Raw genomic sequence first — 72,089 nt, 5'->3', positions numbered from 1 at the left:
TTGGTGTGTCCCATCCTGTCAGTAACACCTAATAGTGCGGAGGAGCCACGCATAGAGGTAACGATAGGTGACAAAAAGTTATCATTCCTTGTTGACACCGGGGCAACCCGGTCTTGCATAAGGGAAGGTAAATTTAAGATGTCAGGCGAAGCCATGAACACCCAAGGATTTTCTGGGGCTAAAGGATTGGTTCCTTTTACTGATAACGTTCCCTTATCTATCGGAGATTACGATCTGTCAGTTCCACTCTTGTATTATAGTGCCTCACCAGTAAATATACTGGGGAGGGACATAATGAATAGGTTAAATATGACAATCTCCTTTACAGAGGATGGTATAATTTGCTCTACTCCAGGGATTAACATGCTAGCAGCACGACAGATTATGCAAGCATACTGTGGGCAGACAGCAATTAGGGCGGAACCAGTAGATGGCGAGATATTCCAGTATGGAACAGACATGGCATTTGCATGGATGCCAGGGATAGAAGGGAAAATATGGAGGAGGCCAGCAGCTTACCTGTTCCGACCAGAAACACCTGTTAATGAACAAGAAGGAAAGGTGTTTGCAATAGACATTGAAAGCATTATTACAACAGCTGAGTATATTGCTGTGCACGCCCAAGACAAAGAAGGAAGAGCATGGAGGGCAGTGATAGCACTAGCAGAAGGATGTAGGTTGACCCAGGTGTCAGATGAGGAACTGTTTTCAGAAGAAAAAGAGGAGGGGGAAATGGTGTTCATGATGAGTGTAGAAATATGGTTACGAGTGGCTCACAAACAAATAGCGCAGAAAATTGCTATGGCACTTGAGGCACCTGCATGCACCCCAGTCCCTTTCTTTAAGGAGGATATGTCAAAGGTGCCCAAATCATTATGGACCATTAGCCCTTATGACGTAGGATGCATTAAAAGCATAGGTGGTGTACGGATAAAATTGAAAAAAAGGTGCAATACTACCAAGAGTAAAACAGTACCCATTGTCAAAAGAGGCAGATGAGGGCATATATGAAACTATAACGGCCCTTATAAACAATGGCATATTGGTCCCCTCAGAATCACCATGTAACACGGCTGTGTACCCAGTGCGCAAGGCTAAAGGGGGGTCTTGGCGCTTCATACAGGACCTAAGGCCCTTGAACAACATAGTGGAAGCAGAATATCCAGTAACAGCAAACCCGGCCACAATATTGTGTGGCATTCCAGCAGAGGCATCACGATTTACAGTAATAGATCTTAAAAATGCATTTTTCTCAATACCATTACACCCCGACTCACAAGATTTAACAAGTTTCACTTACCGAAATACTAAATGGAAACATACCAGGTTACCACAAGGGTATTGTGAATCACCCTCAATTTTCAATAGAGTAATACAGATGGATTTGGGTAACGTTGAGGTGGAAAGCACAGTGTTACAATATGTGGATGACATAATAATTTGCAGTATAAACGAAAGTAAATGCAGAGAGGACTCGTTAAAAATGTTGACTATATTGGCTGAAAAGGGGTATAAGGTAGACATGGAAAAAATACAATACTGTCAGGAACAGGTACTCTACATTGGCCAACTGATATCCCAACATGGAAGAAAGATTGCACCACAAAGAGCACAGGCCATCTCAAGCACTCCCATGCCACAGACTGTGAGAGAACTGCAGCAATTTCTGGGGTTATGCAACTACTGTAGAGCATGGGTATTTGATTACAGCTCATACATAGGACCCCTGCTTGAGGGGTTGAAGGAAGCAAATAAAGGGGAGAAAAGGTTGGGGTGGACTATGGAAATGAGGGAGGCATTTGACGAATTGAAGGACGCGATATCAACAGCTCCAGTACTGGCATCCCCAGACTATGAGCGACGATTTTTTATATTTTCACATTGCGACTCAGCAGTAATGAAAGCAGTATTGGCCCAAAAAACAAGCATGGGCTATAAACCAGTAGCATTTTATAGCGGTCACTTAGACCCCGTGATGTTAGGCCACTTCCCTTGCGAACAAGGCCTCGCTGCAGCTGCTTTTGCAGTAGAAAAGGCATCAGCAATAACCATGGGGTGTCCAACTACACTGTTTGTGGAACATGCATTATTTGCAATATTGAATAAACCCAAGTCCACACTAACGACACAAAGGGCATCAGGTTATGAGATCATTTTGTCTAGGGCTGAACTAGCAATTGTTAGATGTAGCACTGTTAACCCTGCAAGATTTCTAGCAGAAATAATTGAGGAGGGAGATTACGCCCACGACTGCACCCAACTAAATGAAATATATTCATGTACTAGAAAAGTTGAAGAGAATGCACTAGAGGGAGGTGAGCTTTTGTTTATTGATGGGTCATCAACTATTGATCAAGGAGATGGGATACGGAGAACTGGGGCAGCAGTGGTAAAAATGATGGAGGCTCCGGTGTGTGTGGCTATGAAATGTGTACAGTTACCACAGCATTACTCTGCTCAAGCCGCTGAACTAGTTGCACTAATATTGGCATTGAAAGAAAGTTTTAACAAACGTGTAACAATATATTCCGACAGTGCATATGTTACATCCACTGTCCACTCAGGGCTAACAAAATGGAGGAGAAGAGGGTTTAGGAGAGCTGACGGCACTCCAGTGCAACATGCCCTCTTGTTGGCTGAATTAATTGAAGTAATAAACGACCCCCAAGAGCTAGCCCTAGTAAAATGCACCGCACACACCAATGGTGAAGACCACGTCTCAAAAGGGAATGCAGCAGCAGACGCACATGCGAAATATGCTGCATACTTTGGTGAGATATGGGACCCCACAGACTCACAGAGAGGGAGAGGGAGGGGAATGGCTAGGGAGATGTTAATAAGAGAAGGGTATACCCATCTCCCAGCCACACAGATTATGGAATTACAAGCAGCAGCACCAATGGCCGAAAAGGAAATATGGGTAAAAAGAGGATGTACAATGTCACCAACCGACGCACTATGGCGCCAGAGTGGTACTGGGAAAGTTGTAATACCGTTGGCACTTTTAAATACCGCCCTGAGCCAATTACATCACCCAGCCCATACAGGCAAGGAAATAATTGCAGCACGAATTAGAGATGATTGGTTCTGTCCCGAGTTAAATTCTCATGTGTCAAATTTTATCAGCAATTGTCTCACATGCCAACAGTTTACGGCCGGTCATACCCTAAAAGTGATAAGAGGTACCATACCCCGGCCAGAAGGACCTTTTCGGCACCTCCACATTGACTATGTTGATATGATCAACATATGTCAAGGTAATAGATACATGATTGTAGTAGTATGCCCATTTTCTAGGTGGATTGAAGCAGGGCCCTGTTCACACCCAGATGCATTTAGAGCAGCCAAATTCATAGTAAGGGAGGTCTTCCCCAGGTGGGGAGTGTGCGAAGTATTAAGATCAGACAATGGCCCACATTTCGCAAACGAAATGTTCCAACATATCACAGCCCTGCTGAGCATAAAGCACAAATTTGCATGTGCATATCACCCACAGGCTAACGGTGTATGTGAACGCCTAAATGGCTTATTGAAGGAGGCAATTGCAAAGATACAACAAACAACAAAGAAAAGTTGGTTGTATTGCCTTCCGTTAGCCTTGTTCGAACTGAGGAACAGGCCAGGGTCCGACCACCACCTCACCCCACACGAGGTGGTTACTGGACGTCAAATGCGCCTTCCCCTAACGCCAACGTCAAGGGCATTCACTGACCACGAAAGTTCAGCGAGTATACTAGGTGATGAAATGTATCAATATGTGTCGTCTTTGATTACTAGTGTTGTGTTTGTGTCTCAACAGCTCGAGCGCACGCGGGGCGGGTCCACCAGAGATAAAGAAGAAGGCGCCAGTACAGAATTAGAAAAAGAGAACTTGTGCAAACTAGCCAAAGGTGACCACGTGCTACTTCGCAATTTCAATAGAAGGTGGAACGACAAAAGGTTCACCGGTCCACATCTGGTAGAAGACGTATCAACAAGAGCAGTAAAACTAAAGGATAAGCGTGCTTGGAACCATCTACATGATGTAAAGATATACAAACTGCAGACCCGCCCCAGCGCCAACGACAGGTCCATTGGAACAACAGCAACAACATCCCTGACAGCGGAAGGAAGTTCTACCACAGACAACGACCCAATTGTTCCCTTACCTTCTCACTACCCAGACACCCCAGAGACAACAACTGACGAAGAAAGGGGTGATCACTACACTGCCCACCCCATGGTCACACGTTCAAAGAATAAAAATAATTACGCCATCTCCCCCCCCGCCCATTGACTGCAAAGGACAGTTGTAACTTAAACTGAAAGACATTGGCCGCACAAATACACATGTAAACACGTGAATGTTCTCTTTTTTCTCTCGCACATACAGGAACTGCGTATTATTGTATTATTAAGTAGAAAGCTAACTAACAAAGTCCACTGTCCAGGCGTAGATGGTACTCCCAGACGATAACTACCCAGAAGAATTGTCACACCAATTTGTATACGAAATAAAAAGGCCAACATACCTAAAAAGAAGAAGGGTACGTGTTTACTACACAGCCTTCCTCCTGGCCATAGAATATTACATGCCCCACCTCCGCCCATACTTGCCGGTCTTAAGAGACCAATCACTTAGAGTAGCGTGGGAGCAGCTCTTCGCCTGGACACTGAATGACTATTTGATAGGGAGAGCTTAAACAAAACAAAACTAACATTTAAAAACGAGCATTTCTGAGAATTTTTAGGCGGGCAACTTTAACGTCGCAAGAATAAGCTGCCAGGACTGCAGCAAGGTAAGAGCAAAATGCCGGTGAGATTAGCAATTGTAATAAAAATAATAGGGATTTTGATAATCACCGGATTTTTGGCTGCTTCTGTATGGCAGTATAGCTGTGCTATCAATTTTGTTGCTGCACCCAAACCTAATATACCCCCGTTCCTTGCTGCAACAGGTGTTACGTCAGGTGGTAGTAGTAACATTGCACCAAAGAAAAATAGAGTTAAACACAGCACATACTCAGACAATAAAGGTATTGATAATTATGTACAAGATTCAGCACACGTCACAAACAACATATGGTACCAACACATGACCCGCATTGGTAAGCAGACAACTGAGGATAGCTGCTACGTCTGCTCATTAATACCATACGCCATGAGTGCTTCACGAACATTTGTTGCCACAGAAATAAATGAGAAGATAGCGCAGTGCATAATATACTTGGCACTGTTCCAGACGAAAGGAAGATTTCAAGGAACTGTAGTGCACATGACATGGAAAACACGAGACTCATACCCATATGAAAACAACTTCCTCAAGACCTACTTGAGTTATCACAAGACCAGTTTACATGCTGAAGCATTCAAATATATAACAAGTGGCCCTGCAAAAGGAGAAACACAGAAAGTAACACTGCAGTATCTACCATGTGATTGGTACGCCACTGAAGTTCCGGGTAAACAAGGATGCTGGGAGAGGCCGCTACTGACGATAACAGGAAAGGTGTATCTGGATAACAGCTGGGAGATAGGAGTGATTGGCAGCAACATGGTAACAAAAGAAACTATCTCAACCATCGAGACACACAATCACCGATGTTGGACGACGTGGATCAAGTATGTACCAATGCTCACGTGGGTAGAAGAAGATGAAGACCCAATAACGATACTACCGTTGACTGCGCCCAAGGTATGTTACCAGCATAAAGGAGAGGTGGACGTAGGATATAACACCAATTGCGCAAGTGTGACGGAGTTACCTGAGGGGGGAGCAGGAACAGCAGTAATAATGGACCATTATTGGGCCTGTGGAGAAAAGGCATACCATACACTGCCTCCCCTGTGGAATGGTGTGTGCACAATGGTACACGTCAATGTACCATCACTAGTGGTACCTAAGAAGCACGTCGATGTGGCGAAATTTCCTAGAATGAATGAAGTGGATAAGAGAAGAAAGAGATCTGCACCACTCCAGGAGGAGCAAGGGAACAGGACCAACAGCAATGACACTGTCCTAAATAGAAGAAAAAGACAAGGAGAGCCGCTGACAGGAAATTACCTGTGGGGAAGGTCGGAAACGGCACTAACATCAATACCGCCAGAACACAGACTATTCAGCAGAGCAGCAATGTTCTTCTCCTCAATAATACACCCGGGATTACAGGCTTACGCAAACGCAAAATGGCTCCAAATAACTAGATGGGAACTAATGATGACCATCAATTCTACAGTAAATGGGTTCAACGCAATAAAAGAGGAGCTGCGAGCTGTAAGGATGGTAGCACTACAGAACAGATATGTATTGGACCTTCTCACAGCAATGGAAGGAGGAGTTTGTGCAAAGATAGGACAATCATGCTGCACGTTCATACCTGCCAATGATGCTGACAATGGTACACTGACAGAAGCAGTTTCGCAATTAGCTCAGATGCACTCCAAAATGACGGATGAAAGCAATGGTGTGAACAAGGATGAGAGTTGGTTTTCACTATTATGGTCGTGGATGCCATCCTGGCTGTCAGATGGACTGAAAATAATAGTGGGCTGTACTATATTGGCTGGAGCTACCCTGATCATAATTAGATTTTGGAAGGCACGAAAGGCACGCACTACTGACGAGTTGCTGGAAATGGTGGGAATGCACCCCTTGATGCCAGCAGATGACGGCCAGCATACAGGTGTAATAATACAGGAAAGGGAGAAGCTGCGCACCCAAATAATTACCAACCATCTAGACCCACCATCAGTAAAGACCGAGAATCCAAGAAACCCCAGGAGCTACATAGGAAGATGGGTATACTGTACTCCTGGGGGTACCTGTGAATATATGTATTGGTCCTTTGAAGATCATGTAAACCACTATGGACATCTCGGAGGAATAACTAAGATATGGCGAGTAAGAGGAGATAACGAGAAGGATATGTTTGTGGTCGACAAGTCGACCAGAGGGGGGACTGAAGTGGGAGAATGGAAAACCAGGCTCCCGTCCTTTACCTCTCGCGCTTGGCCTAGAGGGTCACGACCCAAACACCCGCCACGAGAAGAGTTTGCCCATTTACCAGACGACCAGATACCCTGGTACAGGAACATACGGATGTGTCCATCTGCTTGCCCAGCAGCCCGCACTGGCCATGCCGACACCTGCGGCACGGATCAACTAGACTAAAATCTACACGTCGTTAGAGATGCCATGACGACCTAGACAACGGGAAGCACATCTGTACAAATATACACACTGGACATTCCCACACCAACCTACACGAAGAATATACTCAGTGCTATGACGTAGGCGACAGGCATATTCACGGACGTGCATCTTTATTATTTTTATATAGGCTTTCAGAATGCAGAAACGCAAGACGCGTCATGAACTTTTTACTAGCTTGCTCACGCTTCTCTTTGAAACCAGTTACCACCATGAGAAATATAATAAAGACAATACTGATTATGGAATTATATGCTCCTATAACCTAAAGCACCTGTGCACCAAACGGACAACTTATGCACCGGGCCAAAGTAGGCCTCAAACAAGAGCTCCCGTGGACATCAACAAAGACAAGAGTCAGTTGCTGATCCTGCAGAATGAGCTTGGCGAAGCAACCAGCCAAGGTCGCAATGTTGCAAACCCACGTTCCAAGAGCAAATCATCAAAGGCACGATGTTGCAACCTCGCACTCCGCGCACCAACGTTAAAGTCACACCGACAAATTAAAGCAGACGCGCAGTAGAAAAACAATATTAATTGTGCAGAATTATGCCTCTTTCACGGTCCCTCCCCACGTGATCAAGCCGAACCTGACGAGATGCCAAACCCGGGAGAACAGAGGCGTCTGGATCCCTCGCTACGAGACACTGGCAGATACACTTGAAAGGCTCAATGGACATCTGCAACAGTGGGAACGGTACCCCGTCTAGCTATGAATAAGTCCTCACATTGTCTGCATGTACCCATAGTGAAACATTGTTGCAACTTACAGGTACACCGAGAGCTGGGAACGATGGTGGTCCCAGGCTGGGAAGCTCACGGGCGCACCAATCAGAACATGGGGCTCTTATCACTGACGCCAGCACATTTAGCCAATCCTCAGGAGCCTTCATGTAACAATTTTCATGTATCTAATTGTAGGGACAACCCAGATATACCACCTGACTACACCTTGTCCACTAATATCTTTCTCTATATGTGTGCTATACTAACCCTACCACTCGAACACCCAATTAAGAGTGGCGATAGGTTTTTTGTTAACTTTCTGAAATGACGCAAGTAGCGCGTCATAATACAGTAAAAAGGGCCTGCGAGCCCCACGATTGAGTGTGTGTCAGGACGAACGCGTGCGCTCCTTGACCCATCCCTGCCGTTTTGTCTAATAAACAGCAGAGTCACCTTGCTCCTTGTGTGCGTCTCATACTCTATCTCATCTTATCTGGGATACACACGGGAGGAGTTGGGGCCTCCCTGCCTGGAGGTCTGCGGACGGTCCGGCCGACCCCGGCAGAATTTCCCCCCCGACAGAGGAATGGAAAGGACTAGTGTTCAGAGCCGAGTGTTTGGCATTATTGTAGGCATATTCTGCTAAAGGTAAGAGATCTACCCAATTGTCTTGAGCTGCCGAAACAAAGCAGCATAAATAGCCTTCCAATGTCTGATTTAATCGTTCCATCTGCCCGTTGGTCTGGGGATGATACCCGGAACTAAGGGCTCTCTTGATACCTAGCACCTGGCATACTCTCTTCCAATATTGAGAAGTGTACTGGGGACCCCTGTTAGAGACAATCGTATCAGGAAGACTGTGTCGAGAAAATATTTCGGAAATGAAAACTTTGGACATCTGGGCAGTTCCGGGGTTTTTGAGCAGTGGAGTAAAATGGGCGAACTTTGTTAAGTAATCTATGGTGACCATGATTGTAGTATATTGAGAGGAAGGTGGAAGGTCTACTATAAAGTCAGTAGAAATAATTTGCCAAGGTCTTTCAGGAATGGGCATTCAGGTAAGTAGACCAAAAGGAGGAGCTCGTTCTGTTTTAGATTGAAGGCAGATACAGCATGCTTTGACATAGTTGATGACATCCGACTGAAGAGTAGGCCACCAAAAATGTCGTCTGACTAGATCGAGAGTGGTCTGGATACCTCGATGTCTGGATGCTAAAGAGTCATGGCACATCTGAAGAACCTCCAATTGTAGAGAAGGAGTGGGAACCAACACCTGGTCTAAATGAAAGTATAGATTCTGGTTCTTGGTAAGGTGGTAAGTGGTAGCTAATTCTTCACATTGCCGTAGATGATGAGCAGTTTCTTGTTTAAGAATTTGAAGAAAATCTGAGATGACGGAAACAAATCGGGCTCGAGGGAAAATCCTTTCAGAACAGAACCTTGAATATTTAGGGTTCTTGCGAGACAAAGCGTCTGCCGTAAGTTTAAATTCCCAGGCAGAAAGGTGAACTCGATTTTATAGGGTAAAAAGAAATGGGCCCATCGCGGTTGTCTGCTGTTCATCGTATGGGCTTGTTGTAACACCTTGAGGTTCTGATGATCAGTGCGCACCTCTATTGGAAAGGGGGACCCCAGTAAGAGGTGTCTTCATTCTACAAAGGCCTTTTTGATTGATAGTAGTTCCTTTTCTAATACTGAATAATGTACTTCAGAGGAGGTGAAGGTCTTGGACAAATAGGCTACTGGTCTTTCCTCCCCTTGTTCTCCCCGTTGCAAGAGAAATGCGCCTAATGCATGGTGTGAGGCATCCGTCTCCTCGATGAAAGGTTGTGTCTGATCAAGAGTAATTAGTATAGAAGCAGAAGTGAATAGTCCTTTCAAAGTCTCAAATGCTTGTTGGGCATCCACATCCCAATGAAATGCGACTCCCTTCTTTAGAATTCTAGTGATAGGCAGAATAGTTTCTGAATAACATGGGATGAATTTCCTATAAAAATTTGCAAACCCCAAAAATCGTTGCACCTCCTTAACTGTTGTCGGGGGAGGCCAAACCATGACTGCTGAAACCTTTCTTGGGTCCATGGAGATGTCGTGGGCTGAGAGGATGAAGCCAAGGTAGGTGATTTGTATCTTATGGAATTCACATTTTTCAGCATTGCAGTATAACTGATTTGCCTGTAAACGACCCAGGACGAGATTGACATGATGTATATGATCACTCTTGTTCGAGGAAAAAATCAGGATGTCATCTAAATAAACAATAACGAAATGTAGAAGAATATCTGCAAACAAATAATCCATAAATCTCTGAAAAACGGCAGGTGCGTTTACCAATCCGAAGGGCATCACTTGGTATTGGAAATGACCAAAGGGAGTTCGGAAAGCAGTTTTCCACTCATCTCCTTGTGCAATCCGAATTAAGTGATATGCTCCCTGAAGGTCTAGCATGGTATATAAAGCATGGTATATAATTCAGCACCTCTAACCGCCTCCAAGATGTCTTTGATCAGAGGCATAGGGTATTTGTCGGGAATGGTGATCTTATTGAGTCCCCTATAGTCAATACAAGGACGGAGCTCCTCCAAATCTTTCTTTGGTATGAAAAACAGGGAAGCGCCTGCGGGGGATTTGGACTCCGTGATCAAACCATTTTGCAGGTTAGAATGGAGGTAATCTTTGAGAGCTGCTTTTTCTTTTTGGGACAAAACATACATCCTCCCGAACGGAAGAGGCTGGTCCGGGAGCAGAGAGTTATGACAATCGTCCCTACGATATGGAGGTACAGTGGGAAAAAGCGGGTTTGAGAAAACCTTATTGTAATGTCGATGACAAGGAGGAATCAGTTGTAGCTGGCTGATAGAAGATATACCTGTGGCATTATTCTTTTCAGAAGGGGTCTGTACTCCTACCACATCTTGACTCAGGCAGTGATTGATACAGTATTCTCAACCCAGAAATAGAGTCCCTGCTTTCCAATTGATAAAGGGGTTGTGAGTGCGTAACCAGGGAAGTCCTAAAATCACAGGGAAATGGGCTGTCTTTATGAGGTTGAACACTAGTTGTTCTTTATGGGAAGCAATCAAGCACGTAAGCGGTTTGGTCTGCTCTCGAATAGGACCAGAGATCAAGGGGTTCCCATCGACTCCTTGAATCAGAGTGGCACAACATTTGTTGGTTCTAGCAATCCCATTAGTAGCTGCCCATTGATCATCCAGGAAGTTTCCAGCCGCAGTCCAGCAGTGCCGGGATACCCGGGATAGTTCGATCAGGCAGGCTGATGGTCAAGGAAAGGACTACCATAGAGTGTTGGATAATAGACAGCTCTAAATATAATCCTACTCTAGGAGGGGAACTCTGAACTAAATCCCTTGCTGTGGTTCCCTCTATGGTAGGGATTTGGCATTTCCCAGAACCGTGGATCTTGGTCGGCGAGGAGGGACAATAGGACCATCACGTAAAATATGAGAGGAAGAGCCACAATACATACACAGTCCTAATGAATTCCTTCAGTCTCTTTCTTGATTCGACAAAGGTCCTTTGACTGTCCCGATCTGCATAGGTTCTTCAGCTGGTGCGGATTTACTCGTACTGGGAACCGCTTCGATTTGAGAACGACCCCCTTTATTTCTCTTCTTCTCAAGAGTCCGTTCTTGTATTCTATAGTCGATTTGCATTGCCAGGGTGATCATTTCAGCGAGGTTAGCAGGCCGGGGAACCTTAGAAATCTCGTCCTTAAGCTCCTCCAAAAGACCTCGGCAGAATAGAGTAACTAATCCATAATTGGGCAACCCAGTTTCTGAAGATAACTGTTTAAAGAGGGTTATATAGGGCATCAAATCCTTACTGCCCTGTCGGAGGTCCAAAAGTCTCTACTGAGTGGTTACAGAAATTTCCTGATGACTGAACATGGATCTCAGGCTGTTGACAAAAGCGGGATTGGAATCTAATATGGCATTGCTCGATGTGACTAAGGGGGTGGCCCACGCTAAGGCTGGGCCTGTCAAATGGAAAATAAGAAAGCCTACTTTATCCTTATCTGAAGGAAAAAAAACGGGGTTTAAATGTAAATTGGACAGTACAGCTTTCTAGGAACTCCTTTAATTTATGTGGATTCCCGTCAAACTTGCCCGTGCTTAATGCTATAGGAGGTGTCTCAGAAAAGGGCAGATTCATCTGTTGTCTAAGATGGGCATTATCTTGTTTAGATTCTGCAACTCCAATGACATGGATTGCATTGCCGCCATTAGTTGTTGCATTTGCTGCTCCATGAAGAAGCCGCCAATCCAGGAAAGCCTCTTTATTGGGCGTCGCTTACTATTATAATGTTGATGATTGGTAAAGGTAGAATTCGAGTTTCTGTCACTAACCTGGATTGATGGCGATCCTCTGGAGTAGAAATGGACGACTGCAAGGATCTCCCTGAGACCCCTCCTCCCCCTACTCCTACGTTTTTAGAAAACCGGAGAGAGAGAGACAGGAACCCCAGGGAAACCCTCGGGGGAAGAAAACCCTGGGTGTTCTTGAGAGTGCTTCTGGAGGATTGGCTCGTCTCTGGATGGCTGGTGGTGCAGAATTCATGGTGTCTATAGAATAAGGAATGTACAGGTAAGGAAGAGAAAGGCTGTCTCAGAAAAGAATTCAGTTGAAGGAGAATTACACTTACAGTTCTTCTAATCACTACGGGAATCTGTGTTTAGAGAATGCCAGTCTTGCTAGCTGACAAGGAGGTTCACCCAACGGATACGAGAGAGATTCCTAAATAAGAACAAGGATATCACAAGGATGAGAGAGAGAAGGCCAAAGAGGAATGGGGGAGGTTGGTACAGAGAAACAGGACTTACTCTGTCTAAACGGAAGGGTGGCTCAAAGAAGGATTTGGGTCGGAGAAGGGGCAGCCGCGAAGGCAGAGAACTGAAGACCGCTGAGCCCGTAAGGGAAACCGCCGCTCGAGGGGAAATGTCTGAAGGATTGATAAGTAGGAAGGAGGACAGCAAGGAAGGATTAAAGGGGAGTTCTAGGAAATCGTACAAAGTTTTAGGTAAAGATAGAGGTAGCGAACTTACGAAGCATCTTGAAAAACAGAAGCGACGCACAAGAGAGAGGAGTTTCGGTCCTTAAATTCAGTCATATGATCCTCTGATCGCATACAATGAAGACGTGCAACAGCTAGACCATCACTTCTCTGGTGCCCGTAGCACATCGCCATCTTGGAATATCCGCGAAAAGCGAGAATGCATAACGACCATTGCCGTCTAAATTGCCATTGCTGAAAAGGTGTAACAACTTCATGTTTTAGAACAGGGATTTGTCCAAAGCTATTCGGCCAAAAAGATGGGTTCCAATACAACAAATGTCTGCTACCTACCAAAATGTATGTCTTATCTGGATCGATTTTAAAAAGTTACCATCATCCAGGTTTTGATTGCAGTAAGTCAATCTTTTACTATGTTAGACCAGGAATTGTTAGTTTCCACTAGATCCAGGGCTATCTGTCAATCATCTGAATAATTATAAAAAAATTCAGGCCATAACTCTGTATAATGTTCATTAACAGATGTTGGTAAAGAATAAAAAGGATGGGGGACAGTGCTGAGCTTTGTGGTACTCCACAACCCGTAACATATGGTTGTGAGTAGAAAGTGCATAAGCATACCCGGTGTGATCTCTCTTTCAAAAAGTATTGTAGCCATTTGAGTACTGTGCCTTGGAAATTATAATCTTTCAGTCTAACAAGCAGAATTTGGTGATCTCTGGTATCAAAGGCTGCTGAGAAGTCTGATAAAAATAAGTGCTCCAGTGATTCTGAGTTATCCTTTCTCCGATATGATCTAAAATTGATGTAGTGATCAGGTCAGTACTATAAGAAGGTTGAAAAACATATTCTCAAAGTACAGAATGGGCAAATATATTGTATCAACAATACAACCTTTTCTGGGCACTTCTTGAGCTTTGCACTTTCCTCTCCTTCCCTCAGAAGCTCACAGTCTACAGAGCTCTGGTTCTCTCTAAGCTGGACTATTGTAAAAGCCTCTATCTAAATCTGCCTGCCTCTACTCTCCGCCCTCTGCAACTTATCCCACAGGACTGCAAGACTTGTCCTTGGCCTCAAGCCCAGGGATTGTATCTCTCCAGGACTGAAATCTCTGCAATGGCTCCCAGTGGCTGCAAGGATTAAGTTCAAAACCCTAAGCATTGTCCACAAGGCCTTCTGGGGCCTGGGGCCGCAATACCTGCAACTTTCTCTTCCTAAATATCTTCCTTCCTGAGCTCTTCGCTCATCTGCATCCAACTCCCTCTCGGTCAGTCACTTCTCCAAGCAGCGAGTTGGTGGTAGATCTCTTTCTTCGGCTGGTGCCTACCTCTGCAACAGCCTCCCTGCCTCCCTGAAACTTGAGGAGAACCATCTCCGGTTCCGAAAGCACCTCAAAACCTTCCTCTTTGCCTTTGCTTTCTCCCCCCTTCTCCCCTGCTGATTTCCTGGCAGACACTGCACTGGTTACTTGGCCACCCTTTCTGATTCTCAGGCCACCAGTTGCCCTCCTGCACTGCCTCCCTGGCACCCCTGCACCGGGGGACTGTTTTCTGTATCCCCACAGTCACCCTACCAGCACTTATATATGCACTTACCATGCACTTGCCACCTGTGGCCGTTTTTATTTATCTTATTTATTCATTATCCCATGTACTGCACTTTCCCCTCTCCCTTCCCCCTCTCACTTTTCCCTTTCTCCCTCCCCTGAACTTGCGCGATCTGAATGACACCTGCCTCGTAGGATCGTTGTTCTGTCTACCCTCTGTTCCCCCTCCCTTGCCTCATCGCGCCATGAAACACTTGTGTATAGGCGCGTTATAAATGCCATATCATATCATATCATAATGCAGCTGATTTTGAAACAAAGGATCTCCAAAGAACGACATTCGAATAAGATTATCCAGCTTAGGCTCTTACAGCTATTAAGCCAATAGTCAGGAACAGCTGATGAGAACAAGTCCCCATAGCAGATACACATGTCCCCCGGCAACCCCACCCCCCAGAAGTGCTCCAAAGAGTTTGTTACTAGAAGGTCAAAATACTTCCTTACCCCTTATTTTTTCTTTAACATGGTCACACATTTGTAATACATGTGATTCTCATTTAGGATTGTTTTATAATAATATCGAGTCTGAATGTTGAATCAATAGATTTTTCCATTTTGTACTAGCCATGACAAGGCCAAAGTATGGGCGAAACACAGGCACGTGCATGCATGTAAGCACCAACTGACTATAATAAAAACCTTTGGCATTAGCCATTCAAAACCAACACACATCTTGCATGTTCATAGTTAATATTGTTCATTGTATGCTGTTAGAGCTATCCTACATAACAAGCTTATTGTCTGCAAACAAATCCCATTGAGAAATTATTCGGTCAATAATGCAAAACCTTAACCTCCTCATTAGAGAGACCATTGTGCTCTGTCTTCAAGCGAGAATTAGATTAACCATATGACCGCTATGCATTCATTTGGTTGTAGTCATATTTAAATCCTTTCCTTTAGAGGAGCATACTTAAATAAAATAGTGTATTTGTTTCTTTAAAACTCCAGGTGTTCACAATACCAAAACAGTGTAATCGGTGCATGATAGAATTCTACCTTTCCCATCCCCCACGGTTTAAGCACCTGCATTGAGTGCTGACAAGTCTTCAATAATTCCATTTAGCACCATGGCGGAGGGAGCAAGCCAATCAGGTCCATAGGAACGCGGTCATGAACTAGTGGTGCAAGCCTGCGTTTCATCCCTCCTGATGGCCAGCTCCCCCCAACACCATCTACCCCCACCCTCTGTCCTGTTTTTCCCCCTTCATACCCCCCACTTACCTTATTTCTGTAGCAGCGGCTCTCCCCGCCGATCTTTCCGCTTCGCCGCTGCAGCCACCAGGCCCCTTCACTCGGGTCATTAACTTGGGCTGCTGGGCCGTTACACCCCATGCCAGCCTTGGAACGGGGACTTAATGCCACATTATTAGAATTCAATTGGTGCTAAGGCAAAGCCCTGGCGAACCTCTTTTTTTTTCTTTTTTTTTCTTTCTGTATCATTTTTATTTATAATTTCCAAACAAATTCAAACAAGGAAGGATAATAACATAAGAAGAATAACACAAACAGCTTTAAACCTTCCCATAAAGCCCATTACATTAAACAGTTCTCAGAATAAGATACATGGAAATGAGCAATAAAAAACAAGAAACAAGAAGCAAATGAGAGTCAAATGTACAGAATGAGCAATCAAGTTCTTTGAGAAAAAATAAATAAATATGAAACAGAAAGATGTCTTTGATAAGTTAGATATCACTTTGTTGATGTCCTTTCCAAGGGAAACTGTTTAGGTTTTATTATTGGCAAAAAGAGGTTGTTGTTTGAAAACTTGTCTGTATGGGTGTTGGATAGATAAAATATTAGTTGTAGCAGTGAAACAAATCATGGAAGTGTGGAAATCTAGGAAAAAACCAACTATTGAGGACTGGATTAATGATGTGATTGTATTATCAGAATTTGAATTAGTTCTATCCAAAAAGCAGGGTAAAGAAAGGGAATATTGTTCTTTATGGAAATCTTTCATTGATTTGTATGGTAGTGTAGCACAGGATGAAGGAAGTGAGGTATGAGGGTTTAATTTATTTTATTTTTTTGTACCTGTTTGTTATGTTTTGTCCTATTGTCTATTTGTCATGAGATTTGGTTAATTTTGATGCGAACCTCTTTTCTATTTGAAAAGAATCCGCCTTTTTACCCACTAAACTCCACCTCACAGAGGCAGCAGTCATGTTTTGTATAACTCTTTTTATTTGGAAATACATACATACATAATGTATATAACTTTGAGTGTTACCATTTCCAATTGTTTTTCCAATAAACCCCTCCCTCCTCCCTATCCTCCCTTCCCCTATGAGCAGATCTCAGATACATGAGCTAGACAATGTCCTGGGATGAAATTCCTCTCCTCTTAATGCCAATTGTCCTTATATCCAACTGTCTGCAGGTGTGTCCAGTGTAATTATAGATTGTAGATTCCATGGCAGGGAGAGCCCCAGCGGATGCTCAGCCTCATATTGTAGCCACAGTCTCCAAATTGCTTCAACGTCCCTCATCCCGTTTCTCAGACTTGCTGTATGTTTTTCCATTGCTATAATCTCCCAAACTTTGTTCATCTTCATTGCGCCTTATGGTCCTTCTCGCTTGCACCATCCTTGAACTATGGTAATGTTTGCGACAAAGCATAGTTTGGAAACCTGCGGTTGCCGCCTCCCTTCCTTCAGATCATCGCTGTCTTTGTTTATGCCAAGAATGATCAGGCTAGAGTCTAATGGTGTACAACACCTTTTATTTTCTTAGTTAACAATCTGATCTCTTGCCAAAATTCTTGCAATTGAAGACACTCGCACAGGATGATGCTCAGGGTCCCCTTCTCTCCCCAACTCCTCCAGCATCTGTCCCCCCCTCTTTGGATCTATTGCATTCAGTCTATCCGGGGAGGTGTACCACCTATGTATGATTTTTACTTGAGTTTCTATGCGCTGTCTGAATTTGGAACATTTTCATACTTTTTTTTAATTTATCCTATCCCAGGTTTCCTCAGAGAATTAAGTTTCAACTCCTCTTGCCACCTCCGATCATGTAACTATAATGTGCTTTTGTGCTCTGCCTCGGCCAAAGCTTTATACATTCCGCTATGATCCCTCTGAAAGTTAAAGCTTCCTGAAAGATCTTCTCTAGAGGAGTGTATTGTCTTGTACCTTTACCCTTGTTTACCGGATGCCTGATCCAGTGTCTCTGTTGTTAATATTTATACTTTTGCTTTTCGTCTATCCCAAAATCCGTTTTACATTATGAAAATGATTTTATTTCAGTAGTAGTATAAAGCTTTATTTTAGTTACTATTAACCCACAAAAACTGTGTACAAGCAACATTATAAAATATTACAGTTTTCTTCCAGCAATCCCTAAATACATCAAAATAAAAACCTTATAAGAACAAACCATTATTTTGCAACAATTCCTTAAAACATCAGAGATGAAAAAACACCAATCAAAAAGAATTACACAGAAGAAAATGTATTACAGTAAATTCCACCTAGGTGTCATTGTTTGCATAGAGTGAATAAAGATTAAGCAGACAAAAGTTACGACAGATAAAACATAAAAAATCATGTAGTTGCATAGAATAAAATCAATCAGCTAAACTTTAAAAGCTAAATTCATTATGTCTATCACATCAAGAAAATGTAAGATTTCATTCAAAAAGCCTAACAATAAATTAAAACATGAATACCTATTTTGCAATCATTCTCAGTCTACAGCTCCAGAATTTGCAAGATATCATAAAACTGCAGAAACCCTAAAAACACAAGTTGGGCATTTGCAAAACTCAAGTGCCCCAAGTACTGTGCAATATCATTAGATTTAGAAAGAGGTATGAGCCATTTCCGTCCTAAGAAACTCAAACAAGGACATACAAATATAATATGGTATAGATCCTCCTTTTCACATCCACACATTGGCATTTTCCTCAGCTGTCCAATTCTTAGTGAATTGTTTTAATTGGAGAATTCCAAAATGAATTTTATATACAACAATCTCTCTGCCGGTTTAGTAATCCAGGTAAGATATCATTCTAGAATAAGGATGCTTTTGTTATGTAAATATAACTGAACAATACTTTTAGATTCGTTGGCATGCAGTGAGCCAACAATGCCCATTCCCAATATGTTGATTTCACGGATTGTAAATTATCTGGAATAAGGGGTTCTGGAGCAAATGAAAAGCCAATCAATTGATTCTTCAGTAACACCGATTGATTGAACCATACCCAAGGTTTCAAATATTTTTTTTCTTTATATATTTATTGGGGGTAATTCATAAAATTCAGCGCACAAGTGGCGCACGCGGCTGCGCTAAATCCATTCCTGCACACAGCCTATTCATGGATTTTAGCTTCCAAAACCAGCCGTGGCGCAGAGTGGCGCAGCGACCCTGCAGCAGCGCCAGTTATGCCCCCAACCCCTCCCCGTGCGCCATGCACAGCGCACAAATCCCATACATGGCGCACATGCCCCCAACCATGAAAATGCCTGTTAAACTCCCCGCGCACCCCTCCGAATACATGTACCCCACTGCACGGGGAGCCTTACACGCGATTGGAGCGGGGTACGTGTATAACTGTGGTTCGTGGGAAGTTTCACACGCGATTGGAGCAGGGTACGTGTATTTCAGGGGTGCGCGAGTAGTTTCACACACGATAGGCCCTGTGAGAGTGTGGTACGTGTATTTTGGGGATACGCGGGAAGTTTCACACGCGATTGGAGCAGGGTACGTGTATTTTGGGGGTGCGCAGGAAGTTTCACACGCGATAGGCCCTGTACGAGTGGGGTACGTGCATTTAGGGGGTACGCGGGAAGTTTCACATGCAATTGGAGCAGGGTACGTGTATTTCGGGAGTTCGCGGAAAGTTTCACACGTGATAGGCTCTGTGCGAGTGGGGTACGTGTATTTCGGGGGTTTGCAGGAAGTTTCACATGTGATAGGCTCTGTGCGAGTGGGGTACGTGTATTTCAGGGGTGCGCGGGAAGTTTCACATGCGATAGGCCCTGTGCGAGTGGGGTAAGTGTATTTCGGGGGTGTGCGGGAAGTTTCACACGCGATAGGCCCTGTGCGAGTGGGGTACGTGTATTACTGGGGTTTGCGGGAACTTTCACACACAATAGGCCCTGTGCGAGTGGGGTATGTGTATTTTGGGGGTTTGCGGGAATTTTCACACGCAATTGGAGCTGGGTACGTGTATTTCGGGGGTGTGCTGGAAGTTTCACATGCGATAGGCCCTGTGCGAGCGGGGTACGTGTATTTCGGGGGTTCGCGGGAAGTTTCACACGCGATAGGCCCTGTGCGAGTGGGGTACATGTATTACTGAGGTTCGCGGGAACTTTCACACGCGATCGGCCCTGTGCGAGTGGGGTACATGTATCTCGGGGGTGCACGGGAACTTTCACACGCGATTGGAGCAGGGTACGTGTATTTCGGGGGTGCGCGGGAAGTTTCACACGCGATAGGCCCTGTGCGAGTGGGGTACGTGTATTTTGGGGGTGCGCGGGAACTTTCACACACGATTGGAGCAGGGTATGTGTATTTCGGGGGTGCGCCGGAAGTTTCACACGCAATTTCGCTGTCATAGCGGGGTACGTGTATCCAGTGGGGTGCGTGTGGAGTCCCACACGTGAATTAGCACTGTAGGTCCTCCCAGGTGTCCCCTCTACCCCCTCCACGGCCCCTGCAGACAGCACACATCACAGGGGACTACCCTGCACCCCTGGTCATGTGCCGCAGGCAGTCCATCCACCATGGACATGCCACATGTCAATTTGCACTAGTGATCACCAACTCATGTCCTCCAACCCCCCCACCCCCCAGCATTCAGGGGCACCTGCCAGCAGGCTCCCACACATGTCTCCCAGCACCCCCACCCCCACCCCCCAGCAGTCAGGGGCACCTGCCACCAGGCCCCCACACATGTCCCCCAGCACCCCCACCCCCCAGCAGTCAGGGGCACCTGCCAGCAGGCCCCCACACATGTCCCCCAGCACCCCCACCCCCCAGCATTCAGGGGCACCTGCCAGCAGGCCCCCACACATGTCCCCCAGCACCCCCAGCCCCCCAGCAGTCAGGGGCACCTGCCAGCAGGCCCCCACACATGTCCCCCAGCACCCACACCCCCAGCAGTCAGGGGCACCTGCCAGCAGGCACCCACACATGTCCCCCAGCACCCCCACCCCCCAGCAGTCAGGGGCACCTGCCTGCAGGCCCCCACACATGTCACCCAGCACCCCCACCCACCAGCAGTCAGGGGCACCTGCCAGCAGGCCCCCACACATGTCCCCCAGCACGTCCACCCCCCAGCAGTCAGGGGCACCTGCCAGCAGTCCCCTACACATGTCCCCCCAGCACCTCCACCCCCCAGCAGTCGGGGGCCCTGCCAGAAGGCTCCCACACATGTCCCCTAGCACCCCCACCCCCCAGCAGTCGGGGGCACCTGCCAGCAGGCCCTCACACATGTCCCCCGGCAACCCCACCCCCCAGCAGTCAGGGGCACCTGCCAGCAGGCCACCACACATGTCCCTCTGGCCCCACGTCATGACAATCCTCAATCATGGGCCTTATTGCCAGCCACATCACACCCCACGCCACCCCAGCCCAAAGACCCAACCAAGTATTGCATCCACCCACATAGAAATGCCCATTACATGATACAACCCGAATGGCAAGTATGTAAATGAACACATGTCCGTCACACACACACAATGGGTGCAAGTGAATGTGAAAACCCACATCATGACATGCATGAAATCAATGAGAGAATACCACACATCGAAGTATGAAACAAAAATGTATTGAACCTAAAATGAATGTAATGAAAAGAAAACACACAATAATGTGAAGAAGAAATAAAACGCAGCATCCCTGGAAAATAATCAAAAATATGAAATCAGAATCCCAAGAAATCCAAATGAAAATGTGTCCAATGTCTCAGTCCAACAAAGCAAATCCAAGGGAAAAAAAATAAGTGAAATCCATTGCTCCATGGTGAAATGAAAAAAAAAAAGACAAATCCACTGTTCAACTATATACAAATCACCAATCCAGGGTCCATGAGCCCAACAAATGAAATGAAACCTACAAAAAAGACTACATAATAAAGAACTATATACAAAAACGTGGTGCATTGTCCAAGCGCCCCAAAATAAACAAAAACAGAAAGGAAACCTAACACTATCTAACTGTATACAATGGCGGCGGGCAAGTCCTGCGGCTCACTCTGTGCTATCCCGGGCCAGGGCATCATCGAACTCCATGTCGATGTCCCGGAGGCGGGCCTCTGCCCTGGCCCCGAGGTCTCGCAGGGAGGCACTCATGGCCTGTTCCAACTCCCTGCGAGTTGCCTCGAGGCACTCTGCCCGCCTCAACGCCCGACGCATGAGAACTCCGCCCTGACCATGGTGAGCCGCGCCTCTTCCGCCCGCCGCCGCTCCGCATCTATCCGCTGGCCCAACTTATGCCACACGGAAGAAACTCCCATTCCTGGGTCCTCCTGCCCTCTGGCCGATGCCTGCCCCTCCGATGTTGATGGCCCCGAGCCATCATTGCTCCCACCTACAGCCTGTTCCTGCTGCTGCTGCTGGTGATGTCCATGTGCCCTGTCCGATGGTGCCTGCACATCCTCCATCAGCTGGTCTCCAGTTGTGGTGTCCACCCCTGCTGGACCGCTGACTCCCGACTGTGGCAGGGATGTGAGCTGCACCAAGCTGGCTGTGTTGGTCGGGCCAGGTCTACAGGGGGCCGTGGTGGAATCTGCGCCGGAAGGCGGCAGGGAGAACGACTGGCGCATAGTCTCCACAGAGGAGGAGAGGTCCACCAGAGTGCGCGACACATGTAGGAACCCACCGACCAGGGCCCCTCCCAACAGTGCCACGTCGCGACGCTGCTGTTCGTGATGGCGTGCGTTCTCCGCCCAAGAAGAACGCACGTCATCACAAATGTCACACGTGCGCAACGCGACACCAATAAGGACAGAGCCCATACGTTCATGGGACCCCTTATCCGCAGGTAGTGGAGAGGCAGATGACATGGCACTCTCACCTACCTGCAGACGGGATTGGGACGGGGCATCCCTGCTGGTGCATGGTAGTGCAGTCACAGGGTCAAGGACAGGGACATGCACAGGCCCCTCCGCAGTGACCTGTGCTGCCTCCTGACCCTGGACTGCACCACTTGCACCAGTGGTACTACCCCCACCAGGCCACATGTGTGGCTCAGTAGCGGGCTCCTCCTCCTCTGTGGAGACCACCAACCTGGATGTCTCCGTACCGTCTTCCGCCATTTCAAGCCCCTGTGGGGGCTCACCCAGCCCTTCCGCCACATCCGTAGTGGCAGACGCAGCACCAGCCCCCTTGCTCCTGGATGATGGCAAGTCCTGGGAGGGTGGCTGGGCCTTGCGTCGCCACCCGGTCGAGGCATCCCCACCGCTTGGCTCCACAGCGCCGTCTCCGCCCTCTTCTTCACTTGACGCTGCGTAGAGGGTGACATAGAACACAAGCATCAGGGTACAGTACAACATTCCCCTAGACAGGAAGCAATAACACATGAGTTGCAGTGTCTAAAGTCACTTCCATCCTGTCCCTCCACAACACATGGGTGAATGCACGCAACACACATGCATGAACAGGCATGGCGCCTGCAATCAACATCAGCATCCATGTACAAGGGCCTCTCTTACCCAAAATCTTGCCTTCAAACTCACATGCATCATGGCTCACACTGATCCCATGCACACACATCACCGGAGGGTCATGCATCATGCCTTGTACACCACAGACACAGTGGATAGACACAGTGCAGACAACGGTGACCGCACCGCATGAGTGAATGTACACATCATCACAGACATGTGTCATGAATCCATGGCGTACCTAAGTCACACACACTTCTCAGACACACACACATGTGCACCATACATGTACATGACAGCAGCACCCATCCCTCACACCCCTATGTGCAAGAACAGACACTGGCATGCTTTCATGTGTGCATTTGCCATACAGCTACCCATGTTGCAATGTAACTCATGCACCAACCATGTGGTTCACACATTACTGGTCTCACATGTATGACCATGATGTCCCTGCACACAAACATCCACACATGGCCTATGTCACACATACAGGCAAGTATCAGACTACCAGCACACTGCAACATGCCCTGTCTCAACTTCCAATGCTTGGCCACTTACCGCTCAACTCCAGACAGGTCTTCCTCTGCAGGATCTGGGCATGGAGCGCTGGGCCTACGCCTTCCAGGACCCTCATCTGGATGTCACTCATGCTGACCCAGCCCCCCTCCGTGAGGCGCCAGGCCTTGTAGAGGGTCCTGGACCTCAAGTCCTCCCAGTGCTTCTTGACGTGCTTGATGTAGCGGGTTGCCACCCCCTCCGCGTTGATGGCAACCACTACGTCGTCCCAGATCCTCTCCCGTCCTTCCTTGTTGGTGTGTGATGTTCCGAAGAGGGCATCAAAATGCCCCAGGACATGCTCCACCAGGACACCAACTTCCTTCACACTGAAGCTGGTGGCCCTCTGCCTCTCTGGCTGGGGGTCGCCAGTGGTCTCAGATGGTGTTTGCCCCAACAAGGCGACCCCCGAGGCAGGCGCGGGTGGGCAACTGGATCCTGGGGCTGGGCTGTGGAGCGATGGTATCCCAGTCGGGAGTCTTCTGTTCCAGCAGGGGTGGACACAGCAACTGGATCCCTGGCTGACGTGCAGGCACCAAATAGCAAGGCACGTGGGCAGCAGGCAGGCAAGCAGCAGCAGATGGCAGGTGGGAGCGTGCTTGGGGCTCTGAGGGGCAGTAATTAGGCCTTCTGGGCAGGAGCGTGGTCTTATGTGTGTCGTTGCGTGGCCAGCTTGATACAGAGTGATTTGGCACGTGAAAAAATTGCACGTCAGCATGTAATTGGAGGAAAGGCCCTTAGCGCGTAAGCGCGTCAGCACACGTACGCGATTTCATTGGACCAAAGGCCCTTAGTGCGTAAGCGCTTCTGTGACATTACGCGCGTGGGCGTTTCCCTTGTGATGTGGGCATGGCGGTTCAGCGCACGTGAAAAAAACTGCACGTCCGCATGTGAATGCGTGTAATCCGAGGAAAGGGCATAAACGCGTATGTGACGTGATGCGCGTGGGCATTTCCCTCAGCACGGGTTAAAGGTGAGCGGGGCCAGCAGTTCGCTGTACGCACCTTTTGTGGAGACTGACGTGTGTTCCTGCTTCGTGTTGTTTTGCGCGCCATCACAACTTCACAGCTATCAAGGACTTATCTCTTCAGGGATATTGGCTACGCGTGTTTTTCTGCATCGCGCTAGTCAGACGGTGGGTCGTGCATGCTATTTTTACCACTGCAGGTGCCCCTGTGTATCACACCCATTTTCGAGGTCATGTTAGCCTGCATGTCCCACGCGTATGCGTTTTTCGTGTTACTGGGTGCCACGGCATACTGCGGGAGGTTGATTCCACACACCTAGGCTGCAGGGTTGCGTGCACAGTTTTACTGCAGTTTTGGGGTGCCTGAGAGTTGCGTGACCCGTCACTACATCACCGGGGTCACATACAGCCTTGCAAGTGCAGGGGGGCTGTTAACATCTTGCATCCCACACCCTTCACCCCAATTGCCCAGGTCAATTGTGGTGTACACCTCCCATTGGCACTACTCCATCTGTGCCAGCACTACTACATCTGTGCCACTGTTGGGAGGCCACCAAAGGTGAGGGGTGCCTCAGCTGGGCGTCCTCCTCGTGGCAGGCGTAGTCGCGGACGTGGTCGGGGTGACCAGGGATTAGGGGGACTCCAGGGTGTCCAGGGTGGCCGCAGAGGGGGAAGAGGCAGGGGTGCGCCACTTGAGCACGTTGTTGTGCCATGTGTCGGTGCAGTCATGCCACCACCCCCTGTGGTTCTGGGAGATGCAGCTTCTGCATCTGGCACTGGCGCCCATGTGACCCGGCAGTCCGTATCATCGACAGCCACGGGCCCAAGGGTAGTGGTAGCTGCAGTTGCAGCTGTGGACACCACCACCCAGGGTCAGGGTCTGCCAGTGCAGGCTGCGTTGGCACTTGAAGAGCCCTTGGAAGATTTCCAACAGGCCAGGAGGGAAACCGTAGGGGCATGCAGGGCTGCCCTGACCAAGACACGTGTCCCTGGGGCAGTTATGTCATCTGCTGCCCTGGACAGCCGGGTGTTGGCAAGTGCAGGGGCAGATGCACCCAACAACACCCCGGTTATGAGTCTGCCAACCAGGACAGTTGTGGTCAATGACCCTGCCACAGCGGATGTTGCTGCGCAGCGTCCATTAGAGGGCACCCAGTTGCCACTGACACAAGTCAGGCCTTTGGTCGTCCCTCCACCTGCCACTCCCTTGGCTCAATCCACTGAACCCACTGGCCATACTGGTCAGAGCGGTATTAGCCAGCCAGGGTCTGTGCCACAATCCAAGAGGAGGAAGGTTGCACCTGCAGCACAGGCTGGGACCCCACACACAGCCACGACCTCCGGCACATCGAGGAAGAAGCCTTTCTGCAACCAGGAATTGGACTTCCTCGTGGGTTACGTGCGGAAACACAGCCATGACATGCTAGTGGGTGCTAATTGTCAGACTACGGCTGCCCACCGTGATACCCACTGGAAGCAAGTTACGGAACATGTGAGTGCATTCGGCCATGAGGTGCGCACGGAGCAAGAGTGCAAAAAGCGTTGGAATGACCTCAAATGCAGCGCTAAGGCTAAGCGTGCCTCAAATTACAACTTGACTCTGGTGACTGGCGGTGGGCCTGCACCAGAGGAGGAAGACCTCACTCCGCATGAGTCACTCGTTGCGGAGTTCATACCATCTGAATCGGTCGAAGGAGTGGGAGACATGCTGGACTTTGATGCCCAGTCCAGTGAGTGTTGATGCGTGTTTGTCGAGGACGTGTGTGTTTTACTTGTGTGATGTGTTGTGCATGACTGCCACTACATGTCACGTGTACATGGTTATGATGTGTGAATAATGCAATGTTTCCCTGATGCATGTCTACTCTGCTGGATGGTGGACATGTGGAGCAGACGGGGACTGTTCACATCACCACTTTTGCACCGTAGTCTCATGCTGGTTACCAGTATGCCCCTCCGGTCCATGTTCCAGTTCACTGGCACTTCTGCATGTAGCGTGGGGTGAGCTTCCTCTCAGCCCAGGAACTATGCATAGCATGACTGACGTGCATGTGTCCTCTGCCTGCAAGGGGGTTGCCAATGTAGGCATGCTCCCTTGCCCCTCAACCCCCTGCTCTGCACCCCAATTCCATCTTAGCACTGGTCTGCTACAATATTGCCATTGGTTACTTCCCTGGTCATGCCTCCTGTGTACATTCTAACATCCAGCGGCCAATCTGCCCGACATATCCATTGTGGTACATCCTTGATGCAGGGTGTCTCACTTGGACTGTGCAGAGGTCAGATGCCCTGCAGGGACATGAGTGCCCATTCATGCTCCATGTGTCACAGGTTTCCCCCCTTTTCACCTGTCTTTGTTGCCTGATGACCTCTTTAGGCGGAGTCTTCTTTCATATGGTTCGGGACTTAAATAAGCCCGCTTGGCCGTCCTCGGCTTCCAGATTATGTTCAGCTTCGATGTCCAGGATCAAGGGAAAACTCCAGGAAATTCAGGAAGGAGTAGGGGGGCACCCGGAAGCGGCGCAGGGATTTCGGGAAGACTGGATAGAATGGAAGAAAGTCGGAAGAAGGGAATCCAGGGGCCAGGGAATAGCAAGTAGCACAAAGGAAAGGACGGAGCACACGTCCGATCACAGCTAGCAGCAGCGTTGAGACGCGCGGGGCCACGGGGGTGTGGTTTATTTATAGAGTATGCTGCTTAGAACGTGAAATCTGTGAGCAGCGTTCTCAGCTCGCCGCCATGTTGGTAGTATTATGGAGTGTAAGGCCCGATGTGTCAGGGACCAGGAGGCCCAGAAGTGGCGAGTTCGATGGTTCATGACAGCATGCCTCCTCCGGAAACCCGTTCCACCGGGTTTTCCCGGGTGTATGAAATGGAACCTTCTGAGTAACCTGGGGGTATTTAAATTTGAGATAGGTTCCCAAGTGCGTTCACTGGGGGGATATCCTTTCCATTCCACCAGGTACTGGAGTTTGCCACGTCTATATCTAGAATCGCAAATCCTGGAGACCTCATACTCCAGTTGGTCATTGACGAGCACTGGTTTGGGCCAAAAGTTAGTTCAAGAGGTCTGGACATATGGCTTCTTTAAGGACGTGTGAAAGACTGGGTGGATTTTCTTCCAGGAGTCTGGTAACTTGAGTCGGTAGGCCACTGGGTTGATGATTTCCTTTATAAGGAATGGCCCATAATATAGAGGAGCCAATTTATTTGGTCACACATGCCATGGCAGCAGCTTCGAGGATAGCCAAACCTTATCCCCTATTGTGTAGATGGGGCTTGGTCTTCGTTTGGAGTCCGCATACAGTTTGGTCTGGGTCCTGGCCTTCTCTAATTGTTCTTTGGCTTCTCTTTGAACATTAATTAGTGTTTCAATCCAGGAGTCGACTGTGGGAACTAGTGTAGGATGTGGAAGGACAGAGGGTAGAGCCGAAGGGTGGAATCCTTGGCCACAGAAAAAAGGACTGGTCTTAACAGCTGAGTGGTCCGAATTATTAGGCGAATTCAGCCACTGGTATTAAAAGGGACCAATCGTCCTGGACCTTGGTAGTGAAGCAACGGAGATATTGTTCCAAGGTTTGATTTACGCACTCTGTGGCTCCGTTGGTTTGGGGATGACATCCTGAGGAAAGAGCGCGTTGGATTCCTAGTATTTGGCAAAGATGTTTCCAGAACTGAGAAATGTATTGGGGCCCTCTGTCAGATATGATCTTGGAAGGAAGTCCATGTAGTCGGAATATGTGTTCCAGGAAAATTCCAGCAAGTTCTGATGAGGATGGCAGTTATTACAGAGGTGTAAAATGGGCCACATGAGTGAACAAGTCAATGGCGACCATGATGGTTGTGTATCCCCTGGAAGGTGGTAATTCCACAATGAAGTCTGTCGCTATGAATTCCCAAGGCCTTGTTGGAAGTGGAGGTTGCTGCAGTAGACCCGCCGTTCTTTTGTTGTCATGTTTGTTTTGATCACAGACAGAGCATGCCTGAATATGCAGTTGTACGTCAGCTTTCATTCCAGGCCACCAAAATTGCCTTTGTATTAATCGGAGGGTATTGGTAATACCACGATGTCCGGAGTAAAGAGTATCTTGACAGAGATTTGTTATCCTTTGCTGTAGTTTTTGTGTTGGGATGACCAAGGCATTGTCTTTGAACAAGTATCCATGTTTGGTCTTCAATTCCCACTGGTTCTTGTCCGAGATATTTTTCCAGAGCTCCGAGGATTGAGTCTGAATGCAGACTTCATCAAGGAGGCTGGTCGCCTGAGCTACAAATATTGTGTGGGGAAACATCTTAGGAAATGTTCGGTCTTCAGGAGGTTCATAGTCAGGGCGCCGAGACAAGGCATCAGCGATTATGTTTTGTGTTCCCGGAACATGGTGAATCTGGAACTGGTATTCGGCAAAGAAGAAGGCCCAACGGGCCTGGCGGCTGTTCCTGCATTCCAGGGCCTGTAATACTTGGAGATTTCGATGGTCCGTTCGAACCTGGACAGGATGTCTAGCTCCTAGAAGTAAATGACGCCACTCTGTGAAGGCTTGACGGATGGCTAGAAGTTCCTTTTCTAAGACTGAGTAATGAGTTTCACTGGAGGTCAATGTCCGTGAAAGATAGGCAATAGGATGTTCCAGACATTCATCGAGTTCCTGTTTCAGAACTGCTCCGATGGCGTAGTTAGAAGCATCTGTTTCCACTAGGAATGGTCAATTTATATCAGGTTGAGCGAGGATGGGGGCTTGTGTAAACTCTGTTTTCAGGCTTCGGAAGGCCTTCTCCTGGGCTGAGGTCCAATGATAGGGAGTATCTTTCTTCAGCAAGGAGATAATCGGTTGAACAATCTCGGAGAAGGATGGTATAAACTTCCGATAGAAATTGGCCAAGCCCAGGAAAGATTGGATCTGTTTTACGGTGGTTGGAGTTGGCCAGTATAGTATGGCCTTAACCTTGAATTGATCCATTCCTATGCCATCTGGGCTAAGGACAAATCCTAGATAGTGAACAGTGGAAACATGAAAAAGGCATTTCTCGGGTTTTGCTAGAAGCTTGTGTTCACATAGCCGTTGTAATACTGCTTTAATATGTTTTTCATGCTTGAGAATATCAAAATATCGTCCAAGTAGACGATGACGAAAAGAAATAGCATATCCGAAAACACCTGATCCATAAAGTGTTGGAAGGTTGCCAGAGCATTAGAGAGTCCAAAGGGCATGACCAAGTATTCATAATGACCAAAGGGTGTTCTGAAGGCTGTCTTCCATTCGTCTCCTTCTCTAATACGAATCAAATGATAAGCACCCCTGAGATCCAATTTGGTAAATATTACAGCTCCTCTTACGGCTTCCAGGATATCTGAGATCAAGGGTATTGGATAACGATCCTTAAGGGTGCACTGATTAAGAACTCGATAATCAAGACAAGGTCTGAGCTCCTTGGTGTCTTTTTTAGGAACAAAAAATAATGAGGCACCAGCCGGAGACTTGGATGGGCGTATGGTGCCGTTTTCTAGGTTAGTATCTAGGTATTCACGAAGGGCCTTTTTCTCGGGTTCAGACAGAATAAACATCCTTCCAAAAGGAATCACAGCTGAAGGTTCGGTTTCAATAGCACAGTCCTCAGGCCTATGGGGTGGTAAGGCTTGGACAATAGCAGAAGAGAGCACATCAGCTTATTCCTGGTAGGCTTTAGGAACCTGGATGATGTTGGAGACCATAAGAGGACCTTGCTGAGTTGTTGAACGTTCTTCTGATGTTGTCGGAGAAGGATCCAGGAGCAGACAATGGGACATGCAAAATTCGGAACCTAGGAACAGGGAACCTGCTGTCCAATTGATGTATGGGTTGTGTTTTTGTAGCCAGGGCATTCCCAATACCATGTCAAACTTTATCTTTTCTCACGGATGCTTAATAGCAAGCTCAATTTCCTTAGTCTGAAGGGTTATGGGTCCAGAAGAGAGAAGTCTTCCATCAATTGCTTCTACAGGTTGCAAGACATTCCGGGATTTGTTGGGAATATGATGTTTAAGGACCCATTTTTTATTTATTTTATTTTATTTATTTGTTTGTAAAGCGCTGAAAGCCTGCGGGCATCAGAGCGCTGACAAAAAGACAGGACAACGAATGGTGAAAAACAGGACACAGTGTGAATTGACCGATTTCCTCAAGAATGATTTAGCCTGTTTCGCGAAGTTAATTGATCTATGAATTTTCCCATGGCCCCACAGTCCACTAGTGCCAGAATGGGGTAGGATTCCTTCTTGCATGACGATAGGAAGGCCTGTAAGATTACCAGGGAGTTTTGTCCAGGAGAGTTCAAGGATGGTATAGATGTGGAGCCTGCATCTCTCTCCCGAAACTGAGCTCCATCTAGGATCGGGAGTTGGCGTTTCCCGAACGCCGTGGAGGGGCTAAAGGACATTCTCTGACTAAATGCTTGTCTGAGGCACAGTACATGCATAAGCCAGTATGGATCCTTCACAACCTTTCTTGGGGGGATATGGGTCCACGGAAAGCCCCTAGCTGATTGGGTTCGGTTTCGTTTGTAGGAACAGGAGAATCTTCGGATTTTGAGGGTCCCACAAGAGGATTTTTCTGGAAGGGTGACTTGGTCTTCCTGTTCTCTGCCCTTCGTTCCTGGATGCGAAAATCAATCTGTAGAGCAAGATCCATAAGTGCCTGGTAAGAACTACGACGTGCTACCCTGGCTAATTAATCCTTAATATCTTCATTTAGCCCTCTTCGAAAGAGGGTGAAGCAAGCTTCAGAAGGCCAACCCGCTTCTTTAGCCAATTGCTTGAATCGAGTTACGTAGGTGAGCATGTCCTGAGAGCCTTGCTGGAAATCGAGTAAACGTTCTTGAGCACTAAAGACTTGTTCTGGGCGGTCAAACATGGTTTTAAGTGCTTGAATGAATCCATCATAATCATACAAAAGGGGATCTCCGGTGTTAACTAATGGTGTGGCCCAGGCTAAGGCATTCCCGGAAAGGTGAGAAATAATAAAGCCGACTTTAGCCCTGGGGGTGGAAAAATAATAAGGTTTAAAGGTAAAGTGGACCAAACAAGAATCCAGGAATCCCACGGATGGTTTTTGCACAGCCTTCATATTTGTCAACAATGCCGCCCAATAGCACACTGTCCTTTGTGACAGATCACGTGAAAGTACCAATTGTTTTAGTGCAGCGTTTTCAGCTTTCAAGTTCTGTACTTCGCTCGTTAGTTCTTGCATTCCACGCATAAGATCCTAGATGGCCGCCTCCATGTCTATATTGACTTCGGTCAGGTGGCGTCTCAATCTATCATAGGTGTCCCAACTTCTCACCTGTCTTTGTTGCCTGATAAACTCTTTAGGCGGAGTCTTCTTTTGTATGGTTCGGGACTTAAATAAGCTCGCTCGGGCGTCCTCGACTTCCAGATTACGTTCAGCTTCGATGTCCAGGATCAAGGGAAAACTCCAGGAAATTCAGGAAGGAGTAGGGGGGCACGCGGAAGCAGCACAGGGATTCCAGGAAGACTGGATAAAAAGGAAGAAAGTCGGAAGAAGGGAATCCAGGGGCCAGGGAATAGCAAGTAGCACATGGGAAAGTACGGAGCACACGTCCGATCACAGCTAGCAGCAGCGTTGAGATGCGCAGGGCCGCGGGGGTGTGGTTTCTTTATAGAGTACGCTGCGTAGAACGTGAAATCTGTGAGCAGCATTCTGAGCTCACCGCCATGTTGGTAGTATTATGGAGTGTAAGGCCCGACGTGTTAGGGACCAGGAGGCTCAGCAGGGGCGAGTTCGATGGTTCATGACACCATGTGCATTCCACGCATGCCCATATGTGTCCATGACTGGATGATCACTGTTACACAAGTCCATGATGACTCAAATTGCATGGCATTTCATCTGCCTTCCCATGTCAACTGTGAGGGTCACAGGCCTCAGCCTGTTTAATGGCCAATGACTCTGTCCAACTGGTGTAGGGTCTTCTTCACACGTGGGTGGACTCCAGAGGTTTCATCATGTGTCCTGCTTACTGTCCCATCATCATTTGCAGTATTGTCACTTGACTCACATGAAGCTGTTGATGCTAGTTAACACTGTCTGTCAATACCCAGGTCTATGCTCAGCCTTTTGATACCATGCTAGGCATCCCTGCTTTTGCACTTGGGTGGAGGGGTGCTTTGCTTGTAGATATGCTACCCATTGAATGCACATTGCACGTGATGCCTGAAGTTGACCTTGCACTGCCTTCACATTTTCTGACACACACCATGAAGTCCTTGTACATGTAGGTAGCGAGTAACATACATATTTGCTGCACTGCATAGACCCACTTCAATGCAGACTGCCACCTTTCAACAGGTCTGATCACAGAAGCAATTCCAAGTTGACCCAGCATGCATTCCAGGTTCTATTTTGTGTGTCATTTGTCTGCCTGATGTGTTTGTTGTCGGTGTGTGTGTGTGTTGTGTGCTTCTAACATGTGTAGTGACCTTTTTTCTCTCTACTTTTCAGATGATGATGCAATGGAGCGGAGGATGGTGTTGTCATGCCAGGCACAGGGTTGTTATCACTACATCAACCCAGCACAAGTGGGGGTAGTGGGGTGGTAGGCCACAAAAACCCCCAAGTGCTACAGTCCATCTTGTCTCTGGCTGCCTATGAGTCCAGCCCTGATGAACACTCTGACAACCATGTCGAGTTGGATGAGCATCAGGTCCATATGTCAGGGGTGAGTGATTCTAATGTGGACACTCCTCTGTCCGCGACACCTGTACTGAGGGGTCAGACAGTCTTGGAACCTCTGCCCGTGGTGGATCGGGACGCAGGGTCACCCTCCACACCAGTCACTGATGTGCCTGGGACATCACGTCGACGGGGGCATGTAGTCGTGCAGCCGCGGGCAGTGCCAACACAACGAGGACACATGGTTCTTGGGTCCCGCAGGGGTCAAGCCCAGCAATGTGGTCGCTGTGGGCAACCACAGTATACTGAGTGGGCGCAAGACATGACTGCCAATTCTGAACGGCAGGGGGCAGCAAAGGAGAACATCACTGAGAGCATGGAGCGTGTGGCCCAATCTGTGCTCCGCCTGCTAGGCAGGTGCTTCTCCAGCAGCAGGCGGCACGGTCCACGGCCCGCTCGCTCAGACTGGGCATGGTGGCTACAGACAGGGCACGCCAGGCTGAAATGTCGTCTCTGCGTCAAGCAATTGCTGCTCACGCAGAGGCAAACATGAAGGCCCTGAGGGAGGAGCATGCTTCCCTCAGATCCACTCTGGGTGTCCTTCTGATGTCCCAGAGGGAGCGGTTTGCACAGCTTGAGCATACCATCTTGGCTCAGCTACATGCTTGCCGGGAGGTGCAGCGGTTGTCCAGCCAGGCCTTGCAGGAGGAACTCCGTGTTACACGTGCTAGCTTGCAAGAGGAAGCACGTGTTTCACGGGAGGTTCTGCATGCAGACCTACATGTCATCGCCACACAGAACCAGGCTCACCCGTCTAGCAGACCTGCTGCCGATGAGGGGCAATCTGCGGCTAGGCGTGGTCATGCTCCTGTGCCACGTCCTCCTTTCCAGGAAGAGCCAGACTCGGACGACAATCTATCTCCCACATAGGTCGGGATGTGCAGGCGTTGAGGCCATGTAGGTTTTTTTTTTTTTTTTCGTCACCATCATCGCATGTGCGTGTTGAGCAGCACCCTGTACCTCCCCCATCCTGGGTGCCCCCCCGGTCGTATGTGGCCATTTTTGATTTTCCTTTTAGTTTAGTTAGTTAAGTTTCTGTTTGATAGTTAGTTTAAATAGGTAAAGTAGGTTTTTCATAGTTAGTGTAATTAGTTTATATAGTTTAAAATTGCTAGTCTATTGTGCTTTCATGTGACGGTGTGGTGCTTTGTGGCTTTTTAAAGCATCCACTGTCTGTTCCAGCTGGGCCCTTCAAGCTTGTTTTGTGAATGTGTTTGCTGCTTGGGGTCCTTGACTCACATATGCCACTCCTGCTTCCCTTATCCATGGGCTCGCAAGGATGGCTCGGTGTAACAGCCTATTACCCAAGGGCAATAGACTGTCATATCTGTGGCATGTCTGCTGCTGTGGAACTTGTGTTAGCACCCCTAGTGGGGATGATTGGGGTGTAATTGACCACTGTTCTTCTTTTGCTAGATGGGGTGTTTAATGATTCATGTGTAAATTCATTGCTATGCATTGTGTAGTGTGTTTCTTATCTTTAATGAACATGTGCTTGTTGAAAATCATGCCGTAGATAATGTGTCCCACACTGTTGCTGTGAAAGATGGACTGATGGTGTGATTTCTGATGTACGTCTCTGACATGGTACACTCATGTAATGCCTGAAGAGACACACACACATGAATATTAAGCATTAATCATGTGTTTCATGGACTTTCTGCAGGGGGATGAGCCTCAAGACCACCTTTGCCAGCAGACATGGGCCATTGGACGTCTGGAATCTGGACACGTTTGGTGGTGCCGACATGCGCATGTGTGTGCAAGCAGAGGCACAGGGATTGCGATCATACATCCAATAAACGATGAGGTGTTTCAAGGGACTCCAGGCAAGGTGAGCAGCACAGGGGGGTCACAACACAGTAAACCTTCCACCTGGCCAGTTGAACATGCATGCTTAGTAGCAGCACTGACGGTGAGCTTGGACAAATATTGGTGTTGAAGCGCACAATACAGCTCAGATGTGTTGGTGGACTGATGGCTAGTTGATGGGAAAGTTGTCTGGGGCACCTGCATGGGCAGTGGCACATATTCTCTGTTCCACCATGGTCCATTGAGGCACTTGTATTAGCCATATAGCATTCCAAGACATGGAAAGAAGCAGCTCACAGGGACAGACAGCGAGGGGCAGACTCGGGTGCAGTGCATTTCATTTCCAAGTAGAAATTGATACATGCACTGGCTACTTTATTTTGGTCATGGTGGTACAGGACTTGTTCTGAAGTCATACCTTGCTATATGCGTCTGTCTGCTTACACAGGGAACATTGCATGTGGTGTGAATCGTGACACATTGGTGTTCCATTTGCCATGCACCCACCGGTTCCTGACTTAATGCATTGGCTGTGTATGAACCATCACAGGGGTAATGTTATATATGGGTATGAAGCATCCACAAAAGATTGTCTGTTGGTAGAGTATTTTGTTACTTTGGGGCATATTGGGTGGTGTGTTTGTGTCTTTTGGGCACGCACAGATTATTAACTGTGGCTCTCTTTGCAGCATTGAACTGCTCCTGTTACCGGACCGGAGAGTGCGCAGGCAGGAGGCCAGCACTCACCCCAGAGACAAGTTTCTCTTTGACTTCCATTTGAGTAATTTGCTGCTATGTGCATGTGTACAAGTTTGGTCTATTTGTGTATGTGTTAATGTGTGTACTATACTACATTTGGTGCATTCCCTACTTTCCCTTGTCAATCCTACTCCCCTCTCCTGCCCCTCATTCCCGTTTTCCAGTATGCCAATGCCTGTGCCGACTGCATATCCCTGACCCTCCTTCCCCTCCAGGGTCTCAGAGGCCTGTGTGAGTTAGACCTTGCAGGCACCCAGACCACGGTGGGGGTGGTTGTTTTGTGCCACTCCTGCGCCTGTATACGGGAGCTGTGACAGTAGACATCTGTTTGTGTTGCATCATTCTATGTTATGTACCACACATGGTTCAGATCCTGTTGTGACATTGTTTTACTGTTTTACTTTGGTTATTAACATCATTGTGGTCGTACTTGGCCTTTGTGGCGTACTGCTACTTGAAGTCATCTACTGGAGGCTGTTCTGGTTTGTTTTACTGCCTGCAGGGTATTTGCTTGGCTTCTGTGTTGTCCTGCTTTGAGTTCTCTTGGATTTTGTGCTTTTGCAAATCTAGGTGGACTCTGAGGGTGCTGGCAACTTTTTACACACAAGGTGGGAGATCGTGACAAAGGGGAAGGGTGATCCTGTGGCCAGGTGGAATTCAAGGATGTTGGATGAATAACCCAGATGCAGTTGTTCAGTGGGTCATGGTGATTTGTGAGGGAGGGGGGGTGTTTTGTTGTTGATAGTTGCCTTGCCCTGCAGTATGATGGGTACCCTGAAATTGTAATTGTGCTTTCCTATGTACATGATGTATTCTGCTCATCAATGCCTCTTCATGTGTTGTGTTTACCTTTCAGGTGTGAGGGGATAGTTGTGGTTTGATATGCTGGGGTATACACACGGTGAATGTTCACATGTGATGTGTAGAGGACAGTGATGGTCACTTGATTTCACATGCATATGTTGAGTGCATGTCCCTACTGACCCACACACTCGCACTATGATCCACTACATGTACAACCACCCTTACATGTCCATGTGTACACTCTGTTTGCCTTCTGGTGCCCACTGTGTCCCTGCAACAAATGTTCTATGACCATTTGTCGATCCTGTACATGCCTAATTTTGTTATTTTATGTAGTTTGTCGCTTAGATGTGATGCTCAGGGTGTGCATCACACACAATGGCTGTTCACTGGGCTGTGTGATGAGCAGTGTGTTGCAGGAGGTGGACACGGCACGCAGTAGCTGCAGTGTTGATTATGCAATGCACATTGTGCATGTGGATAGGCATTCATTGTTATGTTTCAAATACGACTTTTGGAATGCATTTGGGTATGACTTATTTTGGGTGGGAGGTTGTTGGTCAGTCATTTCATTCGATTCCATGGCAGGCATCATTGTCTGATGCCCATTTACATTTTTCACATGGCAATGTGTACCTTATTGGTACTGTGTTGGTGTATGGCTATTGTTTGCCATGTCATGTTGTGGTTTGGGAGGGTTTGAGTGACATACCAGTGATAGTCATGGCCTGTTTTGCGGGTCTGTGTGATTCACACCTTGCATGTGTGCCTTTTGGTCACACAGGATTACTTGTGTTTAAGTAGCTAGGGATGCACACAATGTGGCAATTCCATGGCAACAATCTCAGGGTGGTAAGGTTGTGACAGTTGACTGTCTCTTTGTCATCATCGATTGTCACCTGGTATGTGCCAGGCCTGTGTGCACTCCGCAGGGTTGGGAGTTTAGGTGAAAAATCTGGCCACAAGCTGGGACCGGGCTTCCTCGCCACGTGCCCTATCCCCTCCCATCGGCAGCGCCTGTGCCTGTGGTTGGGGATGTGGGGGCACCACCATGTCCACCGGTACGCCCTTCCCTGTTGCAACATTGTGCAGGACACATGGTGCCACAATGATCCTGCACACTACTGGGGGCGCACAGAGTAGATGCCCGCCAGAGCAGTGAAGGGAGCGGAAGCGTGACTTGAGCACTCCGAATGTGCGCTCCACTATGTCCCTGGTTGCAATATGGGCCGCATTGTATCTTACCTGGGGTGGTGTGGTGGGGTTCCGGATTGGCGTCATCATGTGGTTGCTCAGAGGATAGGCACTGTCCCCTGGAGAGGTGATAATAGTTATGATTATTGGGGTTTGTGTATTTGTGTGTGTGTGTGACATGCATGCATGTGCACGGCATTTGCACTCACCTAGGAGCCATGATTGTAATTGTAAATGGGTATTTATAACGTGGTTAATACCCAGAGAGTTTATAAGCGCGAGCAACGTCTTACTTCCAAGGCGAGCGCATTGCCACTGAGCGATTCTCCTGAGACCAATGATACCTGTTCTGTCGTCATGAGTCTATTCCATAGATCAGAGGGTATTAAAACCAAAGTTGAATGTACAAAAGAATCAAAAAATAGTATACAATAAGAGACCGTTGCTGGGTATACCATCACCACATGATACAATGGCCCTCATTACGACCATGGCGGAGTTCCATGGTGCAACTAGCACCATGGACCATGGCGCTCAGCTGCCAATTCCGCCAGGGTGGTTGGCGGATTTACCGCCCCATGCCGACCTTGGCGGGGCGGTAAATCCCCAATCCCCATTTACCCTTCCCCATTCCCATTTTTGCCCCATAGGGTATAATGGGAGTGGGGAAGGCGTTAATTACGCCACCGTAATGTACGGTGGCGTAATTAACTCCAATGCCCCTTACCGCCATGGATTTTACCGCCTGCAAAAAGCAGGCGATAAAATCGCCATGGCGGTAAGGGAACTCGTAGTATGGCGTACATGTACGCCATGCACTACGCCGGCGGAGGTCCCCTACCGCCATGGTCGTAATGAGGGCCAATGTCTCTAAGCAGTTAATTTTGCAGAACTTACAATTAAACAACTCCTTAGGAATCTTCATAAGAGTGATATACAAGTGAACCTTTGATTCCATGGTTGGTTGACAAGTTTTCAGCATTTTTATTTTACCAGAAAAGGTGAACCCCAAATTCTTGAATTATTTCACTTCTGCCACCTTTGAATTATGTATAGCCCATCTATACTGCTTCTTTTTTTTGTTGCCTTTCCATTGCCACAAACGATTTATCAGGATTTAAAATCAGTTTGCTCTCACTCTGTCTCCTTCTTTTACTTTTACCATTACATATCTACCCCCTTTGTCTTTCGTCACCTCCATTACGGAGAATTTCATTTTCCAATGGAAACATATATCTGCCCCGGCTCTCTTTGCCTTGTTGCTATAATGGACTTGAGTAGGGAACTGCTTGTGTTGGTTCCATGTGTTAATGTCTCTGCAAAAATATCGCCATACAAAAATACTGCCATATTTGTGCGGCAATATTAAGCCATGGAACCTGCGGGGCACACGCCCTCAACCCCCATAATTGTTTTAATGGAGCAGGGGACACCCCTGCAACCCTTGGTCCCAATAACCCCATAAATTATCCCCACTAATAATATCGGCTATGGCCTTACCCCTCGAGCATATATATGGCGATATTATTGTTGGGGATAATATTACCTGATACCCTTGTGTTTCAGTCTGAATTGGTCGTCTCATTCTACGTGTGTCTCTTGCAGTGCTACTATTTCTGCATTTTCCCTCTGGATACCTCTAAACAGCTGTGCTCTCTTGTTGGGACTATCCAGCCCCCTCATATTGCCAGACCATAGTCTAATGTGTTTAGTATGGTGCATTAGTGTCTCTTATTTTTCGGGAGGCATCTGCATCCACATTATCTATTACACTGTTTCTTTGGACTGCATCTTCATAAAAAGAAACTGCATCAATTAAACTTCCCTTTTCATTCCCCCAACCTTATGAAGTTAGATGTCATTCCACTAGACGTTCTCCCACCCCTCACATATTCAAAATCAATAATATTTAGTGAAAAGTTCAACCAAATCAATAGGATCAACAGAACTTTATTTGGTTTGCTTATCGGCCTCCCAATAGAGGGACGAGGAGATTGGGTCACGCCATCTTGCCCATTTCTGATATCCAGCCCCTGCAGGGTTTTTTTTATCCCTGTTTGGATGGTGGTCTCTGACTTTTTCTATGCCAAGACTCTTATTTCTTACCTCTTGTCTTCACCTTTGAGATATTCTGTTCCATTTGGAAGGCCATCTCTGGATTGCCCCTCCCCTAAGTGCCCGAGAGAAGATCGTCAAGTCAGGCTGTGCTTGTGTCCGCTCGCGCCTCCTCACTTTTGCTGACCACCGCACCAGCTCTCTCCCAACCTTATCTGAGTTCTCCTCCTGGAAGTTAACACAATCTCTATTTCCTATGTTGACCTGTTTTGCACCTTCCTGCAGGGTGAACACAGTCATCACTCTCTCATTCAACTTAAATTGCAGGCTAAATGGGGAGGTGCATCTGTATGTAACCCCCGTCTTCTTGAGCTCTTCCACCACTGGTCTCATCAATCTCCTCTTTGCCATCATTGCTGGGGTGACATACTGAAAAATCTGCACCTGGCTGTTCCTGAAATGAACACATTTTTGATTCTTAGCTTCCTCTAGAATAGATTCTTTAATCCCATAATCAAACATCTTGACCAGCATATCCCTCAACTCACTGGGCTTAATATGTCTCTTAGTTCCCACTCTGTGAACTCTATCAATCCTTTCTCCTGTAATGGCGTATCCTTCAATAGAGGCTTTAACCGTTCTGTCACACACATCCAAATATCTTCTCTTTCTGCTGCCTCCTTCAAGAATTTAATCTGCAGGTTTTCAGGCCTTGTTCTAGTTTCAAGATCATCGCTCTTGCTCTTAACTGTGTCCATCTGGTCTGCCATACTTTTAATTTCCTTTGCGAGGTGAAGAATTTTGGACCTCACTTTGTGATCACTATTTCATTTTGGCTCACTCGCTCCCCTATGCCCTCTATCTCTTTGAAGTTTAGGATTATCTCTGCAGTTAGGTGCATTTTCAGTGTGTGCATTTCATACCTGCGGCCCGCTGCCGTGTCGTTATTGAGCTCTCTCAATTACTGTAGAATTTTGTGCACAAGTGTTTCCAGGCGTGACAAGACAAGGAGGAGGAAGAAAAGGGGGGACAAAACAACAATCTTACTAGGCCTTGTGTCATTCAGATCGTGCAAGTGCCGGGAAGAGGGAAGGGAGAAGTGCAGGAAACTCAATAGGTGCAGGCAGCAATTGGCTCATATGTGCAAAGAGAAGGGACTGTAGGATTGCAAGTGCAGACCCTTAAGTGCTGGAGGAGCCCGGATGCAGTGCAAGGGCCGCTGGGCATGCAGGAGCCTCGGCCCGAGTTCAGATGGATCCAGGTGACCAGTGCATGGAACAGTCATGTACGTCAGCAGGGGAGAGGAAGAGAGAAAGCGGAAGCGAAAAGGAAGGCCTTGAGTTGCTTCCGGAACAGGAGGTGGTTCTGCTCAAGTTTGAGAGAGGCATCGAAGCTGTTCCAGAGGGAATCACCAGCCGAGGAGAGAGATCTGCCCCCAACTCTCTGCTTGGAGAAGTGTCTGATCCTCAGAGAGTTGGAGGTGAATGAGCGGAGAGCTCAAGAAGGAAGATGTTTAGGAAGAGAAAGTTGGAGGTAGAGCGGTTCGAGGCCCCAGAAAGACTTGTGTTCAATTTTCAGTGAACTTTGCAACTTGCGAGGTACTGCACCAGCTTTACCTGCTACATGCACATCTGATTTCCCCACAATGCTTCACTGCATGATCCCAGTGGTATGTAACCACACTAACCCAGAGATAAGCTCCAAACTCAGGGAGCTGTATGGCACTGGTTATCCCATTATGGATATCCAGCAATTGTTGGATATATTTATGGACAAAAATTAACGCAGGGAGTTCAGTTCTCCCCCCAATGAAAAGTGCCACACCAATATACCTGTGATGTAATTTAATCTAGCCCTGTCTATGGGGGTAATTCTGAGTATGGAGGTAACCATGCCGCTATTAGCGGCATGGCTACCCCCATACTGGGTACCGGGTCCGGGTTCCTTGAATGAGGAATTACCGGGCCATTCCGACCTTGGAGGGCCCGGTAATTCCTCATTCAAGGAACCCGGACCCGGTACATCCCATTTGAGCCCCCATAGGGCTCAATGGGAATGGGGAGGATGCTAACAATGGGCCCGTTAATAACGGGCCCATTGTTAGCATCCTGGACTGCTCGCGGGACCCGCTAAGGACGCCTGGTTTTACCAGGTGACCTTAGCGGGTTCCGCAAGCAGAGCTCGTAATGGGGCGGTAAGGGATTGACGGCTCTGGCACCTTTACCTGTGCCATTAACCCCTTACCGCCAGGGTCAGAATGACCACCTATGTCTCATGTAGAACCAGGTAGATGCCTCACCCCTGTGCCATAGAAAAGTCAATAATCAGACCTGTGTATAGAAAGACTATGCCTCATTACAAGTTAGGCAGAAATTCGCCGGTAAATCTGCCAAACACAAATTAATTGTACTGCCACATGGTCAGGTGGAATTTCTGCCTGATTACAAGTGGTGGTGGCTGTGCAATTCCCCATTAATTTTGGGACCAATTGACCCAATGTTATTACTGCAGTGGAATTACTGAAGTGGTAATTCTGCCAATTCTGCAGATTATTCAGCGTTGAGTGAGAAAATGTACCTCCAGGGGTTTGCTGGAGGTAAATCATTCACAAAAAACCCAGCCTCCTAATTTGGCATAGTGGTAAAATTGGCGGTAACTCAGTTACTGCCAATTTTTCCACGGACCGGCCAAATCGTAATGGGGCCCATATATTTATTGATGAATAGGAAAATTAATATTTGTAGAAAATAACAAATCACACCAACTCACTTTGTGTCCCAAATGCTTTTCTTTCCGAACAATTCCCTTTTCATGAAAATTGAAAACACTAGTTGGTTTGGGATAACACAGATCTGAGATACAATTTCCGTCGTTGGTTATTTCCATCCTTGTAACATAGAAACACGGAACTATGGAATGCTTTCAGATATCTGCGTTACCCACAAAATAGTCTTAATGTACAGAATTGTGCAGAACCCTTGATTTGACAAACAATTTAACTTCCCCATATACTTTTCATGGGGCTGACTTTAAATAACATGCCACACTTTCCTATTGGAAAACAAATAGTTTCACACATGCAGCGCTCTGTATTTTTAATCTCACTGTGCATTTGACAATGTTAGCAGTGTTGGAGCACAACAGAATTTCAAAAACATAACCCTTTTTATTTATACAGAACACTTCATCCTTCAACACAATGGGCCTCATTAGGACCCTGGCGGAGAGGGTATTACGCCAGCGTAGTGCATGGCGTACCTCTCCGCCATACTACGAGTTCCCGTAGCGCCATGGAGGTTTTCTCCGCCTGGTTTTACCAGCCGGAGAAAACCATGGCGCTACGGGACCTCGTTGTTAATTACGCCACCGTATTTTACGGTGGCGTAATTAACTCCTTCCCCACTCCCATTATACCCTATGGGGCAAAAATGGGAATGGGGAAGGGCAGAATGGGGATTGGGGATTTACCGCTCCGCCGAGGTCGGAATGGGGCGGTAAATCCGCCAACCCCCATGGCGCTATCGGCGGCTTTCCGCCATGCTTCGCGGTGCATTTAGCACCGCGAAGTCCGCCTGGGTCGTAATGAGGCCCAATGCCATGAAGAATCTCTCTTCTACCAGAATTCACCTTCCCATTCTCAGTAGAGAGTATACTCTTCAGTCAGGGAATTCACTTTATTTAAATTTGGTAAGACACTTTTCTGTTCTAGGGCAAAACCCACATACTCAGTTTACATTCAGCACCCCTTTGCTTTAAGGCAGAATCTGAGGAATGGTGAACAGTTAGGAATTTCCTTTTTGGCTTGTACACCGATTCCCTTCTTTTTATGGAAATTTGGCATTACCAATGAGAAATAGGAGTACCCAATTACTTTGACAGACTATATTTGTATCCACACTGAAAGCAATGTTATTGATTTCGAATTTCAACAAAATCACCCTGTGTTAGTTGGTTAGAGTGAATTAAATTATTACTGGGTTAGAAAATGCTAGGGATCTACCTTGTCTGCCCACCCGATCAATAATGGAAAGATATCAAATGGAATAGATCCCCAAAAAACTTGGTTAAGTCAGACAGAGTGCTTACATAGAATATCTCGGGGTTGGTGCCTAGGAAAAAGACACTGGGCCTCATTCCGAGTCCAGCGGTAGCCGTGCCAGAAAAACCGGCAGGCTGCCGCCGGACCTGAAATACCATTCTGCCTCTGTGATTGCGGGAATCACTGGGATATTACAACCCCAGTGACCCGGTAATTCCAGAGGCGGAATTCCGTAAATCCCCATTCCCATGGAGTCCTAAAGGACTCCATGGGGATGGGGACAATGGAAACACCGGTTCCGTCTATGACAGAGCCGGTCTTTCCATTTCCGCCTGCAGGCTGGGGGCGTTACTCCCGCCAGGTCAGACCTGGCTGTAGTGACACCTCCTGCCTACAGAACTCGGAATCAGCCAGTCCGGAAACAACGGTGGCGGCGGATTTACTGCCACCATTGTTTCCGAAACGGCAGGGTTGTAATGAGGCCCACTGTCTCCTGGATCATCTCATAGGGAAAGGACGGGTATCTGGTCAGACTCCAACCTCAGTCATGGGTAGCATCCAGCATCAATCCCCTGGATTTGCCTCTCCTTGTATGAATCCCAGTATCTCTCTTGCCTTGGTTTCCTCCAATTCCTTTCTACCAGGCAATGTTAATACTCCAGCAATGTTTTAAGCAGTTCCCACTCAGGTGATATCAGACAGCTTTCCCCTTTTCCCATTGTGCGTCACCTTATAAACCTTTAACAACTCCCACAATTATCTATTTTATCAGGTGCCAACTCATTGGTTAGTGATTTGGATTGGACATCTATGTTGTATGCCTTTAACACAGGTCTACCCCCTTTTCTTTGATTGGTCGCTTCCATTGCAAAGCTCACATTCTGTGAGGGATCAGTCCGCATACTTGAATTTACATGTCCACACATTCCAATGTTGTACTTAAAAACTGCAATGTGCAAATTTCTCTAATTTCTAAGTAAACCTAACTGTATATATATATATATATATATATATATATATATATACATTTTTTTAATATTTTTTTTTTTCAACAAACAACTCGCAAACAAAAGGCAGTTTGCAATGTATTAACAACCTTTGTGGTGAGTTAATAGTAATGGAGCACTCGACCCAACTTGAATTAGCACCAATCTTTATTAGATAAAATGACATCCTAGATAAAAGCAAGTTTAAATCAGCATGGAGACTTACATGTGCAGCTTTAAAACTCTCCCCTTCACGCCACACGTTCTACCCCTTAATAGGGACTTCTTCCAGCAAAGTATTACAATCTCCAGGAAGACATTTCTCTATACAATCATGTGACTACCCTGAACGGATTCCATAACTTGTTACCATAACCGCGGCCATCTTGGACCTGTTTTCGTTAATGTAGCTTCATATGTCCATTACTTATACTAAACATTTTGTAGTTTGCCAAATGCACATATATCCATGTCTTTATGTATTCCTTATTCGTATTTGTGTGTACTGTATCTAATAATAACTTAACTAACGGCTTAAATACCCAGTGGGTGTATATTTATAAACTAACATTACCATCACAGTATAATCCTGCTTGGTCTGAATTCCTAGCTGCCATATCTAAGGAGGTCAAGCCTACATGTGATGGCACAATTATTCAATGGAAATAGATGATATGAGAAGTATCAATCAAAATACCCAATTGTGCATATTTCCAAGATACTAATCGTGCAAAAGTCCAGTGTTTTTGTTTTTTAGCCGTTCTGCATTTGTGATGATAAAAAACAAAAACAAAATATTGATCTGTCAAAAAATGTATTATTGTTTTTAATGTTCAATATCTGGATAAGGTGGTTTCTATCATGCACGGATGCACTTTAATCTACTGTGGTTGATGAACTATGCTTCAGAAACAATGGCACGAGAAAGGTTGGAGAGAATCAGCAGTGCGGTCGAATCTTTGATGTACCTGGATTGAAGGACGGGACAGTAGTGATAATGGATCACTATTGGGCCTGTGGAGGTGGAGCATTCATGAGGCTGCCCAGAGATTGGGGAGGACTATGTTCTATGATGGTTGTCCATGTTCCAGCATTGGTGATGCCAAAGAGTGACGTGAACATAGGCAAATTTCCAAAAGCAAACGCTCACCTGAGGAAGACAAGATCTACTGAGATCTTGAATAGAATGAAGAGGAAGAACTTTTTCTCACCTAAATCGATAGAAGCTTTTGATGCCATCCCATATGAACACAGATTGCTCAGTCAGACTTCAGCAAGATTCATGACAATCTTTATGCCAAGGATCCAAGTGATGACGAATGCCAAATGGTTACAGCTAACCAGATGGGAGCTCCTGCCGACAATCAACACCACCATAAAGGGATTCAATGCTATCAAAGAGGAGCTGAGAGCCATAAGACTGTTGACTCTTCAGAATAGATATATCCCCGACATGATCACAGCTATGGATGGAGGTTTTTGTGCCAAAATCAGAGAATCATGTTGCACATTCATACCTTCTCACGACGACGAGAATGGGACCTTGACAGACACCATAACATTGCTGACAAACCTACATGCTGAGATGGAAGACTAAGTGGAAGACATTGATGATGACAGCTGGTTTGTATCAATATTCTCGTGGGAGCCTCAATGGATAGCAAACATTTTCAAGTTGCTTGGAGCCCTGTTGATGATGATCATGTTTGGATTCTGTGTGTTCGGGATAATAATCACACAATGCAAGAAGCCTGCAAAGAAAGCAGTAGGAATGAAGATTGGGATTGATGTTGAATCAGGATTTGAACTAAGAGAGCTGACAGATAAAGAAATCAGAGACTACGTAAAGGCCAGCATCCATGCACCATGCACCAGAGGGAACAAAGTTCCTGTACCCAAAGAACCACAAGAGGTATGTGGGGAGATGGATCTATTGCAGCCCCAATTGGCAATGCATGCTTATGGCTTGGAGTGTTGATGAGCATGTGAAATCAGCAGGATGCCTGAAGGGAGTCATAAAGATATGGGTCTCAATGAAGCACTTCATCAGTCAAGGATGTCTTAATGTGAAGACTGATGAGAGGGTGGTTGATGAATCACCCAGGGTGGAGTGTAGAGGAGGAGTCAAGTACCCCCACCAAAAATGCCCCACCCCCATGTTGCCTATATGTTGGGAACCAGAAATTGAGACACGTGCAGTACCGGTGAGGATGCCTGTACCACAGAGAATCCTGGAAACAAGGTATCCATTGAGAAAACCCTATATGTATTCATGAAGAAATAATGGCCTTTTGGACAAAGTCCCGGAGGAGGTGTGAAAACATGTGAGAAAAGAAGACTGGTGATGTCATACGGAGCAGAACTGACACACCCAGAAAGGATGCACAGGGTAAAAGAAAGTAGACATTCTTTAAGATCTGAAGAGGAGGTGGTAAAGATGTGCAACATTTCGGGATCGAGATGAAGAGGCTCATGCCACAGAAACGCTGAAGACAATGCAAAATCAGTTTACATGTGTACAGATGCAGTAACGCAAGTAGACAAAGCAATCTTAAGGCTGGCTATGCAGTGAATAATTGTGGTGATGCACCAATACATAATAGATAGGAATGTATAGAATCTGGATATTCCATGATGCACTTTAAACAAGGCTTGAAACCCTGTGATTGGAAAGGGTTTTTCAGTGTGGCGCAGTTGGAAAAAACTGATGATGGAGGAGAAATATAAGAAAGGCTTGGCTGGCCCAAAACCAAGGAGTAGAGGCCAGCGTGAGCCTGGTTGTCCATCCAGTAGTTACATGAACGTAAGAAAGAAACAAACTTCTGTTTGAGGTGGAATGGAAAAACACTGGAGGCGTCAAAAGTTCATCATTTAATAGTATTAAATGCAGCAAAGAGCTCGAAAACGCAGTCTCCAGCCACATGGTCAGATCAAAATAGACATTGGGTCGAGATACTCTGAAACCAAGAAGATACTCCCTTTCATTCTCAGGCACATAGAGCTTCTGCAAGGCCAAGTGCAAAGCCTTATTTGACTGGCAGGCTGCAAGAGTGATGATAGATGTTGGGTAATTGGGAGGGGAGGCATGATCACGCCGACCCTCCCTGCACCTGGAGTGGTAGCCTGCGTGCTGCTAGAGTGTGGAATATTCCAGAAGGGTACAAGGGTGCCAAATCAATGGTAAAGGGCCGCGTATCAAAGAGCCCTATAGTTTGCATAACCAATAGAGTGTTGAGTATTAGTGTGACACGGAAGACGACTTGCACTTGGGATGGTTTTAGTTGCCCACCTGACAGTAGAGACCCAATCACTTCCCCCGTCAGTATGGAATATATACTTAGATGTTCCCTGTAATCCTATCACATCCCCAAGTAGGTTTTAGTAGTTTGCCACGTAGTGTGATGTCACTGATGATGAGTTTTTAATATAAAAGTTGTGTTTTTTATAACATGCTCTGAGAGAAATCCAGTGAACATCCATTGATGTCCGTTGTAACTCCCTATTTGAGATCATTGCAAATAAAACAGTACCAAGTTTTGCAACTTCCTGAGTAAGTCTGATTATTGATGTTTGAGTAAATTCTGTTTCCCCATCTATCTTTAAGTATTGCTCCCTCGTCTTAAAGGGCACAATATCTATGGGTTCAATGTTGTGTTTTTTAATATGTTTTTACTATTATGTTCGCGGACAACGGGCCCTGTCCGAGAATCCAACATGGCGACCGTTTCCAGAAATATGACGCTCCTCACACTTTTCACCATCCAATCAGTGGGCGTGTCCGATTTCCGCTGACAACATCACGCCACCCTCTGGAACAATCAAAGGTGTGTCTGGGGTGTGAACAGAGAATTGAGTCTGTGCACCAAACGTAGACATTGGGCCTCATTACGAGTCCGGCGGTAACCTGCCGATTTTTCCGGCTCGGTTACCGCCAGACTCGTATTAACATTCCACTTCCGTGATTCCCGGAATTACCAGGGCATTACAACCCCGGTGACCTGGGAATTCCGGAGTTGGAATTCGGTAAATCCCCATTCCCATTGAGTCCGATAGGACTCAATGGGAATGGGGACCATGGAAACACTGGCACGATCTCATAATGGTGCCGGTGTTTCCAGGTCCACCTGCAGGCGGGTGGAGCTAAACCCCCCAGGTCAGACCTGGCGGGAATGACACACCCACCTGCAGGACTCGAGATCACCAGGTATGGAAACAACGGTGGCGGCGGGTTTACCGCCACCGTTATTTCCATACCGGGTGACTTGTAATGAGGCACATTGTCAGGCCCCAGTCAGATGAACAGAGTTTCCTTTTGTCTTGCAACTACCTTTTAACCACAAACAATGTTTTACAGTTTTTGTGATTTCCCTCGTGCATTGTGGCATTTATTACCGCAACAATGGCAAGCACACACACAGAAGAGGATCATGAAGCTAAAAGAAAAGTAATTGATGTACAGCCCATTCAACGCTCTCCATCTATTTGATTTGTCTGGCTTTTAAGGATTTATATAGGCCTGGCCAATGGCCATTCATTTTTCTGCACTCTTCAAGCTTTCTAACTTAAGGAAGTATAGCTCAGGGGCAACGTGTTTGTTTTGGAAATAAGGCAGCGTGGAACAACACAGGTTTGAATCCCTATCCTGTGCTTTGAAACCACTCGCTGGTAAGCATGCTATACATGAAGAATACCATAAAATAAACATATATAAGTCTATAAGCACATTTATAATTCAAGAAATAGCAACAATCCCTTTTAGAATTCTATGCTACTGTAAATGTATGGCCAACATCTTTACGTTTGCTCAGTATGATATGCCCACTGTTTGTATGTTTAGCTCCAAATGTATTTTACCTAGTTCTCCTTTCCATCTTTTTGTAGTGCTATATGCATCTTTCTAAAAGAAGCAGAAAACATTACCTGTGGCACATCTACTGCACTGTTGGCAATAACTGAAATGCCTGTTGCATAACAAAGTCTAACCGAGTCACTTAAGAGCCGAACAACACAGCCGTTTGATTACTTTATAACATGTGTCACACGAGTCACAAGGGCACACATCACTACTAATATCACAAAACCATGATTTATATGTCCTCCCTAGATTGTGTTGTAAATGGATAACATGACAGTGGACTTTGATTACATTATTCCACAGATGGGTAGACATCAATAGCAGTCCTGCTCATAAGGAAATGCATTAGTTCTGGTGAGTCAATGTCCACCATCACTACACCTTTGCAGGGATTCAGTGGAAACAGTTTTTCCTGGAGCGGTCTCTAGGGAAGGGCAGACGACCAACCCTGCAGGGCCCTAAACCATGCCTAGGTGATGTGGGTGGGTCTTCTCAAGCAATCCTCAGAAGTGGGACATGTTTTCTAGGAGAGAAACAAAGGGTTTGGATTACTTTGAAGACTGGTCTAATTGGTGACACCTATTCAGTTGATAATGAGGTATTGTTTGGAATCGTTGTCAGTGAACCATTGAAGTGTCTCTTATGAACTGTTGCGCCCTGGGTGAGTCAGGTGGTAAAAGCCATCAACCACCAAGTGTAATAAAATAAGCAAAATAAACACTCAAGTAGGTTTGCGGCAGTTAGGTTGTGAGTTGAAAGGATTTAATGTTAGAATGATCACAGTGTGCCCTTAGTGATGACACATGTTTCGGCATAAACCTTTTTCAAATCAGGGCATATAAACAATCCATTGTGAGTACAATATTCTTGGCTTGGACGTTCAATCACGTGTACATTTTGAAGGTTAAATCCCTGCGCCGTGTGCTCCTATCACCCGCGTTGGCTTGTTTTCTAGCAGGCTCACCTAGTGTGGGAATAGAGAGAAAAGAAGCAAACAGAGGCAGGCTTCGTGGTACAAATAGACTGTTTCTGTTTCTATTTGAGTCCCGCTCATAGCAGACGTCTTCCATGTTCTGAAATCCATTTTATTTTTTCAATCTTAGAATTCTTTTTCTTTTTCCATTCCACAAAGTCATTTCACCAGCGATGGAAACATATTTTTAGATTTTGTGTCCGCGTTTTGCAAGGAGGATTTAGTGCATACTATTTCTAACACAATGGGCCTCGTTATGACTTTGGTGGCAGCCATGCCCTTAATAAGGGCATGGCTGCCACCAAAACCGGGGGCCTCATTTCGGCTTTGGCAGTAGCCATGCTGCTATTGGCGGCATGGCTGCCTCCAAAACCGTTTCCGGGTTCCCAGAATGGGGAATTACCGGGCCATTCCGAGTTTGCAGGGCCCGGTAATTCCTCCCTCAGGGAACCCAGGCCCAGACCTTCCCCATTCCCATTCAAGCCCCCATAGGGCTCAATGGGAATGGGTGCACGGTGCAAACAACGGGCCGATTACGACCGGCCCGCTGTTAGCTCCCTGGTCCCCTCACGGGACCCGGTAACGACGCCTGGTTTTACCAGGCGTCCTTACTAGGTCCCACGAGGGGACCTCGTAATCAGGCGGAATGGTTTTAACGGGTCCGCATCCATTAGCGGCACCCGTTAACCCATTCCGCCTGACTCGTAATGAGACCCGGGTCCGGGTTCCCTGAATGGGGAATTATCGGGCCATTCCGAGTTTGGAGGGCCAGGTAATTCCTCCTTCAGGGAACCTGGGCCCGGACCTTCCCCATTCCCATTTGAGCCCCCATAGGGCACAATGGGAATGGGTGCAGGGAGCTAACAAACGGCCGATTACGACCGGCCCGTTGTTAGCTCCCTGGTCCCCTCGCGGGACCCGGTAAGGACGCCTGGTTTTACTGGGTGTACTTACCGGGTCCCGCGAGGGAAACTCGTCTTGAGGCGCAATGGGTTTAACGGGTCCGCCTCCATTAGCTGCACCCGTTAACCTATTCCGCCAGGGTTGTAATGAGGCCCAATGTCACAGCAGATATCGGCAAAGGATGAAGGCAATTTATATTGCAGCATTGTATTATGTTCGGAGTTACTCATGTTCTGATTTCCCTGTAACTATATTCCACAATAGAATGTATTAGTGTCATTTAGAGTGTTTGGATTCAAGAGTAGACTGTTAGTATATTGGAGTCAGCAGCACAGGATGCGGCTCTGTGGGCTTCAATAAAGGAGCTCGCTTGACTCCCCAAAGTGTCATCTTTTCACATTACTTGTTCTTCAGTAAACACCACGCGTTCCCAGTGGGTTTTGGGAGTCAATCTAATATTACAGGGAGTGAGTTACATGCAAATATAAACTGGTCGCATTTGCCCAAGTTTACAGAGTACTACCTGCAATGAGCACAAGGAATTCCCATAAGTGGGATGGGATTGTAGTTATGTTTCCAACCACCACAGTCATAAATACACTCCTGCTGTCGTCCCCACAATCTGGACGGCAGCATAGGTGCTAATAAATGACAGATCTGACAGATTGTGACAGGCAGAATGACTTCATAACAAAAGCCATGGGAAGGGGATCGGTGTGGATTGGAAAAGGTGGCAGCACAATGTCAGAAAAACACAAATGACTGCCTCTGTGCTCAGAGACACTCATATTGAGTGAAGCGGATAAAGGCAAGCAGCGACAGAGAAACCAAATGAGAAACCACTCCCCACAGCTCAATTCCTTCTATCACTTATATGCCAAAATACTTTCTTCTCATCGTCGTGTGTTGTGTTTAAATTCACAGAGTGCCTGAAGGAAGAAGTCTCTGGAAAATGAATCTCCCCATTTGAAATTCAGAATGGGAGATTTGAATGAACCGTGGTATGGGCGTTTCGGCATTGTATCTCATCGGCTTGAAATCACTTGACAACAGCAGTCAAACCCATTACGGTTCCCTCAAGAAATAAAATACCCCATGTAAGGCATACATTAGTAAAGGAAAAGCCTCCGTTGGCAGATATCTAACCGTATGGAAATTTCAAAGCAGGTTATGGGAACGTTCCAGCCATTTGCCTTTTTCCAAGTGCCTCAGGAGACATCATGGGTTTCCACTGACAGTGATATGATATCAGATAGGTAATCAGATATCATCAGCTTATAAACCGAAGAGCCAGCGTGAAACTATTAGCAATGATGAAAATGCTAAATTGATCAAATAAGATGAAATGGTGAGCTGATGGAGGAAGAATGTGGAGATCACTTATTGGGGTTAATGTGTGAAATGTGTTTGTTGTTTGTACTTCCTATGTTTGCATAGCACCAGCCACACCACAACGGTGGCTTTGCTAAATAAAGTGCTGCATTCAAACCTTTGAAACAACAATAAAAAGCAACCTCTTGATTTAACCCTTTAACTGCCAGGCTATTATACAAGCCTATGCAAAAGGGACGAGCATACTCGTCCTTGGAACTTAAGGGATGACAAATTGTCCAGTAGAGTGATTGTGATTTGAATGGCCATGTTGGAAACGGGAACATTCAAAAGAATCTAAATGTATATGTAGATTCTTAATTTTTCATAATTTTTTTATTTTATTGAAGGTTTGCTTTATCAAACAAACGACATACGAAATTAATCACATGCAAACACAGGTGATTCACTCATACAAAAGCTAAATAATTGGACTTCATGTAAGTTCTAATTCAGCAGGAATCAATTACTCTGTATCTGTTTTCTCTCTAAATTGGAATTATAAGCATTTCATTTCTCAATATGGTAAAAAAAGAAGTGTCTTGTATGATAACGCTTCACAGCAAAGCATCAACGTTCAGGCGGGATTTCTTAGAAGAAGGAGATGATTGGTGAGAGGGGGATGAAAGTGGAAGCAGAGAAGAGGTTAGTAGGGGAATGGAGGAAGGTGGGTGGGGTTGGGGGTGGGAGGAGGAAAGCATGGAGGAAGGGAGAGAGGCAGGGGTTGGGGGATCAGAAGAGGGGAATGAAGAGAGGGTCATGATAGGTTGTGAAAGTGGGAAACAGAGAAGAGCGAAGACTAAAGGAGGGGATCGAATAATGAGAAGACGAGAGGAGGACAAGAGAGTGGGAGAGGTTTCAGAGGAGAGGGGAATGGCAGAATGAGGAGTGGCTAAGGAAGAGGACTAAAGGGGGAAAGGCACTATGAACTGCACGCATTTTAACAGGAGGCTCAAGGACAAACTGGAGTGGATGATGTGTCTAGGGGCGGGGCTGGCATTTTATTGCAGAAGGGGGCCACACCAATTGCAAAATATCAGTAATATACAAGATATGCCAAATTCCACTAGCAGAAGCTTCTGCGGACGACCTGTTTGGGCAATATGAGACCCCAGAAACAGAGTGCGTGGCTCTTCTTTGGGCTATTAGAAATCTGTTGCTAAATTATTTGAAAGACATTGACAAGCCAGATCTGCCAAGATTTGTGGAAAGACATCATTCATTAGTGAGGTGTGACACAAAATCCCCTGTAGCAAAGGTGGATTTCATATTATGCACTGTTTCTGGCCAGATGTGAATGCCATCTGAAGATGTTTCACCTATAGTTGCCACAGGTAAGAAGATAGAGGTGGCAAAACAACGTTTATTTCTGCTGCAAACATATCCATGTGTACAGGCATTTACAGCAGCACTTCAACCTGTTACAGGGTCGGCATGATGAATGCACTCTCCTGGTAGACATAGACCAAGCATGCAGGTTATTGTTGGTTGTGCCATTGGTATCCCTCTCTGTAGCAGCTGCATCACCAGCTTCCTCCTTTGGGCCACATGGCACATTCAGATGTGCTTATGGAAGATGGATGGCTACTAGAGTGCTTTGGTCTTCCATTTGTCATTTCTGGGATTTGAGGTGTTTGGACCACAGATGGAGGACTTATGAAGATAGCAGCTGAAGATGAGAAGATTATTCATAGGATTAATCAGATCATAGGATCTCCCGAATCAAAGACCTACAGGGGTAGCTCAGGGTTTCCCAGCAAGACGGCCCTTTCAAGGTTGGGACACAGGACTCTTCTGACAGAGGCTAAGAATCGTTTTGAACTCTGACATGTAATCATACTATATGTGGCCTTGAAGTCCAGTGTTTGTAAATTCCCAGACCTGACAAAGTGACCACCAGCATGAATATTTGGAAGCAAATGAGACTCAATCCAGATGGGTGTCAGAGTCCCCATTCCTTATCCTATAGTGACTATGGATGGATGGAAGTCATTAAGATTATTCTTTGCTTTTGATGATTTTGGAAACGTGCACTCTTCCCATTCAGCCTTCCACCTCCTATGCTCATGCCGGTCCCCAGAGGCATAAATGTCTTCTGTCAGACAATTATCAGGGCTCGGTCAGTGGTCACGTTTACTTCTTTCTGCACAGTGGAGTAACTTTGCTGAAAATGTTGCGGGAGACATGACATCTGAATAAATTGTGCCTCAGCCAAATGAATGGGGACAAAATGGTGTGCCATGAAAGTTGGGGGGGCAAACACACCCCTGTGCCCCCCTAAAATTACGCCCATGTTTCTGCAAGAGGGTAAACCTCTATAATAGTGGCCGCTCAAACTAATCAAATTCTCCATGATCAAGCACAACTTCAATGTGATGTAGTCAAGTAGATATAGATGTAGGAGGGGACTATAGCTCATGCTTTCGAGAGGGTGATATTCCTGATGCCTCCTTGCAACCTGAGAAAATACGTATTCCATTCTGATTGTTGGCCAGAAATCATGTGGTCCTTGCCTTTTTAAGTCCTGCAAGCATTCATCAATGTCTTTTACATTTCCAGAGGCACAGAATTCCTTTGATATGATATGATATGATATTTTATTTGTATTGTGCTGATACACAAGTGTTTCAGAGTGCAACGAGGCAGGGGAGGGGAACAAGGGAGGGCAAAACAAGGATCTTACTAGGCCCAGTGACATTGAGAATGCGCAAGTTCAGGGAACAATGGAATTGGGACAAATGCCATCTATCCACACATCAGTCATTGACATTCTTCTTGAGTTATTTTTGGACCTTTGCAGGCAAATGGTTTCTGCTGGAGATCTGGGCAACACAGGTCAAGCAGAGGATACATTGCTTACTGGATAAGGAAAGTTTTCCTGTCATGCATTGGCCACAGGTGAAGGGGCAGATATCTGCACCAACTCATTTGGTGCCCTGTGCCCACTTTGAACCCATTGCACTGGTTTACTGCCTCCTATGTCTATGGTCCCTGAGATACCAACCAGATAAAGTCGTAATCCACTTGTCCAGCTCTCTCAGGGAAATCACGTCACTGGATCCATGCATAGAGTTTCCCTGTCCTCTCCATGCCCCAAGATTTGAACTATAGATGCGAGTCTCAGTGGGTAGTGTGCAACCACTGACATCTTTTCTGATCAGACTTGTTGAACACAGGAAGAAGAAATCCACTGAACCCACTCAAGCAAACTAATCAAAATTCATAGAGAACGCTCCCATTTTGCCTCTCACATGTAGAAACACAAAATTGTAGTTGGAACAACATCCAGTTTGTGTTTGTCATGTTAACTACCTTGGGGTTGTGTAAAAGAGGAGGTGTTGTTTGCCCCGCATACATTTGGCACAAAGGAAACCCAATACTCATGCAATAGTGGGGAGACGTCCTCCTTGCCCTCCCCTTGCTATAGCGGAAGAGGGGCTACTGCAAGACACATTAGGACTCAATTTTGTGTACCTCCAGACTCCATCCCTAGCACTGAGAAGCCTTCTCTCTCCTTTGCAGCGCTGCGTACCATGCACACTGACAGCCCCCACTTCCTCCTCCCATGTCTGTGCCGCCCAGGCATCTTTCTCACGGATGCTCTGGCGCGAATTGTTGCAAACAGAAATTGTATTCTTTTATCCTTCCTCTGAGCTCATTGCCCTGTGTGTGACCGGGGTGAATCTCGCCGTGTGATCCATTCGTCTCCACAAACTCACTCTTGCTCCTCTCACCCCCACCTTTGGGAGTTATTGCCTGCACAACCTTTTGCCCCACCACTCTCGCTTTGATGTAACAGAAGTGTGACCCTTCTTCGCTGACCGCCCCAGAGTGACCCCAACATTACTAGCCCCTGTGCCACTATATATCTTGCCTTTAACACTATCAATCCACTCATGCATGCTCTGTGGCACCATGACAAATAACTCTCAGATCAAGCTCTCTGATAACGCACCTGGGGGGGCAAGACCCTCATATCCTTCACGACTACAAAGGCTGAGGCAGGAAAGTGTAAATATGTGTCTACAATGTATAGGTGTCCCCACTTTCTAGTTCAAGGTTTATATTCTGTATTATTCATTGAATATCAGGAGATAGTATGTAGCTTAACTTAGACAGAATGACCTCTTCCTGTGGAACCGACCTGACCTTCGCACCACCCAGATGAGCTCAGCTGACCACGTGCCGCTCAAAGTAACATGCCTGCCACAGCCAATCATGTGGAGCCGACCCATATACTGCCATACTGTATCTATGTTGTACGCCAATCCCAATGCAACTTGATGTACCTATAAGGAATCGTCACTAGTGACGATTCTACAGCATATAATGTACTGTATTCTGTATTGTTGGTCAGAGCACTCTCGAGGCAGAAGAGTCCTCTGCATGAATTATCTTTATAAATCTTTGTTTTACTCACAGCCTTTCTATTGGTGTCATTCCCTACTGGGGTGTATCCTTTTATTATGAGTATATGCTTGTATTTTGGGGAATGACCACCTTCACTTGGTGACCCTGGCTCTGTGATTGCGGGTGCTCCGACGAGACCCCTGTGCCGTGCGGTGAGATCCGGGATGCCCCCATCAATACGACAGCCACCTACGGCTGACCAGTAGAGCGTATGCACCAGAGAGTTTCCAAGGGTCCCGGCTTTTGCAAATACCTTACTGTTGGCCAGAGCCGGCCAGGGCTTGATTGGGGGCGACATCCTGATTGTGGCTAGACCGTGAACGGAGGCTCTCGGATCACCTCAGACACATGAGTATTGGTTGTGAGAAAAATGAAAGCCAGGGCAATAAAAAGGAGTTAAAAGCAAGAGAGTAACAGCGAGGGAACGGTCTGGGTGTCATATTAAGTGTGTATGGGATTGTATGAGTATTGTTTAGTGTGCTTTTCTTCTTCTTTCCTTCACATGGCCATTCATTTTTTTTTTTTTTAGTGGTAACGGAATAAGAGGAGAATATGGGAACCTTAGCTCTGAAAGGGGGTCAAAGGCGGCACCACGTATTACTGTCTCGACCAGTGCAGGAATATAAGTGGAGTATATTGAGTAGACTCAAGAGATATTAGCAAACTCATTTTTCTTGTACGAACACCTTTCTTAGAGATCGGCCCAGAAGGGGCCCAGGGAGAAGTGAGTGTGAAGGACGAATGTGGGGGAAGAATCTAACAAGTTTCGTATAGGGGTAGGGCTAAGAAACAAAAGTGTTACAGATATCTGTTTCTGTTCCATGTTATTAGTGAAGTATGTTAGTTTGTCCAGGTGTATCCGTTAAATGGTTTTATGTTTCATTTAATTTGATGATTTCAATGAAGTGTTCCAAATCGAGCTAGGTGTAATGAAATGTTTTAAAATAGTGATATTATAAGTTTTTTGCTAAGTTTTATAAGCAACCTAAGGCTTGCCGACATACTTTTAGTGTTACTACCATAAACACATGCAAGCGGTGAACAAGGTAGAAACATGGGCGTAAATACACCTTTGATGCTTATTTATCAACACCTCCCTCTGTACAGTGGAAAGATAAAAAAAAAGTATCACGAGCAGTGGCTTACTGAGATTAAAGGGCAGGGGTCGTCCCAAGTGTGGCCGGAACGGGGATCATTTGACAAGAGGGTACTAGATCTTGTGACAACATATTTGTTAGCCTAATACAAGGGGAAAGAACCCCAAAATAGTAGGGCAGTCCTAGAGTATCTGGAGGATGTGCGAAGAAATGCCTTTTGGAAATAGCACAGAAAAGGAAGCGCCAACTCAGGCGGTTTCTGGCCTGACAGTAGGGGGGGGGGAGAAAGCGTACGAGGGGAGCCCAAAAAATTGTACCTCCTGCTAACAAGGCCTGCTGAAGGATATAGCAACCCATTGTATTTACCACAGCCAAGTGCGCCCACAACACCTGCAACAGCACCCCCGCCCCCTTATGATCCTAGAGGTTTGTAGGTCCCACATTCGCACCAACGGTAAACATTGATCATCTGACTAGGGATTTAGAAGCACAACTGACCACTACACAAACAGAATTACCCCGGCTAAGAACACTGTGTGATAGGAGCCAAATGTTGTCAGGGGGCGGGGAGACACCATCGCCGGCCCCATCAAAGAAGTTGATGTACGCCTTTGAGAAAAATACTGCATGGGTCACACTGGCCATAGGGGATGTTAAAAGCTTGCTAGTGTCAACCAGATGGGGTGTGGGTGAAGGCGGTGTTCCCGATTGTGACCGCCATGATGGGTCATCTTTCAATAATGTTAGGGCCCAGGTGTGGGATGCACTGCGGAGAACCTTTCGTGACACCCCTGATTTACACTCTGTGATGCAATGCACAATGGGGGATGAGGAAGATGTTGCGCAGTACATTCTTCGGGTGCAGGACATGTGGAGAGCAGAGACAGGCACCGCTTGGGACCAGCCAACCTTCCTTTTTTACTTCATTATCAAAAGAGGCCTCCAGAAGGAGGTACAGAAGGCCTTAGATAGAATTGCCGGGATAGATGACAAGGGCTGGCCTGAAATACAGAGTATCATAGTACACCTCTGTAAGAGGATCAAAGAGAGGGAAAAAGAAATCGCACAGAGAAGGTTGGCAGATGAAGCAAAACTTGTACAAAATAAGCTGGTGAAGGTCACAGCAGTAACAGCCGCCCCACCATCTGGGAGACAGGGGGAACAAGAGGAGGGGTCAGTAGCTTTACAGGCAAGGATGGCAGCAACGTGGGCAGCACACAGGCCGGAGAAATGGACCGTAAAGGAACAATACGAGGGGCCCCAATGGCAGGGAAGGCCTGGAAGAGGAAGAGGTGGGTGCAGGGGACAGCAAGGAGGGTATGGGGTACAGGGACTTCAAGGGGTGGGACAAGGCGCATGTTGGACATGTGGAAGTTGGGGCCACTTTTCAAGGGAATGTTGCACTCGACCCATGGGGTACTAACAAAATACACAATGTTTTCGCAATGAGCAGCAGTTCGGTTACCCCCACCCAGGCAGCCTGTATGGATTGCCAAGGGGAGGCAACAGACAACAGGAACAATATGACAACAATTACCAATCAAGGCCTCAACAATCACAGCAAGGGCCCCAAACACCACAACCAGGGATACAACAGAGACTAACACGTCAAAACATAATGGGGAACACACACACAAATCCATTTGTCACTACAGTGAATGGTGCACCAGTGCCCTTTGATGAAACCGCCGTGGTGGGAGAAAGCGTTTTCATCTTCCCAGGGACAAACACCCATCCTGATTAGGACAGCCCACAGAGAGCACTTGCATATCCAGTCCTATCAACTACCCTACGTGCAGACGAGGAACCACTGGTGGGGGCGGAGATATGAAACAAGCAGTTCATCTTTATGGTGGATTCAGGTGCGGAAAAGACGTGCCTCATGGAAAGAAGGTGTCCACTGTCAGGCAAAATTTTGGAAACGCAGGGATTCTCTGGGGCAATTTTAAAGGGTCACTATACTAAAGATTTGGCTGTAACAGTAGTATGCCACAAAGACTCATCAATAAATTTGCTAGGGAGGGGCCTCGTTAGTGAACTCAATAAGACCATTTATTTTACTGAGAGAGGCATCGTATGCTCCACTCCAGGGGTATGCCCACTTAGGCCAATGCTTATGATTCACACCCTAACCAATGAAATAGCGATGAGGGGGGTGCCTACAAATGCAGACATGTTTATCTAAGGGATACAGGTCCTAGCAAGAGTGGTCCCCAAAATAACACTAAAAGAATGGAGAGTACCGTCTGATTTTATTTTCCACCCAGTAGCGGCCCCAGAGATTTTACCTGGTACGTCCTCTCTTTAGAGCTACAGGGAGTGCAAGTATCAGCTAAACGTATTGTGGCAATAGGACTGCACATGCATGGATGTGAATGGAGGACAGTGTTATGCATAGACCCAGACATAGCACTGCATGATTTAACTGACGAGGAGCTGTTCACTGACGATGTCAACAAAGGGGAGATTATAATGGAAATGTGCATGCCATGTGACATAATGATTCAAAATAGACAAGTAACTAACCCCCTCATGGCCATTGTCAGCGCACCACTATCAATATTTGATGACGATATGCAACAGGTGTCCGTAAGATTATGGACAACAGGCCCCCACGATGTAGGGCTCTTGCAGGAAGTAATACCAGTAAAAATCTAACTCAAACCAGGTACAGTGCTGCCCTGAGTAAAACAATATCCCTTGTCCCGGGAAGCCGAGGAAGGACTAAAAGAGACAATACATGCACTACTACAGCTAGGTATCATTGTACCATCAAACTCACCTTGCAAAAAGGCGATTTATCTGATTAAGAAGGCAAGGGGCGCGGCTTGGAGAATGATACAGGACATACGCCCACTTAATGACATCATACAGAAGGAGTTCCCTCTTGTCCTGAACCCTGCATCCATTTTATGTAGCATTCCTAAGGAGGCCATCTGTTTCACAGTGGTACCACTTTATCCCATTTCCCAATAGCTGACATTTACCCTAGGGGGGAAGAGATATGAACATTGCAGATTGCCCCAGGGCTATTTTGAGAGCCTGAGTATTTTCAAAAGAATATTGCATGAAGACCTTGGCAACATTGAGGTAAAAAGTGCAATAATTCAATATGTAGATGACCTTCTGATTTGCAGTGAAAGTGAAGAACATTGCAGGGCAGACTCTATAACAATAATGACCTTATTGGCACAGAAAGGATACATGCTGGAGAAAGGGAAATTACAGTTCTGTCTAGCCGAAGTATTCTATTTGGGGCAGTTAATATCTAAAGATGGAAAATGAATAATTCCAGACAGAGCAGCAGCAATACATGCAACAATAATGCCCAAAACTGTAAAAGACATGCAAAAGTTTCTTGGCATATGTAACTATTGCCGAGCCTGGATCCTTGACCATGCAGCATTCACACGCCCCCTACTTCAGGCACTCAAGGAAGCACAAAAGGAGAGCATAGCTCTAAAATGGACACAAGAGATGATCACAGCATTTTACCAATTGAAAGATCTCATTTCAACAGCACCCATCCTGGCGACCCCTGATTATGATCGAGAATTCTATCTATTTTTGAACTGTAATGGCACACTCATGACGACAGTACTGACACAAAAAACATCATTAGGTCATAAGCCATTGGCCTACTACAACGGTACACTCGATTCTGTGATGCAGGGGCATTTCGCGCCTGACCAAGCTCTCGCAGCCGCCGCCTTCGTGATTGAAAAAAGCACCACTATAGTGATGGGGTGCTCAGTGACACTATCCATTGAACACTCATTGTTGGCCATAGTTGAGCGATTGAAATCCACACTCACGATACAGCGAGCTACAGCATATGAAATAATAAGTTCGAGCTCAAACATACATGTGGTGCGTTGCAAATCTGTAAAGCCAGCCACTTCAATCACGGAGCCCTGCACAGTAGAAGACATGCCGGAACATGACTGTGCCACCTATGAGGGGGAGGGTGATGACATTCCCAAGGCAAGTGAGAATGCTCTAGGGGAAGGTGAAGTATACTTTGTGGATGGGTCCGGAAAAGCATGTGGGTGCAGCAGTAATGAGGTTGGAGGGGGAAGAATATGAGATCATAGTACAGAAATGACTCCCCCCACATTATTCAGCACAGGCAGCAGAATTGAAAGCGCTAATTGAAGCCTTACGCACAGCGGAAAGGGTGCGCAGTAACAATCTACTCAGATTCGGCATACGTGATGCAGTGCGAAGTATAGCAAAACAGATAGCGCCTACATTCACATGCAAAGGGGAAACAGACACCAACACACCAGCACCAGACAGTCCCGGCTCTCAATCAATGCCCTGAGAATTTGTGTATGTGCACAGCTTTGTGCGGAGATGGAACCCTCCAAGGTTTCATGGACCTTATGAAGTGACCCTTTTGACCTTATCCTGCTGGAACCTGGCACACAGATTTTGGGGGATGAAACCGGGCATGGGCCCTTTATCCCCCGTTCTGAGGAATCCTGACTTCTCTCCCGGGCTATGTCCCCCACCCTTCAGCCACTGTTTAAATGGAGACCCATGCCTCGTCCAGGACTGTTATAGTCCTAACTGTCTGCTTCTCTATGAAGAATATAGGATACAGTTCTCTACCCAAAATGGAGAGGCTTCGGTACTGGCAATTGAGACATTTGATCATGGTTAGGGAGGTCCAATGGGCCAGGACTAGGGTGCTCTTCTCTCTCTCTCTCTCTCTCTCTCTCTCTCTCTCTCTCTCTCTCTCTCTCTCTCTCTCTCTCTCTCTCTCTCTCTCTCTCTCTCTCTCTCTCTCTCTCTCTCTCTCTCTCTCTCTCTCTCTCTCTCTCTCTCTCTCTCTCTCTCTCTCTCTCTTCTCTCCTCAACAATATGCCTAGGAAACACATGATTAATAACACTTACCAGTTACTGGACGGATCGGATTCAGAAGATAAACTACCAATTATGTGGGAGAGAGGTCTCCAGGTAGCCATTATCCCAGAGTCCTGGTCCCATATCTGAAAGAAAGCTTGATGTGTACATCAAGGGAAATTCCTATAAAATCATGCTTCGATGATACCTCTCTCCCCCAACGGCTCCACAACATCTCTCTGATGTACTCCTCCTTGTGCTGGAGAGGTTGAGGGCAGACTGGAACATATGTGGGGGTCTGACCATGCTCTCAATTTTATTGGAATGATATTATATCAGTCAAGATGTTTATTCTCACCAATTCATCCATCAAACACATACAAATATAGTACAGATCAAAAATAACCACTTCATCTCAATTGTAAAATAATGGCATCCACGCTCCGAATTCACCGGATTCATTACATCCTAAAAATAGTTATAAAACATAATACAAAACCAATAAAGTACAAACATAGTCATCACCCTTGGACCATCATCCCTTTCACTAATACAAAGCTCTTTTTTTAAAAAAGGACTATAACACTCAGTCTATCGATATGATATGATATGATATGGCATTTATAACGCGCATATGCACAAGTGTTTCAAGGATCCACAACCAAATGGAAGGGCACAACCAAACTATGGGAGCAAATGATGGTTAGCCGTGGGGTTGGCAAAATTAATTACATCATTTGTAAAACACAATACATATCCAAAAAGCTTAAAACGGTCATCGCAGTTGGGCAAATATCCCCTTTCCCTGGTACATTGCTCTTTTAAAAAAAAGACAGAAGTGCCAAGGCTGTGAATACAGAGTCCCCAGCAAAAGAAAATGCATTGCCAACCCGTGGGAACAAATGTTTGTTGACCTGAGAACCGGTAATATGATGGACATTCTAACAACGTTGTAGGCTGGACAAAACAATAGGAGGTGCTTCAAATTCTCTCTATGTGCCCCACACGCCGGCAACTAGATGTGTCCGGAAACCCAAACCACTTTACCGTATTTCTCCTCAACTGTAAACAATCTAATATGGCTCACGTGATCAGCAAATGATCTCCCCTTTTAAGACTCTGGAAAAGGTATTGCTGAATCTTGTTTAATCTGCTTATTACAGCATGGTCTCTATCCGAGTTTGTGACAAACTCCATGAGGTCTCTTTTCTCCTTCACAGCCCGAGTCAAAATATGCTTATAGGAACACAATTGCCCAGAGGTCAACAAACTATCTGGGCGTAAAAGTGGCCGAATGTTGCTTCGGGACAAAGACTCATCAATTTATGCTAGCCAGGGGATTTTCTGCCAATTCTTCCTTACTATGCCTTACTATGAGGGCCCTAATAATAAAATCACACAAATAAACACAATAATTCGCCCAGAGACGAAGCCAGAAAATAGTCGGGGCTAAGGCCCATTGGTCCTCTCAGAAGTCCATTCCCAGTTCCCTGTGAAAATAAATGCACGGGGTGGATCCCGGGAGTCCCAATAGCCTTCTGAAAAATGTATTTTCTTTAACCTGTATCTCTGGTGCTTTCCAATAGCCCCACAATGGTGCTCCGTACAATGTTACAGCCTTGGTCTAGCTGCTAGACTCTAGCAGCATAGACTTTTAAAACTAGTTCCACGGGTTGTCCCTGGCAGCGGGACAGAAAGCATAAAATCTCACCTATATATTGGCTCATTTTCACAGATTGTTTATTGACATGGGCACAACCTGTGAGTGCTTCGAAAATCTAGCGCCCAAATTGCGAAATTCCTTGACTTTGGGAATAATGTCCCCACTAGAAACCATAGGGCGCATCTTGGCCGACATCTTTTTTCTCACACACCCCATTACTGCTGATTTCGAAGTAGTTATCCAAGGTGAAGGGCATCACCGGATGTACACTACAACTACACCTGTTAACACTGGATCTAGGGGACACAGATCAAGGGAGGGAATATGGATTGAGCGGAGATACAGGGTTTCGTGATACTCAGCTCCTGATCGCAGCCTGCCTAACACTTGTTTAATGTTTGAAATCCCCAGACAGCCCTGTTCCCAATATGTGGTGGTTTAAGGTTTAGAAGACCTGGGTGATGGAAATAATTACGACCACCCTAAAAGGTTATCTTCCGAAATTCTCCAGAACCTGGCCGCTGTGTGAGTCATATTGCAGGGAGACATTAGACTCTCTCCCTAAACTTAACTCCCTACACCACCTTCCTCCTTCTAGCCCTCTCGCCCTCATGCCCTAGGGATCCGAAACTTCCTAATTTACTGGGATTATTAGGACTAGGCCTACCAGATATGTGTGAGATTGCACATTTTAACCCAATAACTGGACCAGCCCATCCGTCTTCCCTGTCCCCCAAGTCCCTGCTTGTTGTATTCTTGAGATGTAACAGAGGTTCTTTTGATTCCCATTGATCTGTAACCAAAACATCACAAATCATAAAGTTGAGCTAAAAAAAAAAAAGTACGTTGGTGCAGTAAAATCGCCAGTAATGTGGTGGTAATTCCATTACTGCCACATTACCGCACTGCCGTACTTTGACTTTGGAAACCCTCCATCTTGCTGCTAAAAATTCGCAAAATTGGTGGAATGTCCACTGGTAGAATTACCTCCATTAGTAACTCCATCAAAATCCACATGGAGTCCAATGGACTCCACCATTCTACCACCACTTGCAATCCCGCAGGAAAACTGCAGGGCCATGTGGTGGATTTACCACAGGGATACTGTCGAACTCATAATGAGACCCTTTGTAGCATCTTTTTCAACTTCCTCCTTTTCAAGCTTTGAACCATGTAAGGTGCTACATGACCCTTTGGGTAGGACCAGCGCTAAACAAAAATTCAAATAAAATGAATTAAAATACATGCAGTAGCACCGCTCTGTAATTGTTTATTTGTCAGAGGTTTTTAAGCGCGGATCCAGGGGTCGAAACGCTGTCTTGCTTCCAAGGCGAGTGCGTTGCCCCTGAGCTATCCTCCCTTCTTTTGTCTCGGTGTTGGACTTGCCCTCCTAAGACACATACACCATCCTTGTCTGCATTCATTTTTGTGCACATTTCCCTTGTCCAACACCCACATTGCCATAACCCTTAGACTCTTAACCCATTGTTTACACTCTTCCTAAAGCGCTCCTTAATAGCGAAGGTCCCTATCTGCATAATGGAACACAGGTTAGAAAGTTAGGAATAAAGAGATTTTTTAAAGAAAGGAAAACAAAACACAAATATGCAAGTTGACTGATAACCGATTTAACACACACTTTTATTAAATGAAAGAGATTGCTGGAGAAGTTCCCTTATTTAGTGTAATTAATGCTTAACAGTAGTTGTGTAACGTTCACTTTTTTCACTCTCACCACGACTCGTCTAGGGAGGATAGCTCAGGGGCAACGTGCTGCCTTGGAAACAAAACAACGCGGATCGACCTATTAAGCGCGTTATAAATAACCTATCATATCATGCACAGTGCCATTCATTCTTACACTACAACCGCATTACTTATTCTTTACTGTTTTTTTTTTTTTTTTTTTAAATCAGAAGTACTCGATAAGTAGATCACAGAGCTGTGGAACTCACAGCTGGTGAGCCAATACAGTGCCTCCTTCCATTTAAAAAAATCACTTCACGGCTACTTAATTCAAGCATTTTTAAAGCATGTGCTCTGCTTGCATCAGAACAGAGAAAGCACGGCCTGATCATCAGTAAATTAGTTTTCTCAGGGGAAGGCCAGGGGGAGAGATGACCGAGTGGCCACTCGAATCATCATCACCCGACGGGGGACCTCCAATCTAAAAGAAGGACGTCTAAGATTAGCATAAGCAATTCTTTCCCGGAAACTATGCGTCTTTAAAGATATCGGTCTCAAAATACAGTGTGGGAAAAGGAACCAGTGAAGTGACTTGTGTAGCCCCTTAGATCTTTCCCATGTATAAGAACCACGTGGAATTGGATGAAATCTGAAGAATTTTAGACTACATTTTGTTACCTTTCTTTCATTAATGCGACACTTTGCCATTTTTGGCATTTTTTTTTCTATTTTGAATTCAGCTCAATATAAATGTATAATGATGTTATAATTGGTTATTTATAATGTGCTCAATACCCAGAGGTTTCTAAGCGCAGACCCAGGGATCGGATCCCGTGTTGCTCCATGTCATCTTGCTTCCAAGAGGAGCGTGCTGCCCCTGAGCTATCCTCCTGAGAGCACAGCCACTGTCATACTCAGGTGGCCACTTCTTCACCCGCATCTGCCATCTCCACACCACCCTCAACCAGATGCGGCAGGCCGAGCCACAGCCATGGTATCTTGGCAATAGGAGAATAGGAGAAAGCAGTGGCTGGAGATAACGATTGCTTTAGAACACTTTTCATATTGTGGGCTCACTGTGGGCTACAGCAGAGAATTGATGAGGTGCTCATGGAAGCGCCCCACACATGGGGGGATGTGGTGCAGTTGGATGGCCTTAATACCTTACACAGTGTGTAGTATCTTACCATTTCGGCAACCTAAAACCATTCATACATCAATAAGTGGGCCTATGGGGTTACCAGTCAATCGGTCCACAACCAAATGGTCGAATGGCCAAATGATCGACACCAAATGGTCGAAATCCAAATGGTCGAATTTTTATTTTATTTTTTTTTTCACATTTTTTTTTGGGGGGGTTCCCCCCATCCCCCCTTTTTCTATATTAATTTTTTTTTAACAAACAAAACTAAAAAAATATATAAATAAATCAAAAAAAATTCGACCATTTTTAATTCGACCATTTGGTTTCGACCAAATGGTCATTCGATCATTTATTTTCGACGAATTGACGGGACACCACCCTATGGGACACCTTACCTTTGTGTCTGTTTATTGGCTAGGCCAAGCTGAGTGTCTTTGACATCATGTCACCCCTTGTGCGGTCACCTGGTCTGCGTGATCATATAGTAGAAGAGCTCAGCACCCACACTTGCCTGCGTTGGGCAGACAAGGGGTCTCGCTGAATCTCTCGGCAAGGTGGGAACATATGCAAATCATATCTTAGCATCAAAGATTGGACGCATAGTAAAGGTTCTTAAGAAGATATCAACAATGACAGAGTATTAACATTGAGAACATATAAACCGTACAGCTGTTCCCAACAACCAAAAGCACTCACAATACTGCCGCCTTTTCGTAAAATCAAATCACTGGTTATTGCTCACAACTATCAATACCTCATTCTCAGAGGTGTTATAGTCTACCAAGAAGAAAATAGAAGAGGAAGCAGGAGCGGAGAAAAGAGAGAGGGAATAGTGAACAAAAGACAGGGAGAGAAGCCGAGCGATAAATTATGACAGATGCAAGCATATCTATGACAACTCGTTGATAAATGTCGATAACAACAGAAATATAAACAGAGGGGTTGTTAGCCCCTGGTCGTTTGGTTGTAGCCCCGGATAGAAACTCAGGAGCTACAACCAAAGGACTAGTTAGCCCCGAATCTCAACAGTACGGACATTAGTGTAGCCCCAGATCTTTTCCAGACCTAGCAACACCCCTGAATATAAACATCATCCTGCACGATCAAAATATCCAACAGAATACACTCAGAGCTACACTTCCTGTGATGTCATCAGAGGTCAATGGTCGTGTGATGTCACTTCCGCTACTCGTGGCATTTTGGTGAAATGATGTCCTTGCAAGCATATACATTACAACTCATTGATAAAGTTCGATAAAAACAGAAATAGAAACATCATCCTGCACGATCAAAATATCCAACCGAGTACACTCAGAGCTACGACTATATAACCGCAATACCCATTGTGTTTCTCTGGTCCAATCTTGCCCCTTTAACAGCATCAACATTGAGCTTGACATGAACGTTCCTCGAGATTCTTGAGTCCCCCAACCCAACCCCAGCTCACTTCCGCTGTTGTCGCTTCTGGAGTGTGGAAACCCCTCTTTCCCACCAGCAGCATGGGTTCCACAACTTAAATATTGGACCTAAAGGGATGTGGTTCAGCTGCCTGTCTGACAGGGGCAGCTCTGCCCTCCGATCCATGGCAACGAGCGTAAGAAATGGTCTTTATTTGGCGTTGCTTAGAACATCATCCAATGGAAACTATTGGTTAGATCTGGTAGGGTGGGCAGAGTTGTATTGTAGCCAGATTACTTCCCAGCCTGTGTGGATATGCCACCTGGTTCCACCACCTCGAGGTGGTCTCAGGAGGATAGCTCAGGAGCAACGTGCTCGCCTTTGAAGCAATACCGTTCGATCGCCGGATCCGCGCTTAGAAAACGCTGGGTATTAAGTGCGTTATAAATGACCAATAATATCACCAGATATGCTCCAATAGCATTTAGACGTCTTTCCAATTAGTCATTATTACGTTAAAGGCTAAGGTCAAGCATTATTTATTATGAAGGTCCTATGAAATGTCGAAATACAGAAGCAAAAGTATTGATGCTTATTACAGTTTCTTCGAATGGCTTGTCTTAAATTGCCGTTCTTTTACCTTCACAAAGGGCAGCTCTCTGCAGCAGAACTATGCTGCACATGCAAACACATACAAGACTTCTCATTTGACTGCATACTATTCTTCCCCTCATTTCAAATGTTCACAACGGTAGAGGGAACTGCAGGCTTTGTCCCAGGCACCCGCTGATCTTACTCCTCCGGCCTGTCTTATCCCTCTGCAAACATGTCTGACTGGACCCCCTTTGGGCGATCGTTTTGTATTTGTATATTGAACAGCCCTTCGTAATCTAATTTGGCAGATTTGTTTTAGAGTTGTGCTCATAAAGGGCAGAGGGATGGATGAATGAGCTCAAATCTAAGTGGCAGGTGACTCTCTATCTCTAGCCAGGCCTAGCCATTTACAGACTGTGTGGAAGCGCGAGGGGTCAATAGGTAAGAAGAGGGAATTATGGGAAGATTTCTGTGGGAGATTTGGATACAGAATTATCCCTCCGCTTCCTCATCACGAGTTGGGCGGCGTCCGTGTGGTAATACCAGCAGGATTCCACTCAACGCTAATAACGCTCTCGCAACTCGGTCCGGTGCAATTTGCGCTGGATCACAAGTTTGGGGTGTGGGGGTAATTCCCCATTGGGTCCTTTGGATCCAATGGGGTTGGAGAGTACTATTACCGCTGTAATAGTGCCTGAAACAGCCCTTATAATGGTCATTTTTACCTCCAGAAAAAAGCTGGAGGTAAAAATGCAATTTTCAGCCCAACTCGTGATTTGGCCAGCTCTTAAATGCGGCGGTAATATCGTTACCGTGGGAGATACAAACCAGTCAGGGTCTTATTTCGAGTAGGGCGGTAAGGGATACCGGGCACCGTTAAGGAGACCGGTGCCGGTAATTCTTTACCCACCTACTACGAGTTCCCTTAGCGGGTCCCTCCTTCAACGCCTGGTTTGACCAGGCGTTATGGATGGGACCCACTAAGGGACTTCATAGCTAATAACGGCACCGCAAATTGCGGTACCGTTTTTAGCTACTTCCCCATTCCCATTGCGCCCTGTGGGGCTCAAATAGGAATGGGGAATGTTTTTTTCAATGGGGATTTACCGGTCCCGCAAAGGTCGGACTACACCGGGAAGTCCCCATTGAACGAGACCGGTGCCAGTACCATTATTGGAGACAGTCATGGCGCAAATAACGCCAAGACTACCTCCAATCTCGGAATGAGGCCAGTGTCTGACTTTTTAAGTAAGTGGAGAAGAAGGAGGGACTCATGAGGGTAGCTAGTGAGAGGCTTATACTCATGTAGGTTTTGAGGGAGGAAGCAGCACAGATTCAGGGAGGTGGGTGTTTAAGCAGTCAGTGTCAGTCCCTTGAATTGAGTGGACAAGACATGCGCCATCGGACGATACCATGAAGGAAGGACAGAGAATCCCTGTGGGCAAGTACTGCGAGTCCCAGACTCACAACATTTTAAGGGGGGTAAAAAGCTGAGGGTTAGGGATGTGAGTGATACACCAGTCAGTGATTGAACAACACACTGAAACAACATGTGCAGGTGCAGCAGAAGTGGGAAGTATATAGGCTGAGGAGGACACTGTTTTTTTTTTTTTTTACTTTCCCTTCTTTACCTACTGTTTGCTATACCATAACCTGGTATATTAAAAAAAAAAAAAAAAAAAAAAACGTACATATGTCAATTGAAAACACACATCATTTAATCTCCTAGTCTCTTTTACATGCATACAATAACATATAACGAAATCAGATTTTTAAGAAAACATATACCCATTGTTACAATTATCTGGTTTTGTCTTGCAGAATCCACATGCATTTTGGACAATAATTCCTTTCACAATTCATGCATGACCACACAGGGTGACCGCATAACTGCTCTTCGCCCTTCTGTTCCTGCTGATCGTATTTTTGATTTCTTTCTCCCTTTTTCTCTCTATGGCCCTCATTACGACCCTGGCGGAGTGGGTTACCGCCAGCGGTAATCGTGGCGGACCCGTCCGCCCTACTACGAGTTCCCGTAGCGCCATGGAGCCTTTCTCCGCCTGGTTTTACCGG

The sequence above is a fragment of the Ambystoma mexicanum genome, chromosome 11 (assembly GCF_040938575.1).
Source record: "Ambystoma mexicanum isolate Mex_15411 chromosome 11, UKY_AmexF1_1, whole genome shotgun sequence".
NCBI classification, from domain to species: Eukaryota; Metazoa; Chordata; class Amphibia; order Caudata; family Ambystomatidae; genus Ambystoma; species Ambystoma mexicanum.
Note: the sequence above shows the minus strand (reverse complement) of the source record.